The sequence below is a fragment of the Peromyscus maniculatus genome, chromosome 5 (assembly GCF_049852395.1).
Source record: "Peromyscus maniculatus bairdii isolate BWxNUB_F1_BW_parent chromosome 5, HU_Pman_BW_mat_3.1, whole genome shotgun sequence".
NCBI classification, from domain to species: Eukaryota; Metazoa; Chordata; class Mammalia; order Rodentia; family Cricetidae; genus Peromyscus; species Peromyscus maniculatus.
The window spans coordinates 154,542-215,489 of NC_134856.1; the positions used below are offsets into that span (position 1 = coordinate 154,542).

Consider the following 60,948-nt stretch of genomic DNA (forward strand, 5'->3'; position numbering starts at 1 on the left):
TAATATCTTCAGGTGATTCTACTCTCGTCTTTCTGAGAGAGAAGGTTAGAGGCTTTAGTTTTTAAGTTTAAGAGAGCTTTTGAGAAAGATTAAGGCTTTTTAGAGAGATTTCCCCCCAAAATTTTTCAAGAAAAGCTTTATAGTTTAAGAGAAAGATTTTTTTCCCCAGGAGAAAGACCAACTTTTCCCAAAACTTCCCAACTTTAAACTGTGACTTCTTACACCCCCATTTTTGCCTCAGGAAGAAAACACTTTCTCCTGTCACTTGGATTTGGCATTTCAGCTGTCCCCAGGTCAAAAGCTTCTATAGGAAACTTTTTCTTCTCCATAAGCTCAGAGAAGAGCTTTTTTACTACCCATAAAGCCCAAAGAAAGATTTTTCCCCCCAGTTTGCGTTTATAGCTCCCAAAATGAGAAAATTGAAGAGTTTTTCTGTCTAGCTGCCTTACTTTTTCCTACACATTCTTACACTTCTAAGTTTTTCCTAAACTATATTACTACCCTATACCTTATTTTTCACAGATAGAATTTGAGAAAGGGACAGAAGATAGAAAATTTTGACAGAAGAGAATTTCACTGCAGCATCGGACATCCTTCCAGTCCGCTTTCCTTTTCTCTCGAGGATAAAACCCCTGCCTCCCCCAAAAATATATATAAAATATATATTTTTTTCATAACACTGGCATGCCTTTCCACTGGCAGGGCTGACTCAGCACTTTCACCAAAAACTCTGTAATAAAACTATTATTTTCCTTTATCTTTAGTCCCTATTACTTTGTCTTAAGTCCCTCTTCATTTGTCTTTAGTCCCCCCTTTTTTGTTCCCCCTTTTTTTCTTCAGTCCCCCTTTTTTTCTTTTTTCTTTATTCCCTGTTCATGGCGCCATTCTGTGGGGCGTTTACCCACCACCCCCACAGCTTCCCAGAGTTTTCTTGAGTGCAATCAGCAGGAAATATTAGATAGAAGGATTTATAGTGGAGAATGTTGTGGAGATAAACAGATAGAAAATAAAGGATAGCCTCGAGAGGGCCTGGAACCTATTCCGATGGGCCCGGACTGTCTCTGGCCCAGGGTTTTTATAGAGACGCCAAGGGGTGGAGCAAAAGACCTCCTCCCCCAGCACAGCCAAGTGCAGACCATCTCAGACACCTGCACTCAGGCCCGTGGTCCTGATCATCCTCTATTCGGACCTGCTGGGTAAAGCCACGAGGAACCCGAGAACGGGCTCCCACAGATGGCATAGGCTTGCAACCTTTCTACTCAGAGGTCTGAGACAAGGATCACAAGTAAACCTACCTGAGCTATAGAGCAAGCTTCAGGTAAGGCTGAAAAATTTAGTTATGGTTTCTCTCCACATAAGAAGTAAAAAATGATAAAAATAATCTAGTTTCAGTGAGTGGGTTATTAAAGGAGGGAGGAAGAGAAAATGAAAGAGGAGGAGGAGGAAGGAGGAGGAGGAGGAGGAGAAGAAGAAGAAGAAGTCGTCTACTAGGAGGAGGAGAACAATGATGATGATGAAAAACAAATGCAATTAGTATTGCCATATACTTACTGAAACATGGAATGGCTGAGTAATACTCCATTGTGTAAATGTATCACATTTTCTTTATCCGTTCATTTGTTGAGGGGTATCTAGGAAGTTTCTAATTTCTGGCTATAATGAACACAGCAACAAATAAACATGGTTGATCACGTGCCTCTGTATTAGGATTAAAGTGTCCTTTGTGTATATGCCCAAGAGTGGTATAGCTGGATCTTGAGGTAGATTAATTCCCATCTTTCTGAAGAACTGCCACTCAGGTTACCATAGTGGCTATATGAGTTACCATCAGCAAAGGAGAAGTGTTCCCCTTACTCCACATACTCTCCAGCGTGAGCTATCTCTTGAATTTTTATCTTAGCCATTTTGACAGGTGCAAGATGGAATCTCAAAGTCATTTTGATTTGCATTTCCCTGATGTCTAAAAATGTTAAACTCTTCTTATTTTTCTTAACTGTAGTTGGTTATTTTTTACTCTTTGCTCTTTAGGGGGCTGGCCACCCATCTCCCAAATAAATCACAGGGAGTCTTATTCTTTCTTATAAATGCCTGGCCTTAGCTTAGCTTGTTTCTTGCCAGCTTCTAGTAACTTAAATTATCCCATCTATATTTTTCCTTTGGACTTTATCCATTTTCTATTTCTGTATATCTTTTCATTTCTTCTTATTCTTTGGCTGTGTGGCTGGTTGGCTGGCCCCTAATGTCCTCCTCCTTCTTCTCTTGCTCCCTGATTTCTCTTCCCAGATTGCTCCTCCTATTTATTCTCTCTGCCTGTCAGTTCTGCCTATCCTTTCTCCTGCCATGTTATTGGCCATTCAACTCTATTAGCCCAATCAGGTGTTTTAGACAAGCAAAGTAACACAGCTTCACAGAGTTAAACAAATGCAACAAAAAAGAATGCAACACATGTTTGCATCATTAAACAAATGTTCCACAGCATAAACAAATGCAACACATCTTCAAATTATATTCCACAACACTCAGCCATTTAAGTTTCCTCTACTGAGAATTCTCTGTTTAGATCTGTATCCCATTTTTAATTGGGTCATTTGTTTTCTTGACATCTAGTTTCTTGAGTCCTTTATAGATTTTGGATATTAACCCACTCCAAGATGTGCAGTTGGTAAAATTTGATCCCATTCTGCTAGCTGCCTCATTGTCTGAATGACTGTCCTTCGCTGTGCAGAAGCTTCTCAGTTTCATGAGCTCCCATTTATTACTTGTGATCTTAGTGCCTGTGCTAAAGGTGTTCTGTTCAGAAAGTCTTTTCCTGTGCCAATTAGTTCAAGGCTATTCCCCACTTTCCCTTCTATCAGGTTCAGTGTATCTGGATTTAGGGTGAGGTCTTTGATGCACTGGGCGCTGAGTTTTTATTAAGTATGGATTGATTTGCATTCTTCTACATGCAGCCCTCCAGCTTGACCAGCATCGTTTGTTGAAGATGCTGTCTATTTTCCATATGTACTTCTCACTTCTTTGTCAGAAATCAGGTTCCCATAGTTGTATGGATTTATGTCTGGGATTTCAGTTTGATTCCATTGATCAACATGTCTGTTTTTGTGCTACTATCATGCTGATTTATTATTATAGCTTTGTAGTACAACTTGTAATCAGGAATGGTGATACTTCCAGGAATTTTTTTTATTATTTAGGATTGTTTTAGCTATCCTGGGTTTTTGTGTTTCCATATAAAGCTGGAAATTGTGAAGAACTGTATTGGAATTTTGGTGGGGGTTGCATTCAATCTATATATTCCTTTGGGTAGGATGGACATTTTTTACTATGTTAATCCTATTCCATGGCCTTTCCATATTCTGATATGTTCTTCAATTTTTTCTTCAATGACTTGAAGGTTGTATCAAAAAAACCTTTTATTTTCTTAGAGTTACCACAAGTGATTTTATATTATTTGAGGCTATTGTGAAAGACATTTCCCTTATTTCTTTCTCAGTCATTTGTCCTTTGCATGTAGGAGGGCAACTGATTTTGAAGCCTACTTGATCATGGTAGATGATCTTTTTGATGTGTACTTGGATTCAGTTTGAAAATATTTTTTGAGTATTTTTACATCCATGTTTATGACAAAAATTGTGGGTAGCACAGTAACTGTGACTTTGTTAAATTAATTGGATAATGTTCCTTCTGTTTCTATCTTATGGAATAATTTTATGAGTATTGGCATTAACTCTTCTTTGAAAGTCTGGTAGAATTCTGTGTTAAAACCATGTGGCCCCGAGCTTCTTTTGATTGGTAGGCTTTTAATGCCTGCATGCCTTTCACTAGCGGTTATAGGTCAGTTTAAATTGCTTATCTGATCTTGATTTAACTTTGGTAAGTAGTATGTACAGAGAAAATTATTTCTTTTAGATTTTCCAGTGTGGGAGGGGCTTTATGTAATTTCAGCAATAGTGGTATTTCTTTTACCAACTTGTGTACCCTTGTGTTTTGGGTATAGATGTTAAGAACTGAGATGTTCTCCTTGTGAATTTTTCATATGATGAGTGTGCAATGTCCTTCCCTATTTCTTCTGATTCTTTTATACTTGAAGTCTATTTTGTCAGATATTAAAATGGCTATTCTAGCTTTCTTCTTAGGTCTATTTGCTTGGAAGATCTTTTCCCAACCCTTTACCAGACATGATCCCTAGCTTTGATGCTAGGGTGTATTTGGGGGATGCAAAAGAAGAATGGATCCTCTTTTCCAATTCATTCCATTAGTCTGTGTCTTTTTATTGGGGGATTTGAGACTACTGATGCTGAGAGATAGCAATGGCCAATGGTTATTGATTCTTGTCATTTTGTTGTGGTTGGTGCTGGTTGTGGCAGTGGTGGTGTGGAATGAGTGTGTGTGTGTGTGTGTGTGTGTGTGTGTGTGTGCGCGCGCGCGCGCGCTTGTTCTTCTCTTCTTTTGAATTTGCTGGTCTATTTATTGCAAAGATTATTTAATACTTGTGTTTTCTTGAATATACTTGTTCTATTTAGGTTGGAGTTTTTCTTCTAGCACCTTCTTTAGTGCTGGATTTTTAGATAACTATTGTTTAAATTTAGTTTTTGTCATAGATTGTTGGGGCACATGTGTGGGTTCATGTAGATCCATGGAAAGAAGATTCAGAGACACCTAAAGAATGAATCTAGCTTTTTTTGGCTGCAGGTGGGTCCAGCCTTGAAGGACTGAAGCACTTGCGCTTTGCCCAGGGCATTTTTATTTTTCTCTATATTTACAGTTAGCTAGTTGATTTTAATATGCTCAAAACAACCTGAAAGGAGCTCCCCAAAATACAAGGCCAAGTGCAAATGCCTCAATTTCTCAGGTACCATGTTCTTTTGAGTTTCCTGAAACAAATTTTGCACAGGCCTTTGATCCTTGAGAGACTCTCAGCCAGGATTCACATAGGGCAATAAGAGAAACAAAAGGTATCAGTTAAATAAAGGATGGATTAGGGCTAGGTGCTACTCTCTGGAGCCAGGCCCGGAGTAGTTCAGCAGAAATGCTGCCACAGGTCTTATTGTGGTATGTCTCATTTTCTCCATCTATGATGATTGAAAGTTCTAGGTATAATAGTATGAGCTAGTATCTATGGTCTCTTAGACTCTATAGCACATCTTCCCACATCCTTTCAGCTCTTCCATTGAGAAGTCAAGTGTATTTCTAATGGGTCTACTTTGATATGTTACTTGCTCTTTTTCCCTTTCATTTTTTAGTATTCTTTCTTTAATCTGTACATTCGGTGTTTTTATTATTATGTGAGGAGGGGAACTTCTTTTCTGTTCCAGTCTATTTGGTGGTATGTACACCTCTTATACCTTAATAGACAGCATCTTCTTTAGGTTAGGGAAATTTTCTTTTATGATTTTGTTGAAAATATTTTCTGTGCCTTTCACCTGGGTATCTTCTCCTTCTTTTATTCCTATTATTCATAGATTTGGTCTTTCCATGGTGTCTTAGATTTCCTAAATATTTTGTGTCAGGAGTTTATTTAGATTTAACCTTTTGTTTAATGATGAATCCATTTCTTCTATGGTTTCTTCAATGCTTGAGATTCTCTCTTCCATCTCTTGTATTGTGCTGGTGAAGCTTGACTGTGGGTCGTGTTAGAGTTCCTAAATTTTTCATTTCCAGATTTTTCTCAGTTTTGGTTTTCTTTATTGATTCTATTTCCATTTTCAGGTCTTAAAATCTTTTATTCATTTCTTATCTGTTCTCAATTCCATAGATTTCTTTAATTAAGGGATTTTTCATTTCTGCTTTAAAGACCTCTATCATATTCATAAAGGCTCTTTTTTTCTTATGCTTCAGCTATGTTGGAATATTAAATGTCTGCTGTTGTAGGGTTTTTGAGCTCTAGTAAAGACATCTTGTCTGCTATTATTGATTGTGCTTTTATACTGCCATCTAGGTGTCTGGGACTGGGAAGACTAATAAATTCTATATGCTGGTATCTGGTCTTGACTTTGTCAGGTGGGTGTTTTGTTTCTTGATTTCTGCTACCCTCTCTAGTTCTCTGGAGAATGCAGTGACTGTGTGTTGCCACAGGAAATTCTTCTGGGGTCCTGATAGTTGTGGTCACTGGGGGTTCCAGGTAAAATATGTTTCTGAATATTGGGAACTGAACCTTAGAACTGAGGTGGGCTGGTGGGACATCTGAAGGGGTTCACCGGGTAAGAAAAGCAGGATCTGTTTACTTGTGCTCCAGGAATGGGATCAGTGAGTGAGGAGAGGCCACAACTGTAGATCTGGTACTGTGCTACGGATTGCACTGGGGGATTTGACTTGGAGGAATGGAGGGAGAGGTGAAGATCTACAGTTAGCCTACTTACTTTGCTGGTCCAAGTTACCTGTGGATTCCCAGGGAATTTGTGCTGCAGCTGGAGGCTGGGACAAAGCAATGGGTGGGGGTAGGGACATTAAGAAGGGGAGACCTGTGGGATCCCCTGGAGATGGGTGCAGGATGAAGAAGGTAGGCTGTGTCAGGTGTTCTGCTGCAGACCTGGGGATGAGGCTAAGAGGATTGGATTTCGAGGAGAAGAGCAAAGTGAAGATCTGTGATCAGCCTACCTGCTTCCCTGGCTAGATGGTATGTGAACTCTCTCTCTCTCTCTCTCTCTCTCTCTCTCTCTCTCTCTCTCTCTCCCTTACATACGAATGTTTTCACAATTTCCCCCTACACACAGATTTAAGTCTTTTTCATTCTACATGTTCACTATGGTCTGCACAATCATTAATGGAAGGCCTCTGAGTAATGGTGACAGAGCACATGGGGACATTACCCCAAGTTATGCTACATAGCAGTTAGATTTAGAGGACACACCAGGCTATCCAGGTAACATAAAGAAACTATTTCCATAGTTTTGAGCTTGGGGGATCTTCCATAGACCAGCTATTCCTTAGGATGCAGAGAGAGAGACAGAGACACAGAGTGAGACAGACAGAGATAGGCAGGCAGACAGACAGACATACTGACCACATCTTTCTCTGGTAGGGGCTGGGAACACCGAATATTGGAGTTGCTGAATATGTAGAATTCTTTACTGATTGAAGGAAACAGTGAATCCATGGCTGTACCAAGCCAGTGGGAACATTGCAAAACACTAAAGAGAAAAGCCTACTGGTGCTGGGGTGTGGATGCACTAGACTTAGGGGCTGGACAGATGGAGCCAAAGGTAGCCAGTCCTCAGGTGTCCCTAAAGCCTGAAGTTGCTCACCACATCACCCAGGAATTCATACTGAGCTGTTTCAGAATCTTTACCCTGTACTCTTTGTGTATCCTGGCAGGGTTCCCTGGGATTCTGAACTCCTGTTCATGGACCAGTATCTCAGCTTCATCATGGGCTCTGAGAGCCCAGAGAGTCCCAGTGTTGGAAACAACAAGGTCTGAAAGTGTTTGTCAGGTGGATATAAATGTTCTGGGTTTGATCTCAGTGGGAGCTTGCACTAGTGTGGGTACAGAATGGAAGAGGGATGAATAGGAGATAAGCAATTAAGAAAACCACATAAAAAGAAACAAATAAATATGATTTAAATAATATCATAGAACAAATGGACTTAACAACTATCTACATAAAATTCCATCCAAACAACACAGAATACACATTCTTTTTAGCTGCCCCTGGGACTGTCTATAAAATAGGTCATATATTATGATACAAAGCACATTTTGGCAAATATAGAAAAATTTAAATAATTTTCCCTATTTTATTACAATGGAGTAAAATTTCCTACTCAGAGCAAAAGAAAGTATAGAACACACACAGTCTCATGACGAATGTGTCATTGAAGAAGTAAAAAGGGAAAGTTAAAATTACAAGAAAAAATGAAACTGAAAATGAAACAAATGAAAACAAAAGACAGCAGACAAAATCCCGAGGAAGTCATGCAGCTCATGGGGTGGGCATTTGCACACCTAATTCCCAGAGTATAAATTTCAAATGTCCATGCCCTTCTCCATCTGTGCTTTCTCCATCCGTGGTTTCTCCATCTGTGGTTTCTCCATCTGTGGGATCCTCTGCACACACCTGCTTAGAGATCCAGAATCACCAGTGCAGCCTTCTCTTCCTGCTCCCCACTCCTTCACCCACGCTGTGTCTGTGAAAAGCAAGCTGTAGTGGGTAGCCTTTCCAGCTTGGTTCTGGAAGTTCCAACCCCCATTGAGACTCTGGCAACTGTCACGCCTACGAGGCGGGGCGAGGGGAGGCGCCTGGGGACCCGAGAGCTGGATGGGCCAGCGCTCGCTCTGGGCACTCTCTCAGTGCCGGAACGCTGACCGGTGCAGATTGACTGCGCAGAGCTCCGGAGAACACCGCTAGACTGCATTACACCTTCCCCAGACCCTGCGACCTACCCATTACTTAATTTGTGAGTTACGCCATTTAATAAATATCCTTTTAACTACGTGGAGTGGCCAAAATAATTTCTCCAATATCTGGCGCTCACGTGGGGCAAACTCCAAAGGCCTGGGCGGCTCCCGCCGTCTCCTCCCTAGCTGGCAGGTACCTAAACCCGCCTGCAAAGTTCCATATAACCAGGGAACACCTACACGGTTCCATTCCCGAAAAAGGGAGCAGCTAGTCCGATCTCAATTCCCTAGCCTAGCCCCAGACCAGCGAAAGAGGCAGGAGAGTGCTAGCTCCGATTTCCGCCATCTCCCTCCGACTCCAGCCAAGATCGCCAGCAGGCCCTGTTTCGGAGCTGTACCAACGCCACCTGCTGGCTGAAAAGTGCTACTACACGAAAGGTAAGCATAGTGTTTCAAGTAAAGGTACTTGATAATTTTACACCTTAAAATTGACTAACAAATTTTGAGTAATTCGTGTAATATGGCCGACAACATTACCTCACAAGAGTTTAAAAACCTTTTTGCCTGTATGATGAATGACATCTTCCTGGAAATATACGACATTCCTAAGGCATATCTGGGCTATACCATTTTGGCATTCATCATAATAATTCACACAGTGTTCAAACACTGGTTTAAGAACAAAGATGAGTCATTATTGGGACTGATACAGGCTTTAAAAGATAGCAATGAAGGCTTAGAGAAAAAGATTCTCTCTCTGGAATCTGCTTTCAAAGATAGCAATGAAGGCTTAGAGAAAAAGATTCTCTCTCTGGAATCTGCTTTCAAAGATAGCAATGAAGGCTTAGAGAAAAAGATTCTTTCTCTAGAATCTGCTAATCAGGATTTACAAAACGGGCTTGTACCCAAAATTGATTTTATTGATAATAAATATGAATATTTAATGGATAGAACACTAACTCTCCAGAGTGAAGTTGTGGCTACTCAGACGGTATATAAGGAAGAAAGATTATCGTTAATTGATAGGATAAGGTCCATGGAATCATGTGTTTCTGAGGAACATAAAAACTTCTGTGATTCCATGAGAAATATGGAGTCCCTTGCAAGAGAGGAGGTTCACTCCCTAGAACAGACCCTAGGTGCTCGTTTGCAAGTCCTAGAAGAAACTCTCAGTAAACATGACAAGGGAACTAATAAGCAGAAGGTCAAGACCATAGAGGTTGTAACATCTCCAAATGGCTCTCATACAATGGCTTATCCTGTTATTGTCCATGAGAAGCCAGCAGATGACACACACCCCGAGCCATATATGACATATACATTACAACCAATTTCAACAAGGGACTTTAAAAATATAAAGGAAGCAGTAGTTACATATGGGATACAATCCACATATGTAAAACAGATGTTAAATTCGTGGTCTACCTCACATAGAATCATTCCAGATGACTGGCATCAGTTAATTTCAGCTGTTCTAGAATATAGTCAGCAGTTACAGTGGAAAAGCTGGTTGAGAGAAGAGGCAAAAAATTTAGAACAACAAGGTAAAATCAGAGGTTTTATGATCTCCCAATATCAAATACTTGGTGAGGGATGTTTCGCTGACAGGAATGTACAAGCCACTTATGATGAGCATACAATATCCCTATGCCGTACAGCAGCTCTAAATGCTTGGGAAAAAATTTCAGAACCTGGAAAACCAACTGAGGTATACACAAAGATATTTCAGGGACCACATGAACCCTTCACTGATTTTTTACAAAGACTGAACAGAGCTATAACAAGAGCTGTGTCAGACAAAGAATTAAGAAAAGTATTAACTGAGTCCTTGGCGTTTGACAATGCTAATGCAGAATGCAGAAGAATACTTACACCATTAAAGATCAGATCAGCTCCTTTGGAAGAATGGATTCAATATACTAATGGTGTTCAGTCTCTTAACTACAGTAATGAGGCTTGGATAGGAGAGACAAATCCCAGAGGTGAAAGAAGGCCCCGTGTTACCAAATGTTTTAAGTGTGGTACACCAGGTCATATAAGTAAAAACTGTACATGGGGTACTCCTAGAAGCAATACTCCTTCTAGGAATAGCCTAAACAGGAGACCCCAACCACCTCCTGGATTATGTAGAAGATGTGGCAAAGGCCGACATTGGACCAGTGAGTGCAGATCAAAAATAGATATACAAGGCAACCCTTTACTGGCGGGAAATGCCTCAGGGGGCCTCTTGCAGGCCCCCAAACCAAACGTAGTACGAACATTCCCTGCCACTGTGGAAGAAATTCCTCTCCAGGACAACTGAATAAACCAATGCCTAATGTAAAAACCGATACTGCAATGGATGATAAAACAGCTTTGATACCTGGATCACAGTTTACAAAGAACACTATAAAACAAATATTTTGGCAGACTTCCATAAATGAACAAAGACCAAAGCTTAGAATTCGAATTAATGGCCTGGTTCTGGAGGGCCTGGTAGACACAGGTGCAGATGTGACTATAATTACACCACAATCATGGCATCCGAATTGGCCTCTTCAAGAGGTAGATGTCCAACTGTTAGGGATTGGCACCCTATCTCAGATAAAACAGAGTTCGAGATGGGTTGAATGCATAGGGCCAGAAGGACAGAGAGGAAGGCTGAAGCCTTATGTAGCAAATGTAGCAGTAAATCTTTGGGGCCAAGATCTGTTACAACAGTGGAATACCCAGATTAAAATTCCTACACTTTCAGAAAAGGAATACAGACCAATGCATGTTTCTAGGAATAATATCATAACATGCTATAAAAATCAGTCACCAACCATTCAGGCTGTTCACAAACAGAGCACGACTGTTGTTGAACTCTCAGAAGTACCAACTGCCTTACCTTTAAAATGGCTAACTAATAAACCTGTCTGGGTTGGACAATGGCCTTTGACAAAAGAGAAGCTACAAGCTTTAGAACAGCTGGTTCAAGAGCAGTTAAATGCTCAACACATTGAAGAATCTACCAGTCCTTGGAATTCTCCTGTATTTGTTATTAAAAAAAAATCTGGTAATTGGAGAATGCTGACAGATCTGAGAGCTATTAATAAAGTAATTCAGCCAATGGGCTCCCTACAGACTGGGATGCCCTTGCCCTCTATGCTACCAAAAGAATGGCCTATAATAGTTATTGACTTAAAAGACTGTTTCTTTACCATACCCTTACAGGAAAATGATAGAGAAAAATTTGCCTTCACAGTACCTAATTATAATAATTCTCAGCCAGTCAAGAGATATCAATGGAAGGTCCTCCCACAGGGAATGTTAAACAGCCCTACTTTGTGTCAATACTTTGTGCAGAAACCATTAGAGATAATTCGTGTAAAGTTTCCACAATCCATAATTTATCACTATATGGATGATATCCTATTAGCTGATCCAAAGTTAGATACATTGGAAAGCATGTTTGAAGAAGTAAAAAAAGTTTTGCCTCACTGGGGACTGCAAATTGCTCCTGAAAAAATACAAAGAGGAGATTCTATTAATTACTTAGGATATAAGATAGAGCTACAAAAAATTAGACCCCAAAAGGTACAACTAAGAAGAGATAGATTGAAGACTCTTAATGATTTTCAAAAGTTATTAGGAAGCATTTCCAACTTACTGGGTATCATGGGAATACCCAAAGATGGACTACAAAATTTGGCTAATACTCTAGAAGGGGACAAAGAATTAAATAGTCCAAGAGAATTATCAGCCGAAGCTGAGAAGGAATTGGCTCTAGTAGAAAAGACAATTCGAGAAGCACATGTGGATCGTGTGGATCCAGAACTTAAATGCATTCTTGTCATATTCCCCTCCAGACATTCCCCAACAGGTATTTTGATGCAGAGGTAAGATATTATATTGGAATGGATATTCCTACCACGTAAACCAAATAAGAAATTAAAGACTTATATAGAAAAGATCTCTGATTTGATTCAAAAGGGTAAATTAAGACTTCGCCAGTTGACAGGAATGGACCCAGCAGAAATTGTAGTACCATTAACTAATGAGGAAATTTCATCACTATGGAAAGATAATGAATACTGGCAGAGAGCCTGCAGTAACTTTTTGGGAGAGATTAACAACCACTATCCCAAAAGCAAGAGAATAGAATTCATAAAGAAGACTGAATGGGTCCTTCCTCACATTGTACGACAAAAGCCAATTTCTGGAGTCCTCACATTCTATACTGATGCAAATAAATCAGGGAAAGCAGGATATAAATCAGGAGACTTAAGTAAAGTGATGCAAAGTCCATATAGCTCTGTACAAAAGGCAGAACTGTATGCCATTCTTATGGTACTGATGGACTTCACAGAACCCCTCAATATAGTCACTGACTCTCAATATGCAGAGAGAGTTGTTTTACATATTGAAACTGCTGAATTTATTCCTGATAATACAGAATTAACTTCATTATTCATACAATTGCAGGAAATCATCAGAAAAAGGGAACATCCTATATATATAACACATATCAGATCCCATACAGGTCTGCCAGGGCCTTTAGCACAAGGTAATGATGAGATTGATCAGTTACTAATAGGTAATGTGCTAGAAGCTTCAGAATATCATAAGAAACACCATATAAATAGCAAAGGTTTGAAGAAGGATTTCTCCATCACTTGGCAACAGGCTAGGGATATTGTGAAAAAATGTCCTACTTGTTCCATCTATAACCAAACTCCATTACCTGCAGGGAGTAATCCAAAAGGTATACAAAGAAATGAAATTTGGCAGATGGATGTGTTTCATTTTGCAGAATTTGGAAGATTAAAGTATGTACATCATACCATTGACACCTATTCAGGATTTCAATGGGCAACTCCTATGAGTTCTGAAAAGGCTGATTCTGTGATTACACACCTATTAGAAGTTATGGCCATCATGGGAATACCTGTACAAATTAAGACAGACAATGCCCCAGCATATGTCTCCAATAAAATGAGACAGTTCTTTGCTTATTATAATATAAAGCATGTTACAGGTATACCACACAATCCCACAGGCCAAGCAGTCATAGAGAGATCCAATCGAACTTTAAAGGATATGCTAAATAAACAGCAACAGGTAACAATGACTCCTAGAAATAGACTGCATAGTGCTTTACTAACCTTGAATTTTCTCAATGCTAATGAGAAAGGAACAACAGCTGCGGAGAGACATTGGACAACAGACAAAACTCCTGAGCTAAACCAACCAGTTTATTTTAAGGATGTGCTGACCTCAGAATGGAAACCTGGATATGTTCTACATTGGGGAAGGGGTTTTGCCTTTGTTTCTGCAGGAGAAGAAAAGCTATGGATACCAACAAAATTAATAAAAATTCGATTCGAACAGGAAAAACCCCTTGATGAAGAGAAGTAAAAGATCATCCACCAATGTGACATCTCTACAAGTTGTAAGAAAAATTTAACAATCAAAGGGTGGGGTAGGGTTCTGTTTTTGTCTTTCCAGGATAATGGAAATACCCATCTTCCAAAACTCATAAGGCCTTGGATATCCGGATGTTTACAGCAGAAAGGAAGAATCTATTGGTACCAATCTACACATGGTAAAATCTCACTGTCTAACATCTTTCTCTCTATCAATCTAGAAAAGTTGTGGTTCCAATTCAATTATAGCCAAGCTGGCTTTGGAGATGGAATTGGCTCACTCCTTCTCTAAACCCAAGCATATTGCTAAAAGAAAAGTTTAAGAGATTCTTCAGTCCCATATCAGAAGAGCCCTCTGGTATGAGACAGAAGGAAACCAATAAAAAGGGACCATTGTCTTCTAAATTCTAATTCTCTCCATGCTTACTCTTGATTTCTCAGAATCCTTTCTTACATGCTATGTCCTCTTTAAATCCAAACCTCCCATTTTTGATAACAAGTAAGTTTTTCCAATAGCAATCTCAGAAGTCACCAGAAGGAAGATGGGGCCCCAACAACAACAACTCTACCCAATCCAGAATGATGCCATGGTAATCATCATCATACTACACTTCTTGCCAGAATTTCAGACAATCTTACCTATTACTCTAAAACTTGCTGCAGAACCTACAGTTAGTCTAACTGAGATTTAACTATCTGAGCTTTCTCACAGTACGCAACAGAGATAACATCACCCCCTAAACAGCAGGAAGCAATTCTAAGAAAACGACGCCCCTTCTCCCTTAGGTTTCATAATTCTCAGGGTTATGGATGACGGTTATAGGGTTGGGGGTGGAAGAAAATATTAACTCAGGATTGTAAAAAAAAAAAAAAGGGTGGGGGGAGAAGAAATGGAACAGATAGGTATAAGATATGATGGTAAATCATTGTATACACTAGTAAACAAACTTAGTAAAATAGCAACCTTAGATAATTTGCACTGTAATTTGTACTGTTATAGATTCTTATATGTTGATACAAATGTAAACTATTTTTATACTCCTGTTTAAGATAATTTGTATATTGATACAAATACAGAACTATATTTGTTATAATGTACATATATTTCTACTCTTATTTGAAACATTTTTATATTGATACAAATGTAAATTTATATCTGTCATACTTTATATATGCTCTACTTCTGTTTAGGATATTCGGTATATTGATATATATTTAATATTATTGTCATATTGCATATCACACTATATATTCCTACCTCTGTTATAAATATCTTATGTATTGTCACAATTTTGAAGTCATCGTTCTTCACCATACATTTGCTTATAGACTGTTTACCTTATTTATGTGAAGCCTTAGTCCTTAGGTTATTTCGATAGATAATATTTATAGATTTATAGTCGCCTATGCCTGTCATCTCTATAGTTACGTTAGTTAGGTTATCCAGATTTACTGATACATAGGTCAGATGGGCAGGTAATCTTCAAACACTTCATAGACCTGGAGAATATGGCATTTAAATAACTTAGAATTCTGTTGACGTGAGACACAGTTGCTCCTGGTTGCACCAATTGATCCCGAGAGAATGTTGGGATTCTAAGACATTTCCATTTGGAAGTTTGTCTTTTGGCACAAATGGCCTACTGGGCAAAGAACTGCCCTTGCCTTGATGGCTGACAGTACAAATGCAATGCTGTCCTTTCTGGACAAGCGGGACACAAGGAAAGCGACCACTGTATTCTGCCAAGACAGGGTAAGATGGTCTTTCAGAAATCCTGCTTCTGAAAATGGTCTGTCAGATACTCTAGGCCTGTAGCCAATTTGAATGCACCAACAATGCTGAGAAACATTAGGTGACTGTCCAGGCTGCCAGCTGTCTTGGTCTACTCTTGCAAGATTCCCGAAAGTTGCTTGCATCCATCTACCATTTCTCAGGGACCATTATGTTCCTTCTCAGGTCTTTGATGGGATTGAAGACTAGCAGTTATAGTTACAACTTAGTATATATAATATCTTAGATAGAACATATTAAGTATTAGGTTCAGGTTCTTTAGGATAGGACACCTTTGAATGATCTTTATAACATGCTGTTTACCTATGCTCTATACTTCTCTGGATTTTAGTATGTGTTTCTTGCTTGATATTGTTTGCATTGGTTGTAGTTACATCTTATCTAGGTCATTATCTCTCTATTTCTGGACAATATTTGATAACCATTCCTTTGTATATAGTCTTGTATTAGTTTAGAACCTTCTTATTTAGACAAAAAGGGGGAGATGTAGTGGGTAGCCATTCCAGCTTGGTTCTGGAAGTTCCAACCCCCATTGAGACTCTGGCAACTGTCACGCCTACGAGGCGGGGCGAGGGGAGGCGCCTGGGGACCCGAGAGCTGGATGGGCCAGCGCTCGCTCTGGGCGCTCTCTCGGTGCCGGAACGCTGACCGGTGCAGATTGACTGCGCAGAGCTCCGGAGAACACCGCTAGACTGCATTACACCTTCCCCAGACCCTGCGACCTACCCATTACTTAATTTGTGAGTTACGCCATTTAATAAATATCCTTTTAACTACGTGGAGTGGCCAAAATAATTTCTCCAATAGCAAGCCACCATGATTTGGGGTCAGGTTTGGGGTGAGGGTTACTGATATTCAGAATGACTTCAGAGTCCATGCTGTGCCTTCCAGAGGAGGGCACAATAAAAAGGCAAAACAGATGAGGTGGCTTTGCCAGCCTGATAAGCACAGGCTCTCCTCCCCTCTGCCTGGTCAGTGCAGGTCTCCTGTGACACTATCTTGACTGGCCCATAGAGCTCCCACCTATACCTTTTGGGTCCAAATTCCTACAGGTGAGGCTCACAACTGCTTCCTGCTGGGAAACTCAGTACATCCAATAGCAGCATAAACTCGAACCAGGAGCTAGCTCAGCTGTTCTCAACCTGTCAGTAGTAACCACTTTGGGGGAAGGGGACATCAAATGACTCTTCACATGGGTTGCATAACCAGTATCCCACATATCAGATATTTACAATATGATTCTTTTTTTTTTTTGTGATATATATTTTTTATTTTACAATACCATTCAGTTCTACATATCAGCCATGGGTTCCCCTATTCTCCCCCCTCCCACGCCCTCCCCTTACCCCCAGCCCACCCTCCATTCCCATCTCCTCCAGGACAAGTCCTCCCCCGAGGACTGTGATCGACTTGGTAGACTCAGTCCAGGGAGGTCCAGTCCCTTCCTCCCAGACTGAGCCAAGTGTCCCTGCATAAGTTCCTGGTTTCAAACAGCCAACTCATGCAATGAGCACAGGACTTGGTCCCACTGCCTAAATGCCTCCCAAACTGATCAAGCCAATCAACTGTCTCACCTATTCAGAGGGCCTGATCCAGCTGGGAGCCCCTCAGTCTTTGGTTCATAGTTCATGTGTTTCCATTCATTTGGCTATTTTTTTTTTCAATAATTGAGTAAAACTGAAATTTATTATATGCCACAGTCGTCCTACGGACCTCCATGCTATATATATATAGCCTCTATGGTTCTATGGGTTGTGGTCTGATTGTTCATTTTATATCTAGAATCCACCAATGAGTGAGTACATACCATAACTGTCTTTCTGGGTTTGGGTTACCTCACTCAGGATGATATTTTCTAGTTCCATCCATTTGCCTGCAAATTTCATGCTTTCATTGTTTTTCTCTGCTGAGTAGTACTCCATTGTGTATATGTACCACATTTTTTTCATCCATTCTTCCGTTGATGGGCATCTAGGTTGTTTCCAGGTTCTGGCTATTACAAATAGTGCTGCTATGAACATAGCTGAGCATGTATCTTTATGGTATGTATCAGCATTCTTTGGGTATATGCCCAAGAGTGGGATGGCTGGGTCTTGAGGTAGTTTGATTCCTAATTTTCTGAGAAACCGCCATACTGATTTCCATAGTGGTTGTACAAGTTTACATTCCCACCAACAGTGGAGGAGTGTTCCCTTTGCTCCACATCCTCTCCAACATTGGTTGTCATTGGTGTTTTTGATCTTAGCCATTCTAACAGGTGTAAGGTGGTATCTCAGAGTCGTTTTGATTTGCATTTCTCTGATGATTAAGGATGTTGAGCATTTCTTTAAATGTCTTTCAGCCATTTGTAGTTCTTGTTTTGTGAATTCTCTGTTTAGCTCTTTAGCCCATTTTTTAATTGGACTGTTCAGTGCTTTGATGTCTAGTTTCTTGAGTTCTTTATATATTGTGGAGATCAATCCTCTGTCAGATGTGGGGTTGGTGAAGATCTTTTCCCAATCTGTTGGCTGTCTTTTTGTCTTATTGACTGTGTCTTTTGCCCTGCAAAAGCTTCTCAGTTTTGAGAGGTCCCATTTATTAATGGTTGTGCTCAGGGTCTGTGCTGTCGGTGTTTTATTTAGGAAATGGTCTCCAGTGCCAATGCGTTCAAGAGTGCTTCCTATCTTCTTTTCTATTAAGTTTAGTGTAACTGGATTTATGTTTAGGTCTTTGATCCACTTGGACTTGAGTTTTGTGCATGGTGACAGATATGGATCTATTTGTAATCTTTTACATATTGACATCCAGTTATGCCAGCACCATTTGTTGAAGATACTTTCTTTGTTCCATTGTATAGTTTTGGCTCCTTTGTCAAAAACCAGGTGTTCATATGTGCATGGATTAATGTCAGGGTCTTCAATTCGATTCCATTGGTCCGTATGTCGGTTTTTATACCAGTACCAAGCTGTTTTTATTACTATAGCTCTATAGTAGAGTTTGAGGTCCGGGATGGTGATGCCTCCAAAGGTTGCTTTATCGTATAGGATTCTTTTAGCTATCCTGGGTCTTTTGTTTTTCCATATAAAGTTGAGTATTTTTCTTTCCAAGTCTGTGAAGAATTGTGTTCGGATTTTGATGGGGATTGCATTGAATCTGTAGATTGCTTTTGGTAAGATTGCCATTTTTACTATGTTAATCCTACCTATCCATGAGCATGGGAGATCCTTCCATTTTCTGATATCTTCTTCAATTTCTTTCTTTAGAGATTTAAAGTTCTTATCAAAAAGGTCTTTCACTTGTTTAGTTAGTGTTATCCCAAGGTATTTTATATTATTTGTGGCTATTGTAAAGGGTGATGTTTCTCTGACTTCTTTCTCAGCCCTTTTATCATTTGTGTATAGGAGGGCTACTGATTTTTTTGAGTTGATCTTGTATCCTGCCACTTTACTGAAGGAGTTTATCAGCTGTAGAAGTTCCCTGGTAGAGTTTTTGGGGTCACTTATGTATACTATCATATCATCTGCAAATAGTGAAAGTTTGACTTCTTCCTTGCCAATTTGTATCCCTTTGATCTCCTTTTGTTGTCTTATTGCTCTAGCTAAAACTTCTAGTACTATATTGAATAAATATGGGGAGAGTGGACAGCCTTGTCTTGTTCCTGAATTTAGTGGTATCGCTTTGAGTTTCTCTCCATTTAATTTGATGTTTGCTGTTGGCTTGCTATAAATTGCTTTTATTATGTTTAGAAATGTTCCTTGTATTCCTATTCTTTCTAAGACCTTTATCATGAAGGGGTGTTGGATTTTGTCAAAGGCTTTTTCAGCATCTAGGGAGATGATCATGTGGTTTTTTTTCTTTCAGTTTGTTTATATGGTGTATTACATTGACTGATTTCCGTATGTTGAACCATCCTTGCATCCCTGGGATGAATCCTACTTGGTCGTGATGAATGATTGTTTTGATGTATTCTTGGATTCGGTTTGCCAATATTTTGTTGAGTATTTTTGCATCAATGTTCATGAGGGAGATTGGTCTGTAGTTCTCTTTCTTTGTTGCATCTTTGTGTGGTTTGGGTATCAGGGTAATTGTAGCCTCATAAAAAGAGTTTGGTAGTGTTCCTTCTGTTTCTATTGTGTGGAACACTTTGAAGAGAATTGGTATTAGTTCTTCTTTGAAAGTCAGGTAGAATTCTGCACTGAAACCATCTGGTCCTGGGCTTTTTTTAGTTGGGAGACTTTTGATGACTGTTTCTATTTCTTTAGGGGTTATTGGTCTATTTAAATGGTTTATCTGGTCTTGATTTAATTTTGGTATTTGGTATTTATCCAGAAAATTGTCCATTTCTTCCTGGTTTTCCATTTTTGTGGAGTACAGGTTTTTGAAGTATGATCTGATGATTCTCTGGATTTCCTCATTGTCTGTTGTTATGTCTCCCTTTTCATTTCTGATTTTGTGAATTTGGGTGTTCGCTCTTTGCCTTTTGGTTAATTTGGCTAGTGGTTTGTCTATCTTGTTGATTTTTTCAAAGAACCAACTCTTTGTTTCATTGATTTTTTGTATTGTTCTCTTGTTTTCTATTTCGTTGATTTCAGCCCTCAATTTGATTATTTCCTGGCGTCTATTTCTCCTGGGTGAGTTTGTTTCTTTTTGTTCTAGAGCTTTCAGTTGTGCTGTTAATTCATTGGTATGGGATTGCTCCATCTTCTTTATGTGTGCATTTAGAGCTATGAATTTTCCTCTTAGCACTGCTTTCATAGTGTCCCATAAGTTTGGGTATGTTGTACTTTCATTTTCATTGAATTCTAGGAACTCTTTAATTTCTGTCTTTATTTCTTCCTTGACCCATTGATGTTTCAGGTGGGACAATATGATTCTTAACATTACAAAAATTATAGTTATGAAGCAGCAACACAATAATTTCATGATTGAGGGTCACTATAACATGAGGAACTGTCTTAAAAGGTCACAGCATTAGGAAGGGTGAGAACCACTGAGCTAACTGATTATGCCACTGCATCAACTTCCTGGCTTCCTGAAGACTGTGGTCTGTGGGCTTCTGCAGCTCCTCCTGTGTGTTCAGTGTGAGACTCTGAAAAGGGAAGATGGGAACAGGGTCAGAGCTGTCAACCTCTGCAGGGTAAGAGGCTGGGAGGGCAGGAGGGAATGAATCAGGGAGAGAGGAGCTTATGGGAATGATACGCAGCAGTGAGGGGCAATGCATCCACTAAATGCCTTTTCAAGGAAAGCTGCTCTTGGAGGATCAAGCATCATGTTTGTGCCAGACTCCAAGTAGGGCCACTTTACCATGTTTGTCTGTTGCTGTAACAATGTTAGGCATCAGTGGTGGATTCAGTGAGCTTCATGGTCAGAAATGCCTACCAGCAAGGCATCTCATGTAGGCAGCAAGTCCCTGAGGACAGGGAGTGAGCTTTTGACCTTGGGAAGATATAGGCAAAAGCCTCTGATGCCTGTATATGCTGCTGCTCTGGCCTCATCCACATCAGTTGACACAAAAGACGTTCAGCTATGTGAATCAGACAAGGGAAGACATCCCAGAAACATCACACTGATTTGAAGCTTAGGTCTGCCTAATTCTACAGTATCAAAACAAGATGCTCTATGAGGTGAAATGCCATGGAGGTGGGAGTTTGAAAAGATAATAAACCCAGAAGGGCAAGAAGGTCTTTACTGGACACCTCCATGAACCTTCGGGCATGGAAGGACTCAAGGGCTACTTAAGGAGTACATAGCATCCAAGGCATGTTCCAGTCTGAGACAGAGAATATGTCCACCATGAACTTCACTCTAATCAGAAATTGTACAGCCTAGGTTTATTAGGGTCATTAGATGAAATTGGTGATTCTTGCATGTTCTACCCTGGACACCATGGGGTAGACAGGACACAGCACAGCCCGACTGAGGTGCTGGGAGAGGGAAGAACAATTCCTCTGAGTGCAGGATAATGGCTGCCTGATGCTTCCACTGCAGTCTGAAGGCATTAGTGAGCTCCTCCTGCAACCACCCCCTGTGTGCTTAGGGGAATTTAGAATTTCAATAAGTGTATTATTTTTAAAGAGTTTCACTATTAAATGGAGCATATATAATCAAATCCATTCTTTTATCTTCATACTTTTGTTATTTTGAGCAAATGCATGAGACATTGTAACCATGTCCATTTCAAGTGTGAGGATGTTTCTGTCACTCAAAACAGTTCTATCTTATCCCTTTACATTGACTATTATCCTGAGCCATATTTCCTGGCAGCCAACTAACTGCTTTCTGGTGCTGAGGTTTTTAAAAGGACCATAACTTAGAAACTGTAAAGGTCTGTGTATACTATCATGGAAATGGAAATATTTGTCTGAGGCACAAGGGTGGTTGACCTATCTCATGGACTTTTCCACTGTGATATAAGGTAGAGTGGAGAGATTCTGATGCCCATTCTCCTCTCCATCTTCCCTGAAACTGTCTGCACAGTGAGTGCCCTCTCACCCTGTCCTGACCTGCTGACTCTCTGTTTACCTCGTGAGCTCCTGGCTCTGCCTGCAGTGTGAGGAGAAGAAGGACCATAGAGGTGAGGGGAAATGCAATGTTCCAGGAAACTAGGGAGGATTTCATTGGACACATCCATACATGTCTGCCTCACAGAGGTTGAGTGTTCTCTTTGGCCAACAAAATTGTACCTCATGGTCCTCATTGTGTTTAGAATTAAGTGAGGAGGTGGAATGGTTCTTCTGTCTCTCACTTTTCAGTGTGGGGAATTAGGAACAGTTTCATACTGGCCACAATACTCAGTGTACACTATGTGATTTGTTAAGAGCACACACACACAACATTTGTTGGGAATGTTGGAAAACTTATTCTCCCTTACTGGAAGAATGAGCCAGTCCCTCCCTGCATAATTCCTGTACAGTTTCTGTCTGGATATGAGAAGATGGACTCAGACACTCTGGTTACTGCCTTGGAGGCAAAAGAGAAGAGAGGATTCTGCCTTTTTTTTGAATAATGGTTTTGTGAGGAAAGGGGACAGATGCATATGGAGTAAAGAGGCCTTACTATTCTGAACCAATTACCTCATCTCCATGACCCTTTGACATTAAAGTCTTGAAAACAAAATATGGAATCAAAATCAGCTACACTAAGTGTGAAATCTCTTGAGATGGATATGAGAATCATGGAATGGATTAATAAATATGGGGGGAAATTAACTTTTTAGATACAGGAATATCAAAAGTTAGGTCTAGGACCTGATTTTATTCCCTCACCTTGAATGGCCTCAGGTCTTCAAGGTCATCTCTGAGTTTGGTGACCTGCTGCTGATAGAGGAGGCCATGAGGCACTGCAGACCCCCTGACGCTCCAACTAGAGTTCTAAGAGACCATGGCAGAATTCACATTTCTGATCCCTGCCCTACAAGAAGCATGTGTCCAGGTGTGGGAAGAGTCTTGAGGAAGAATGGGATCAGGAAGGACAGGATCAGGTGTGCACTGTTTTACAGCTCCAAGCTACTGTGGTGTTAGAGTTCAAGTCCATCCACCACAGCCTGTGCTCCCTCTGTACCCACCCCAAGTGAGCACAGCACCAAGCAGAGGTGCAGAGAGCTATGCCTTATGTTACTGCTTTGTTCATCTCTCTTTCAACCTTTATACTGTTTATTATTTATTAATATATTGATTGATTGATTGATTGATTGATTGATTGATTGATTTGAGATAGGGTCTCACTATGCTGGACAGACTGTCCTAAAATTAACTTCAAAACCAGCATGACCTGAAACCAAACACAGTCGTTCTGCCTAGGGGCCTGATATTAAAGGGGTGTGCAACTACTCTCTGACCTGCAAAACTGGTTCCAAGTCCTTTCATTTGCTGCTTTAAACCAATAAAACATCATCAGTGATTGATTCTTGCAGTGCCCACTCTGAACACCAGGGGGGCAGGAGAGAAATGAGAATCCTCTTTAGCCTGGACTCTACAGCTTGTCAGAGAGAAGAGCCCTTAATTTTAGGACAGATGAGCTGTTCCTGAAACTTCCACAGGGGCCTTAAGGCGTTACTGAGCTCCTGCTGTAAACACACCTCTGTGAGGTATGCACTTCTGCTGATGGACAGGACGGTTTTCTGAGGGGCTTTTAGATGCTAAGTAGCTCTCTTCACATTGGAAAGCTTTATTGTCAGATGATTTCTATGCAATCGAATTTACCTTTTACCAGCATATCTTGGTAAGTTGGCAGAAGAAGATGGGATAAGCAACAACACACGCTTCAAGTATGAGAATAATTCTTTCACTGGAAAAATTTAGTTCATGGTTCTTTATGTCAACCATTGCCTGGTCTCTGCTCCCTGTAAACTGTTGACTGTTTTCTGGTGGGACAGTTTGGAAACTCCATAGATTTTAAAAACATCGGGGCCCTGGCCATCTATATTAGTTAGGGTTTCTATTGCTGTGAATAGTCACCATGAGCATGGCAACTCTTATCAAGGAAAACATTTAATTTTGGTTGCTCATGTACAGTTCAGAAGTTCAGTCCATTATCATCAAGGCAGAGAAAATAGCATCATAGAGACAGAAATGCTGCTGGCTACATCTTGATTGGAAGACACTAGGAAGTAGATAGTAACACTGAGTGTGATTTGATCTTACATAAGACCTCAAAGCCTGCATCCACAAAGACACGCTTCCTCCACAAGGCCACACCTACTCCAACAAGGTTATACCTCCTAATATTGCCACTCCCTTTGTGGGTCAAACCACACATTCCACTCCTTGGCCCCCAAAGGCTTCTCGCCATATCATAATGAAAAAATGCATTCAGTCCAACTTCAAAAGTCCACATAATTTTATCAGTTTTAAAATGCAAAGTTCAAAGTGTCTTCTGAGAATCATGCAATCTTTTAACTGTAATCCCCTATAAAATAAAATAAAAAAATCACATAATTCCAACATATAATGGCACAAGATATATATTACCATTCAAAAACATAGGGAAGGGAGCATACTGAGGAAATACTGGAAGAAAGCAACACCAAAAACCAGCTGGGCAAACTCCAAACTGCATCTCCATGTCAGATTTCAGAATGCTCTCCAGATCTCCAACTCCATACAGTTTTGTTGACCGCAACACACTTCTTTGTCATGGGCTGGCTCCATTCCCTGTTAGCAGCTTTCTCTGTAGGTATCCTGTGTCTCTGGCACATCCAACATATTGGAATCTCCAGGCAATCAAGGCTTCATCTTCACAACTTCATGAAATGGCCTCTCTGGGCCTACATTCAGGGACACTCCTGACACAAGTCTGTCTGTGATGTGTAGTCTGACACGCATTTTTGATAAACAGTTAAAGCTTCTAACAGAACAACTTTGCCAGTCTCCTGGGTCAGAGATCAGTACCTGTAGGGAGTCTAAAGATCTTTTGCTATGGTGTGTGTCATGGGTGTGAGGTAGGAGAGGGAGGAATGCACATGTGTGTCTAGCAGAAGACATCCTTGCCCCTGGCACCATGACTGATGGCTTTTCCATGTATAGAAGTATCTTCCTGTTTTCCACAACTCCTCCTGAACAAGAGTAACTCTTCTTTACATTCCATAGGATTAATTTTCATTTAATTTCAAATCTTGGACCTCTCTTTGTTAGCATGTGTGTGTGTGCTTAAACTTCTCATGCCCACCAATTCAACCTGTCTTATATTTAGTCATTTTCAATGAGGCCTAAATGTCTTCAATATGCCTTTTGTTTCCCCAAAGCATTTTCTCTGTTATTAAAGAGGGTGAATCCTGTGTCCTTTACACCTTGGGGCCTCATGCTACTTCTATCTCTGAACAACTTGTCCTCTTCATCCACCATTTTACACAGGCAAAGTTCCCATGTTCCAGTCACTACACTGAATACCAGCCACAAGTCAACATGACCTATGCATGAAAGTAGAGACTCCTATGTTTTCCCTCTGGGACACCAGGGCACAGATGAGGGGAATGCTAAGCAGAGGCTCAGCAGCTGAGCTCATGGATACCATCCCCCATCTCAAGATCCTTCCAGGCCCTCATGCACTGCTTTCTGTTGTTATAGCTTATATAACTGCTTATGGTTTAGGAAGACTGCAGTTCTTCCTGTCATGTCCTATAAGAGGAACCACTGGAGACTAGCTGCCATCTAGCATAACGTCCTTGACAGCATAACTCCTGTCATTGCAGAGTCTCAGCTCCATTACCCCTCAGCAGCTGCAGCCTGAGTCACTTCCATGTTAAGATTCTTCTTTGGTGGGGAGAAGTCATGTTTCTTGACTCATTATGTAGCCCAGGCTGCAGTTATCCTTACCATCTTCCTCCATAAGCAGATGGCCACCCAATGCAACCATACTGAAGATTGGCAAAGTCCTAGCACAGGTGAGGATGGGAATCACTTGCACACAATGTTGGAGTATGACGTTGTTTTGGAAGACAGGTTAGCATAGTCTTTCTAAGTTAAACAATCACAGGCTTGTCACAAAATCCTCAGTTCATTGTTTTCACTTTCATTCAGAGGTATCTGAAGCGTGTGGGCACACAAAGATATGCTTCAAGTTAGTCCTAAGGGTTTCATTAAAAGTTTATTTCATTCAAAAATTTTAGTGTGCACATCCTTCATCTCGGCATTCAGATGCTGAACCAGGAGTGTTAGAGTGTTAGTGACTAGATTTCAAGACATTGTCTTAACGTAAAGAAATACAGAAACCAACCCACTTGGTCTTTGAGCTCAACTTCATCTATTCTCATGAGAAGCAAGATTGTTAATGCTCATTGGACTCTGGATTCTGGGCCAGCTAGTAGATGTGGGATATGAAATGTTTTTTAAATATCTAATTGGATGCATTGAGTTTAGGTGGGTTATACTGAGAGAGAAAGAGAGAGAGAGAGAGAGAGAGACAGAGAGACAGAGAGACAGAGAGACAGAGACAGAGACAGAGAGACAGAGACAGAGAGACAGAGACAGAAAGACAGAGACAGGGAGATACAGAGAGAGAGAGAAGCAGAGAGAGAGACAGAGCATGAATTGGGTGGTTCTAGAAAGGGGAGTAAACATGATTTAAATATGTTATATATCTGTGTGAAATTATCAAAGATTAAAATATACATCCTGGATATATAGTTGAGAGATAGAGTACTTGTCTCACAAGTATAAGGCCCTGGATTCAATATCCTGTCTCCAATTCACATGTTTTGTGACACATCAGAGGTGATTGGATGTCAAAATATCATGTCTATCTGTTTATAAGCCCTAAGTATTCTCATCTATATAAGTAACTTATAAAGTTAGAAAGTTTATGTGATCATAACAAAAATCATCAAAAGAAGCAAGCTCAGGTCTATGGCAGACATATGTGGTCTGGACCTAGAAAAACCAAGGCAGGTGGAATATATGAGCTCAAGAGTTAAAGGTCAGCCTGTAACATACACATACACTGCATTACAATTGCATATATGCATAGATTGATACATGTAACATACATACATGAGTTTGTATATATCATAACCTATATGGCTTATAACCAATAGGAATTCGTTCACAATTTTGAAGACCATGAATTCCAAAATTAAGGTACCATCAGGTATGCTATATATTGAGGGCTAGCTTTCTCATCTAAAGTTTGTTCTTTTTGGTTACACTGAGCTGATGGAACAAAGAATGATGCCCATGATGTGAGCTTCCTAGTGGCCAGACTCTTAATATCCTCATTGTAGAGTTCATGTTTGAGCTGACCTGATAATAGATGCCACAGAGGCAGAGGACAAGGTCAGATACAGAATGGAAAAGGTGTGCTGGAAATTCAGGGAGGCTGTATCAACAGGAGTAGATTTGCTGAGTCCCAGCACAAGTGTATTTAACTTTTGAAGAAGAGGTCAGCCTGTCTTTCTACAGGACTACTCCATTTTACATCTTCTCACGTGTGAGCATGCCAGTGGCTCCCTGTCCTTGCCACCACTGAGTGTGTGCATATGTAGTAGTATCTCTATGAATAGAGTTCTGTAGACTTTAATCCACCTCCCTCTTCCTGCCTGCAAATGAAAGGTTCCATAACACCCCCTCCACACACACAGAATTTGAGAGTCTTCTTCATTCTAGATGTTCACTATGGTCTCCACCATCATCAATGAAGGGGCTCTGAATGATGGTGCACTGGGTGACAGAGCACATAGGGATGTTACCCCACATCATGCTACACAGCAGCCAAGGATTAAGAGGACACACCAGGCCTTCCTGATAACATAAAGAAGCTACTTCCCCATCTTTGAGCTTCGAAGAATCAGGTAGAGTTGTTGTTTCAGTTCCCAAAGCCCAGACATTCACCAGAAAGGGAGTTGAAGACAAAGAGAACATCTGCATAGATAGGGCCTGAGCACACAGAGAGTATGGAGGGTAGACCCTAATCTATAGCATTTATAGATGGGATGATTTTTATATTCCACATTGCAAACACCAGGGAGCAGATGAAAGACAAGACTATCTTTTAGCCTTGGATCAGTAGATGGTCAGAAGATCCCTTCCTTTGAGTCTAGGAGGACAGTTGCCAGATAGTTTTACAGGGAACTTGAGCTCCTGCTGCACCCATGCATCTGTGAGGTCTCCATTTCTGCTGACATACAGGACATGTCACCAAATGGTCACTAGAATTTTAGTAGCTGTGTCTTTTTTAAAAAAATATTCTGATGTCAATGATTTTTATGCAACCAAATTTGCCTACTTACCAGCATAGATGGGCAAATTTTGCATAAAAATATGAGCTATGCAATCATTTTCACATAAGTATGAGTCTCCTACTTTGACCTGAAGAAGTTCCCTTGAGCTCTTCTCTGTCAGTCATAACCTGGTCTCTGCTCCAGGGCAACCACTTTCTGATGGTTCTGTTTGGAAACTGCATATAATTTAGAAACATCAGAGTCCTAGCTATCCTATCTCAGAAAAGAATTTCTATGTGAATGGTCCTGTTACTGAGTAAAAGGTCTTGAAGTTTAAAGTGTGCTGTATTTGGTTAACAGTGTCATTCCATAATGCACACAACATATTTTACCCAATTCCTAGTTGATGTACACTTGAGTGACCTCATTTTGACTACTTTTATTGAAGCTCTTATGAACTTTGGAAGTATGAGTTTTTGTGACTGAGCTAAAGACCTGGGAGTAGAACTACTCAATCACAGGATAAATGTGTTTATCATTTTAAAGGAACTGTCTAATTGACATCTATAATGACCATATCATTTGTATCTCCTCCAATGATGTATGATAGTGCCAGTAGCTCCATGTCTTTGCTGACACTTGGCTTTGTGGGTCTTAAATCCAGTTATATTAAACAGGAATATAGTAGTATCTCATTGAAGGAATTTTCATAGATGTCTTTACATTCTTCTATCTATCATCTATCTATCATCTATCTATCTATCTATCTATCTATCTATCTATCATCTATCTATCTATCTATCATCTATCTATCTATCTAATCTCATATCATCTCTTTTTCTATCTATCATATTCTCCTTACTCACTCCCTGGTTCCCTCCACAGAACAGAACCTAAGTATCTTCTTCATTTCACATTTTTACTTGGCCACTTCCAATGTCAACACAGGGCCTCTGAGTGATGGTGCAGTGAGTAGCAGAGCACACAGGGATTTCCCTAGCTGAGCTACAAACATGTCTGGGATTGAGAAGCACTGAGGTGATCAGGGTCCATTGAGAATCAATCTAGTTCCTTCACCACAAGATTGGAGGAGCTGGCAACTTCTCAGCTCTCATGGTCCAGATCTTCCTATGGTTGACAACTTGGAGTAAAGAGAACACCTGCCAAGAAAGGCTAGGACCACAAATAGGACTATAGTGCATTGGTGGGGTGACACTGAATCAAAGAACCCCTGTTGATTGGAGGAGACAGGAAAAGCTGAGCTGTGCTGTGCCAGGTAAACAGCCAGCTAGACACCAAAGAAAAAGTCCCACAGTGCTATGTTGTTAGACTACAGATTATTATTTAGATAATAATGAAGATAATTTGAATCCAAAGTCAATTCTCAAGTGGCAGTAAAGGCGACTGACACTGACCCCCATACCTCTTCCTCTAGGAAATCAGTCTGGACTGAATATGGACTTCTGATCCTGCATCCTTTGATATATCATGTCAGCATTTTATTGAGATTCTGAAACTTCTGTTTATCGACTTTTATCTCAGATTTATCATGGGTTCTAAGACTTCAGATTGACCTCAGCATTGGAGCCAGAAACTCCCCATTAAATTCTTGTCATGTGGTTATGTACGGTATTTATCAAGGGGTGGTAAGGGAACTTTCCTCCAATCCTGATGATGTAAGTTTCACTTTGGGCTCCATATGGTGAATTTAGAATATGAACTTCCACAAATTGTCCCTTCACCTCCATACATGAGCCATAGTGTGGGAGCATCCACATACATATATGAGCACAATAAATATATAAATAAATACAAACAATTAAAAATATTTTGTAAATGGATAAATGACTATGAAGTTGATCTTAGCAGGAACTGGTAACTAGAGGAGATACGTCATGAGGATGGAGTAAATTGGAGCTATGGACTTTAAAAGCGCCAGGATTGTAGTGTGTTTTGGTCAAACAACTGTGACTTAACAGGGAGGTGTCCAAGTAGACCCTAAGTTAGTTGTAGGGACTAGGAAGTCTGGAAGCAGGCTCAGTAAACTGAGTCTTCAAAGCACAGAGAAGTCTTGAGGATGAAGATCACACTCAGAGCTCCTGCATTTTCCTGTCTTTCCAGTGACATCTTGAGTGAATACTTACTCACAGAAGCCCTCTGACTTCTCCTGTTACAGCTCTTTGTCCAGGAGTGAGGACAGGGTTCCTGGTATCCCAGAAGATCTTCAGAATCCATGGTGTGCCTTTCCATGAGGACAAAGAGAGAATAGAAATAGCAGAGGTGACTTGCCCTTCCTTCTGCCATTGTCTTCTGTCATTCTGACTAAACAGTTTTCCTATAATGAGGACTTTGCCCCACCATACCAAGTTCCCACCTACATCCTTTGGACTTAAACCTGCCTAGACAAGGCCCACAGATTGTGCTTCTGTTTGTGTAACGTGGACGTCCTATGTGGAAGCACAGACTCCAGTCTGAGAGCTGATCATGCCACTGAAACAACTTCATAGCTGGCTGAATGCTGTGGTTTTTGGGCTCCTGCTTCTCCTCCTCCATGTGCAGGGTAAGGCTCACTAAGCTGGCATTGGGAAATAACTAGAGTCAGAGCTGCCGGATTCTGCAAAGTCAGAGGCTGAGCTTGTGGGAGAAAAAGTGAGGGAAGGGTGGGTGATGGAAATTATAGATAAATATGTGGGAAACACATGTCTCCCAATATTCTAACCAAAGCCCACTGATTTTGTGGGTCCACAGAGATTATGAGAGATGTCTAAGATCACTCTATACTGAAGAGACAGTTTAGTGTAAGGAGCTCTGGAGAGTGATAGACAATTCTAAGGAAAATGATCAGAAGATGTTTTTTCTCCTTAGTGTCTTGCTGTGACTATAGCTACTACTGACCTTTGGATAAGAATGACAAAAATCATAAATTCATGTGGCCAAATGGCTTAGAGTGTGTGAGCTCTTTGGCCAGAGAAATGCTCTGACAACCTTCAAAAGGGGAGTACGAAAGTTCATGGAAATGAGGGGTAGAGAAGCTCTCACACTCACACCCCAGAGCTGAAACATGAGGTCCTGGGTGCTCTTCCTATGTGCCATGGTAACAATCAGGTGGAAACTCTCACAGTCTGTGGCAGCTGATTGCACAAAACTAACCCTGATGGCATCTCTCCACCCAGGTCAGGACTCATCAGAGGCCAGCCCCATCAGAAACACACACACAGGCCAGGTCTGAGGCAGCCTTGTCCATGTGAAGGACACGAAAATTGGTGTCCATACCTTCCTGGGAATTCCCTTTGCCAAGCCACCTGTAGGACCTCTGCGCTTTGCACCTCCTGAAGTCCCTGTACCATGGAGTGGTGTGAGAGATGGAACCTCACATCCAGCCATGTAAGTTCTGGACCCAGAGGATGTCTGGCCCTAGGGTGAAAAGTTTCACTGAGCTCTGAACCATGCTGAAGTCTTTCCTCCATCTCAGCTCTGTAGCAGTTTTCTCCCATTGTGGGGTGTCCCCCATGCATTTTTCTGATGCATGTAGTAAAACTGAGTAGAACAACCTTGCCAATCTCCTTAGGCAGAGCTTGGCATAGGGAGTTGGATGCAGGGACTATAGACAGGAACAAAGATAAAATTGTTCACAGATTCAAATTGAGCCCAGTGTTCTCTGCCACAATGGGAGGGATCTCTAGGCATGTGTTTTGACCTATTAAGCAGAAAGTGCCCCTGAATCTAGTAGAATGCACTTCAGATCCTAAGGAGTGCAGCATTATGGATACTTGCTAACCCCACACTCACAGTCACTATGACAACCTATAGGGCCAAGTGCCACTGACCAAGGAACAAGGATATGTAACTAATTCCCTCTGGAGACAGTGTAGGAAAAAGAAGTTCCCTGAGAGTCTCTGTTCATGGGATGAAGGATTTCTCACCACCCTTTGGGGCAGTAGGGTCCACTGATTCCTTCAGTACCTGTGGACACAGCATTCCAATATTGTAATCTTAGTTTGTTGTCTTTGATGTAATAAAATACTGGCAAAAGGAACTTAGGGGAGGAAGCTACTATTATAGACCCCAGATTACAATTCATCGTGTATGTGTGTGTGGATTCACAGTGAAGGAAAATTACAGGAGCTGGTCATATCTCATCCACAGCTATGAACAGAGAGTAGAAAAAGCTTGCATGCCTACTAATGCTTAGTTCACTTTTCTGTTTTTAAACAATTCAGTGAATGTGAGTACATACAGCCAGTCATTCCATAGAGAAGCCTAAAGTCTCTAAATCCCAGACCCAGAAAGAATAACATCCAGTGCCTAGCCAACTGGAGGACTCTGAAATTCTGACTCCATTCATCTTTTATGGAGCCTGTGGTCTTTACCACAGGTTGGAAGGGATTTTAGAGAGGGAATATATGTTAACAGGGCATCACAAGGAGCAGCAACTGAAGGTGACTGAGAAAAAAAATCCAGACTCACATTTGGTTTTGGAATATCTGTCTGCTATTTCAATCAGGTGTCTGCAAAGCCTTGAAATGATGAATGTGGAGGGCATGAAGGATATGAAGGTCACCATGCCTCCTATCTCTATGTCTGAGGACTGCCTGTATCTCAACATCTACACTCCAGCTCATGCCCATGAGGGCTCTAACCTACCTGTGAGTGTCAAGTTATTGTCAGCTTGGGGACAGGGTATTTTTTTCATGATGATAACAAAAAGGGGGGAACAAAAGCTCCATTGCAGTATGGACTCTGTTGAAATGCCTTGCCCTATTTGGGTAAAAAAAAAGGCCTTCTCAGCCACACTATGCAGATGAAACCTGGGTAAGGGACACAAAGCACTGGAGCACTGAGAGATCAAAGACTCTAGCTATTTGACTATTCTCCAACCCAAGCCCTGCAGAACTACTTAGGTGCTCAAGGCTCCACATTGAGGTCACCCATTCCTTCCTTTAGATTATTTGTTGTGCCAATGAGAGTTGATGATTCTTTCCATTTTTAATCTGGAGAGATATCCGTAGAGATACCCCTCTTTGTTTCACTAAGAAGAGCCTGAGTAATGATAACATTACTGTATACATAGAATTGCTAATTCAAACTGAGGGGGGCTAGAAACAACCCAATGGGGCTATTAGAGGCCCTGAGTCATGACCAAAGCTCTGAAGTGCTGAGGATTTCTATGTATTTGTATAGTTAGACAGAAGCACAGAAGTTGATTGATACTCTAGTAAACAGTCCTGCAGAGCTTTGGCTAGCTAGGAGCTTCCTGGCATCTCTATTGACTTCTCCAGGTGATGGTGAGGATCCATGGTGGTGCTCTAGTTGGAGGAATGGCTTCTATGACTGATGGATCCATATTGGCAGCCATAGAGGATGTGGTATTGGTTCATATCCAATATCGCCTAAGTGTTCTGGGCTTTTTCAGGTGAGCCTAGAGCTGAGCTAAATAGAAGCAGCTGAGAAGAACCTAGACAGCCCTTTGATCCATGTCCCTCTACTTCACAGCACTGGAGACCAGCACGCCAGAGGCAACTGGGGCTACCTGGATCAAGTGGCCGCCCTACGCTGGGTCCAGCAGAATATTGCCCACTTTGGAGGCAACCCTGACCAGGTCACTATTTTTGGTGAGTCAGCAGGTGGTGCAAGTGTGTCTTCACATGTTGTGTCTCCCATGTCCAAAGGACTCTTCCACAGAGCCATCATGGAGAGTGGAGTGGTCCTGCTACCTGGCCTTATCTCTGACACCCATGAGATGGTCTACACTGTAAGTGCCCTTAACCATCACAGGCCTAAGTAGTTGGAAGTTTTTCTGTGTCCTTCCTAGTCCTACAGCTGCTTGGTCCTAAGTGAACACAGAGAGGCTTATATTACTTACAAACTGTATGGCCTATTGGTCAGCTTACATTAGCTAGCTCTTTCAACTTAATTCAATGCATTCCTAGTAATATGTATGTTGTCATGTGGCCTAAGGCATTACTGGTCTGCTGGCATCTTGTTGCTCCTTAGGCAGTGGGCTGGCATCTCTTCTGATTCCACACTTCTTTTTTCCATCTTCAGTTTTATGTATTGCCTAACCTTATTCTGCTTCACCATTGGCCAAACAGTTTTATTTATCAACCAATCAGAGCTACACATATTTACAGTGTACAGAAAGACATCCCCCAGCACCCTAGGCTGTCCCCTCAGCCTTCATAGTCTGGTACTCTGGTCTTCTGTTCAGTGGGGGAAACAATAATCATGGGAAACAATTTCTTTCCAGCAATATTTGAGAAACTCAGGGGTTAGCCTCTACTCACCTCTACTTCATACTGGGTGACAATGTTATCTCAACAGCAAACTGCTCCTAGCAGCTTCCATTACTGATGAAAATAAATAGGAGTGTGCTTTGAGAGGTGGCTCTATGGGTTTTTAAACATGCTTGGAGTGCAAGGCTGAGAACCTAAGTTCAAATGCCGAGAACCCACAAAAGCCTGGAGATAGTAGCATGTATCTGTAATTCCAATGTTCCTGTGGTCAGGTGGGAGGCAGAAACACGGGAATCCCTGGATATTCACAGAGCAGTTCAGCTACCATAGAAGCATAAGACAAGAAGACTGCCTGTCTCAAATAAGGGGACATTTGTGAGGAAAGGGGACTTTGTCCTCTAACATCCACATACAAACATTGGCACACTTAGTTCTTCTCTTATACACAAAACACAGAAAGATTGGTGGAGTAAACAGAACTAACCTAAGCAAAAAAAAAAAAAATCAAGTATGCAGGTTAAAAGGATACTGCTTGCTGTGAGGAATACGACAAAGTTAACAATTTATATTTATACCAAATCACACACAACACACACTATAGTGTGGTAGTTAGGCCAATAACATTAAGGTGGAGCTGAGAAAATTCTTCTCCCCACTTGTTCCCTTTACAGACGGTGGCCAACCTGTCTGGATGTGAGACCAAGGACTCAGAGGCCCTGGTACACTGTCTGAGAGGCAAGAGTGAAGCAGAGATTCTGGTCATTAATGAGGTAGGTAGAACTGTGTGTCTTGGAAGATGTAGTCAGACTTCAAGTTCTTTAGTTCTGTGTACAATATGAACACGAAGATAGGCTAATCCAAGTATAGATTCTCTTCCAGAGTTAGCTGAGAACACTGAGGCTAGTGAAAAATGTGATAATGGTTAAGAAATGACAAAATGGTGGTGGTAACTCATTGGATCAGGATATGTATTTTATTGACCTTCAGCATTGACCTTTAATGCCCCTCAGGTCTTCAAGATCATCCCTGCTGTGGTGGATGGGGTGTTCTTTCCCAGGCATCCCCAAGAGTTGTTGGCATCTGTGGATTTTCACCCTGTCCCCAGCATCATAGGTGTCAACAATGATGAGTATAGTTGGATCGTCCCCATGGTGAGGCTCAATTCCAATCCCCTGATAGACTTGAGTCTCATATGTTAAGTACAGGGAACTCAATACATCTCTAATCCAAGTCCATCAGATCCCACATTTCTGCCTCCCAGATCTTGGGCTCTGCTCAAACAATAAAGGAAATAACCAGAGAGAACCTGCAGGATGTTCTGAAGAATACAGCAGCACAAATGGTGAGATACCTCTGGTCCTATCCAAATAAAGAGGTCCCTTATATCTCCTTCTCAGACAGCATCCCTATTAATGAAGGTCAGTATATATGTGTGATTCTGTGTGGGGTGACATCAGACCATGAATCTTTTTACCTACACCCTATCTGATCACAGGCCCAATTCTCCTTATACCAAAGGCTGTTGCCTAACTAACCAACAACATGCCTAACCTCATTCTTCCTGATTTCCTTGGTGTAGATGCTGCTTCCTGAGTGTGGTGACCTGCTGATGGAAGAGTACATAGAGGACACAGAGGATCCCCATACCCTCCAAATACAGTTTGCAGAGATGATGGGAGATTTCATGTTTGTGATCCCTGCACTCCAAGTAGCACATTTTCAGCGTGAGTACCTCTGTAACATGGCTTAAGGGAGCAGCTCAGAGATATAGGTCACTGGTAAGCACTGCGGAGCAGTGTAAAATACAGGTCTCATGTCTAGATATAGTGAGTGACATCTAGGTACAGAACAGAAAATGAGTTGCTGGTAATCTATTGACTTGACATAACCATTCAGCTGGGAAGGCCATGAGCACTGTTTTGCCATGGGCTTTTCCACAGCTAGTGCTCCAGCTTGGAACTTCCTCTCCTCTTTTCATTTATGATTCCAGGTAACTTTATATCAAGGTACCTTGTCACCAAATACATATCAGAAAAACTCCAGGTGAGGTGCCACTAAGTCACTCATCATCCCCCCCTAGGTTCCCACAACCCTGTCTACTTCTATGAGTTCCAACATCAATCCAGCTTCCTCAAGAGTATCAGGCCACCCCACGTGAAGGCTGACCATGGTGATGAGATTCCTTTTGTTTTTGGGTCCTTCGTCTTTGGCATGAAACATGAGTCTCTCTTATTCTCCTTGATCTGACTGAGGTCTCAGATGACACCTCAGGGACTCCTGAGCTCTTAGTCTATTTCAGGAAATCTAGGTCTGGGAGATGATAAAAATCAAATGTGTGCTATATCATAGTCTAAAAAATCAGACCAAGATTAGAACCTAGTCTTGTCCCAGTCTAGCCTGTGATGGAGATGACAGCACACTGGGGCATGAATTCAATTAGAGGCATGCATGGATGTTGGGTATTGTATTGTAAAGAAGGAAGGTAACAAAGCTGATAGTTACAGTTCTGACAGCAGCTGGGATTGTGAGTATGAGGCATGATTTGGCAGCTGTGTGTGGTGTCATGGACTTCAACATTCATTTTTCTCATGACTCCAGTTGACCTTACTGAGGAGGAAGAGCTATTGAACAGGAGGATGATGAAGTACTGGGCCAACTTTGCAAGATATGGGTGAGAAGACACCTCTCTTTCAAACTTCTCTGTATGTGTTATAGGGATATGTGGGTCCCTACAGGTCTCCTATTGGAGTGGTTGTCTCTTTAGCATTCACGGATCTTCCATCATATAACAATCTCTTCTCTGCGGGATAGCACATTTATATATCCACTTTGTAGGTATCAGTTACTGGTCATCTCACAGTGACCTGGCTCATGAGCCATAGTGGACAGCTCTTCAGATTTTGCCTCTTAGATGTAGACATAAAACAGGTCAAGTAGTCCTCCCCCACATGAAGCAGAAACTAGTGGGTGACACTTGTATCCCTATATCAGGATCCTTATCCCATCAGCCCCATTAAACACCTGCCTAAGTATACCACTGCCATGACCAAAATCAGTTGATCAGACTTTGGATCAGAATGACCTCACCCTTCCCCACTGGCTGGCATATCCATAGGAACCCCAACAGCGAGGGTCTACCCTACTGGCCCATGTTGGACCATGACGAGCAGTACCTGCAGCTGAACTCCAAGCCTTCTGTGGGCCAAGCATTGAAGGCCAGAAGACTGCAGTTCTGGACAAAGACTCTGCCCCAGAAAATCCAGGAGCTAAAGAGATCTCAGAACATGCACAAAGAGCTCTAGTGCCCTGTGTGAGGAATGGTGTGTGGGCTTGGCTGCTGATGGATATTGGGCTGGAATCTCTGGCTGGGCCCCAGTTCTCTCTCTCCAGTCCCTGCCCTCTCAGAGAACCACCAGAGGGGCTCAGTCCCAAATTCTCCACAGTAGCAGCTGCTTTTCTGCCTGGAGCTGCTAGCTGCTCAGAGCCCAGCCTACCATGATGGGCCCAGCTTGTGGAGGACAAGTCATCACCCTGTCCCATGCCTGCAGAGTATTTGGGTCTCCTCCTCAGAGCAGCCATGTAATTCCTCTTGCCCCCTTCCCTGCCTCACCTCTGGGTGCTGGAAAGGTCACCCAGGAGTGCTTTGCCTAATAAACCTGGTCTTTTACTTTTAATCTGGTTTGATCTGGCTTTTGTGTCAGTAGAGAAACCAATTATCCAGGTATAAATACCTTTCAATGGGGTCAGCTTGAGGTTCCCAAAACATATTGAGGATCTGGGTTGATTGTAACATTCACATAACCTCTGCACTTGTATGTTCTTCAACATTTATGACAAATCCTTTGCATGTGACTCTTTATCCTGCTGGGTCATTTTTTGTAATACCCATTCAATTAATGCTGCCATAACAATGTGGATTTTGTGAACCACCCAAACTGGCTCATCTCCTTCCACACTCCACTGGTACTAAGCCCCTTCCATCCTTCTTCCCTTCATTTTTCTTTCTCACTGTCATCTTCTCTAAGACCAAAACCCTCTTTAAATAAATCAGAAGTTTGAAAAACATTGATATGGGTTCTTCAAATACCCATATCATATGGGTAAGGTGTGTCAAAACCACATGCCCTCTCTCATCAGGGTCACACTTTTGGAGACCATGAATTCCAAGTTTAAGATACCAACCTGTTTACTATATTGTGATGACTAGCTCTCTGACTCAAAAATGATAACTTGTGTTTTCACTGAGTAGATAGGATAATTAGTAGTTCTCATGACCCAGGCCTCCCAAGGTTCTCACTCTCAATAACATCACATTGCATCCTAAGTTTCAATATAGAAATATGACTCACAGATACTTTCAAAACACATCACATAGAGGTTCCCAAGTCAGTGACTGGACTTGAAAACATCCCATGTGTCTGTATATTAAATGTCACCTACAATTTCAATTTAACATAAGCTATATATTCATCAATATTGACTTCTTTTTCCTACCCTTCTTATCATTCAACCCCATTCATCTATTCTGTCCCAAAGTAGTTGGTTGACAATATTTTATTCCAGATGTAGGTTTAAATATCTACTCAAGTCTGAGACAGTATGTGTGGGGAGGGTACACATGTGTGTGTGTGTGTGTGTGTGTGTGTGTGTGTGTGTGTGTGTGTGTGAATGCATATGGATGTTTCTGTGCATCATGCATATATACATATTTGTGCATATGTGTGTATGTGATTTTGTGTCTGTGTGTTTGTATACACATATGTAAGCATGCATATAATTGTGTGCATGTGTGTGTTTGTATGCATGTATATGTGGATATCATGTGTATGTCCAGAAGTAACAAGTTGATTACTTTGTGTCTGCTGATATTTGTATTGACTTCTAAAAATTTTGTAGACATGACAATGTCCATGTTTCCATGATCACAGCACATCTGTGAAGATGTTTGACTATGGGGTGAGGAATAATAGAAGACCCATGTATGTACAAAAGAGATTGCTGTCCCCAGTCTCCCTGAGCACTTGTTCATGTATGGGGGGAGGGGTTCTCCTGACTTCCATAGTTCCCCTGCAAACCTCTTGCTCTGTGTGATAACCTTCTTCCCCTTGATCCACATATAGGACTTTCATTCTTACCTCTGTGCTGTAATTAATCATTTTTGGCCTTTGTAATAAATACCATCTCTTTTAATTTATGTCATTATATAAAATTGTGTGAAATTATGCTTAAGCTCCCTGAATTCTCTAAAAATCATTTTCTATTTTTCATTAAGAGACCAGATCCTTCAAGCTAGAAATCACAATATATCCTAGCGCCTTATGTCTGCTCACCTTGCCCAACAAGCCAAGTTTTCCAAGGTTGGCAAACTACCTCTTCTAAAATCCAGTCCAAGGAATACCAACCCCAGGACAGCATGAACTCTGGGGTCAAAGTGAAGATTACTGATTGTCCGCCATGCCAGAGAAATATATCCTCCAGGAGGGCAGCTGCCAGATTCTCCCACTATGTCCTGAGCTCATTATTGGTCTCCTGATGCCAGTGGTTAAGACATATCAGGATGTTCAGGTAACACGAAGACTCTAGTTCCATGTCTTTGATCTTAGAAGAGCTGAGACAGTCCATCTCCTAAAGCCCAGCTGTTCCTTCAGTGGGGAAGTTGAGGGAAGAGAGAACATCTGCCTAGGCCAGGACTAGGAGCACAGATAATTTAAAGGGGAGACACTGAATTGACATCATGCATTGTTGACCGGGATTGGGAGTGGGGATGGGCACAGCCCTGTTTGTACCATGCCAGTGGAAACATTCAGAAAAGCACTGAGGAGAAAGACCTTCTGTGCCAGGCTGTGGGTACTCTAGATTTCTGAGAGCTAGAGAGATAAAACCAGGTTCTCATGTGGCACTGATGGTTGTCTGAAGTAGATACCCATCCAGTTCCCTCCATGAAGTCTGCCTTAGGCAAGTAGGAGCTCTTGAACCTGTACTATTTCATGAATCTTGACATATTTTCTGGAATTCCAAACTCCTGTTCATGGCTTAGTATCTCAGCATTATCATAAGCTCTGAGCATCCAGAGAGTCCATGTGTTGGAACCAAATGGCCCAAAAAATGTTTGTCAGGTGGATAAATGACTCTGAACTTGTTCTCAGTAGGAGTCGCCACCATGCTAGCCACAGCATAGAGCAGAAATGAGCAGGGAAAGGGCACTGAAGAAGTGTCACACAAAAGCAGAGGTACATCCAAATTAAAGGCATCATCGGTCTAGTAGAGTTCATAGATACCTACAGAACACTCCATTTAAATACTACAAAATATGCATTTTTTTCTTCAAAGTCCATGACAATCTTTTATAAAACAGATTTCATAGCTGATGGTGGTGGGACTTGCCTTTAATCCCAGCAACCAGGAGTCAGAGGCAGGTGAACTCTATGTGTTGGAGGCTAGCCTGGTCTATAGATTGAGTTCTGGGGTAGCCAGGGCTATACAGAAAAACCCTGTCTAAAAAGAATACATTGTGTATTAGGACACAAAACAAGTTTTAGAAATACATGAATACTGAAATAATGACATCTATTTGATTACAATAGAATAAAAGTCTGAATCCACAGTCAGAGAAACTGTAGAACACATACAATCTTGTGGGGATTAAACAACATGCTACTAGATGATTAATGCATCATTGAAGAAATCAAGAAGGAAAATTTAAAATGTGTAGAATTAAGTCAAAAGGAAAAGGCAACAATGCCAAACCCTAGAGGACACACTCCAGGCAGTTCCAAACTCTAATGACTAAATTAAATACTCAAATGCCTAGTCCTTCTCCATCTGAGGGATCCTCAACACACACCCCTTAGAGAAGCCACAGCATCATAAACACAGTGACTCTAGGTTGTGGGTAATGGTTTTGGTATCTAGAATGGCTCCAGAGGCCATGCTGTGCCTTCCCAGGGAACCAAAGGGTGAGAAAATCCAGCAGATATGATTCCACCACCTGCTAAATACTGGCTCTCCAACACTGGCTCCTCTCTGTCTAGTCAGTACCACCCTCCTGTAGCTACCACTTTGCCCTTCCCCTAACAAACTGCTTACCAACACCTCTGTGAGTACAAATTCTTACATGGGCAAGGCCTGAAATATCTTCTTCGTGGGAAGCATAGCACATCCATTGCAATAAATGCTCAGACCAGTCATGCCACTGAAACCATTTTCTGAATGCTGTGGCTCAAGGACTCTTGCTTCTCCTCTTCTGTGGCATGCTAAGACTCCATAAGCGGGGAAGGGATATAGGCTGGCATCAGAGAGTCAGAGACTGAGAGATGACAGTGAGGGAAAGTGCGCCACCCAGTGCCCACACCAAAGTCCCTGGGGTGGCCCTTTGACACAGGGAAGGTCAATGATAAGTGAAGATACTCAACCTAAGGAGCCTGTCAGGTGGAGGGACTTTCAGGAGCCAGAACTATAGGTCACAGGTGCCAGGAAGAAAGTTCAAAACAGAGGGATAGATGTGACTTTTCCCTCCTCTGCGGGGTTGTGGCTGTACCTGTGACTCTAGCTACTACTGACTCCCAGAGAATAATAAAATTAATAATGCCTTCATAGTGCCATTAAGCTCTGAGTATCATCTCCTTGGCCATAGGAGCACCCTTGTGCCCTCCAGAATGACCATGGGCAAGTTTCCTGGCCCCAGGGCAAACAGTTCCTAGACCAGTGGTTCTCAACCTTCCTAATGCTGCAACCATTTAATACAGTTCCTCATGTTGTGGTGACTGACACCCGCGCCCTGCACGGCAACCATAAAATTATTTTTACTACTTCATAACTAACTTTGCGACTGTAGTGAATTGTAATGTAAGCATTTGTGTTTTCTGGGACGTCAGACTACATGAGTGAAAGGGTTGTTCCAAAGGGGTTGTGACCCAGAGGCTGAGAACCACTGTCTTAGACCCACATTCCCCTGCTAATAGAGAATCTATAGATTATCTTTCCTATGCATCCCAACTTGGGAGAGGGAATGAGTTGGTTTCTAGGCTAAAAGTTAAGTTCTCTGGGTCCTAATGAGAAGTTGAGTCAGGAGGGTACAGTATCCAAGGTATTTGAGCAACCGTTGTTGCCTATTACTCCAGGTGTCCAAGTGTGAGCACTGCTCACCTCATGCCAGGATTGCCAATACAACCCAACCTAAATGGACATTGCTTACCTCACCCTGTGACCCTTGCATGATATTTCCCAGGCTCTGTGAGGTCACCAAGGCCTTCGAGGTAGGAATATCTGCCTTACTTACTGAACATTATTTGCTGAGATTCCTGGATTCAGAATCACTTGTAACTCTATGAAAGCATAGTGCTGTGTCTCATCTTCTTTTATCCCTCCCTGATTAAAGGGATACCAAGGTGGAACTGCTTACACACAGGCCCAGGATTACATGAGAAGGTAATTGTGAGAACATGCCTGTGCTCAGCATGCTGCATGAAGTGGAGACATAGGAGAAGCTCTACCTACAGGCCAGCCTGGGCTACATAGCAAGAGACTGTCTCAAAGTAACCATATAAGTGGATAATAAAATAAAATGTCCTGAATATGCTGGCTAGTTTTGTCAACTTGACACGAGCTATAGCTATATGAAAGAAGGGAATCTCAGTTAAGAAAATCCCTTCATAAGATCCAGCTGTAGGGCATTTTTTAAATTAGTAATTGATAGGGGAGGTCCCAGCTCCCTGTGGGTGGAACCATCCCTAGGCTGATGGACCTAGTTTCTACAGTTCAGGAAATCATAGAGTTTGCATGGTCTAACTGCCTTGAGAGGCATGTATCAGTCATAGTTTTTGAGCTTTGAACCTGCAGTTCCTGGGCCCTCCCACTCCAATCTCAGTCCCAGCAGTCAACCAGCAGGCAAGAGTCCTGCAAGCAGGCTGCACCACCACCACCACCACCACCACCTCTGCCACCCTTTTGACCCTGGAACCTGAAAGACACACTGCACCACCCACGCCCACCCAACCCATCACCCTCTTTCTGGCCAACCATCCCCCTCAAAGTCAGCATCCCCTAGAGACACAAGCACCACTTGCACCAATCAAAAGAAGAACAGCTTCCCCATGAACAACTCTCTCCAGCAAAATCAACAGATCTTATAGATACAAGCACCACCCACACTACCTGGAAGAACAAGCATAGGCAAAACCCATCCCAGTTGGAAGACAGACCCCACAGGCACAAGTAAAGCCCACACCAGCCAGAAGGACTGGACAATACACTAGATCTAGGCACTTAAACTACCACAAACCTCAGGTAAGACAACCCTACATGAATTGGCAACCAGCCAATAACCAGAACCGTTGGACACTCAGGACAAAACACAATAAAGAAAACAGACAGTGAAGGAACAAAAGACCCATCCAACAAAGACATCACAAGAATCAACACCTGTTCCTATAATTATCCCAAACACAGATGGGTAAATGGCAGTGTAAGTATACATTCAGCAACATAAAGAGCTATATGGCACCATGAACCTAGAGATTCTACAACAGCAAGACCTGAACATCCCAACCCAGATGGAAGCAGAAGAAAACAACCTTACAAATAATTTTATAGGGCTGGAGAGATAGCTCAGAGGTTAGGAGCACCGACTGCTCTTCCAGAGGTCCTGAGTTCAATTCCCAGCACCCACATGGTGGCTCACAACCATCTGCAATGAGATCTGGCACCCTCTTCTATATACCTAATAAATAAATAAATCTTTAAAAAAATAATTTTATAATAATGATAGAGGTCCTTATAGAGGAAATGAAAAATTACTTTAAAGAAGTCTAGGGAAAGACAAACAAAACATTGGAAGAAATCAATAAATGAATTAAAGAAAGCTGAGAAAACATTATCAAACAGGTGAAGGAAACAGTTCAAGACTTGAAATCTGAAATAGAGGTAATAAAGAAAACATACTGAGGGAATTCTGAAAATGGAAAATCTGGGTAAATGAACAGGAACTACAGATGCAAGCATAACCAACGGAATACAAGAGATGGAAGAGAGAATCTCAGGCATTGAAGATACAATAGAGGAAGTAGATTCAATTGGTCAAAGAAAATGTTAAATCCAACAAATTCTTAACACAAAATGTCCAGGAAATCTGAGTCACCATGAATAATTGGGATAGAAGAAGGAGAATTCCAGCTCAAAGGCACAAAAAATATATTCAACAAAACTATAGAAGAAAACTTTCCCAACCTAAAGAAGGACATGCCTATGAAAGTACAAGAAGCTTACAGAATACCAAATAGACTAGACCAAAAAAAGTCCCTTACCACATAAAAATCAAACACTAAACATACAGAATGAAGAAAGAAAATTAAGAGCCACAAAGGAGATCCCTAGGACATAACCAGTCCCAAGGAACCCCCACCCAACACTGTACCAGTTGCTGGCCAGCAGGCAAAACTCCTGCTTGAAGCCCCCCCCCAAGAACCTCACCCCACAGGACCCTGCAATCTACATGCCCTGCCCCCATACCCATTCACCCGAGACACCAGCAACTTCCTGAGGCACAGAAACCAAATGGTCAGCTCTTACTGGACCAAGAGTTGAGTGACTCTGCTCATATCAAGAGAGTCCTGCCCCTTTGGCCTCTAGAGCCACAAAGGAGATCCCTAGGACATAACCAGTCCCTGGATACCCATCCAACTCTGTCCCAGTTGCCGACCAGTGGACAAAACCCCTGCTTGAAGCGCCCCCCCCAAGAACCTCACCCCACAGGACCCTGCAATCTACATGCACTGCCCCCATACCCATCCACCTGAGACCCCAGCAACTTTTTGAGACTTGGAAACCAAACCTCCAGCTCTCATTGGATCAAGAGAGGAGAAGATGGGCAGATATCAAGGCAAAAATACATACAACAACATAAAGAGCAATATGTCATCACCAGAACCTAGTCCTCCTCCAACAGCAAGACCTGAACATCGCAATGTAGAAGCAGCAGGAGAAAGCAACCTTAAGCATAGCATCATAAAGATGCTAGAGGCTTTTCAAGAAAAAATGAAAAATGAAATTGAAGATAAAAGAAACAAAAAATTGGAAGAAATCAATAAAGAGAGGAACAGACAAATAAAAAATTGGAAGAAATGAATAAATCCCTTAAAGAAAGCCAAGAAAACCATGAAAAAGCAATTAAACTTGTGAGGGAAATAGTTCAAGACCTGAAAAGGGAAATAGAAACAATCAAGAAGACACAAACAGAGGGAATGCTGGAAATAGAAAATCTGAGTAAATGAACAGGAAACACAGATGTAAGCATAACAAACTGAATACAAGAGATGGAAGAGAGGCTTTCTGGAGTAGAGGGTACAATAGAGGAAATAGATTCATCAGTCAAAGAAAATAACAAACATTAATAGTGGGAGACTTTAACACCACACTCTCACCAATGGACAGATCTGCCAAATCGAAACTTAATAGAGAAATAAGGGGCTTAACTGATGTTATGACTCAAATGGACTTAATTGATATCTACAGAACATTCTACCCTAACAAAAAAGAATATACCTTCCTCTCAGCACCCCATGGAAACTTCTCTAAAATCGACCACATACTTAGTCACAAAGCAAACCTCAACAGATACAAAAAATGGAATAACCTCCTATATTCTATTATACCACCATGGGTTAAAGTTTCATTTCAACAACAACAAAAATTACAGAAAGCCTACAATCTCATGGAAACTGAATAACACTCAACTGAATCACCAAGGGTTCAAGGAAGAAATAAAGAAAGAAATTAAAGACTACCTAGAGAACAATAAAAATGAATATACTACATACCCAAGCTTATGGGACACTATGAAAGCAGTGCTAAGAGAGAAATTCATAGCACTAAATGCCCACATAAAGAAATTGGAAAAAAAGAAAAACAAAACAAAACAAACAAACAAGCAAACAAACAAACAAAGAAAAAAGAAGTTGGAGAAATCTCACACTAGTGACTTAACAGCACACCTGAAACCTCTAGAACTAGAAGAAGCAAAGAAACCCAGGAGGCATAGACACCAGGAAATAACAAATTGAGGGATGAAATCAAGAAAATAGAAACAAAGAGAACAATACAAAGGTTCAATGAAACAAAGTGTTGATTCTTTGAAAAAATCAACAAGATAAATAAGCCCTTATCCAGATGAACCAAAAGGCAGAGAGAGAGCATCCAAATTAGCAAAATCAGAAATGAAAAGGGAGACATAACAACTGACAATGAGGAAATCCAGACAATCATCAGGTCATACTTCAAAAACCTGTACTCTACAAAATTGGAAAATCTAAAAGAAATGGACAATTTTATGGATAGGAACCACATACTTAAGTTAAATCAAGACCAGATAAACTATTTAAATAGACCAATAACGCCTAAGGAAATAAAACAGTCATTAAAAGTCTCCCAACCAAAAAAAGCCCAGGACCAGATGGTTTCAATGCAGAATTCTACCAGATCTTCAAAGAAGTGTTAATACTAATACTCTTTAAATTATTCCACATAATAGAAACAGAAGGAACATTACCAAATGTTTTATGATGCTATGGTTACTCTGATTCCCAAGCCAAACAAAGATGCAACAAAGAAAGAGAATTGCTGACCAATCTCCCTCATCAACATTGATGCAAAAATACTCAATAAAATATTGGCAAACAGACTCCAAGAACACATCAAAACAATTATTCACTATGATCAAGTAGGCTTCATTCCAGAGATGCAAGGGTGGTTCAACATATGAAAGTCTGTCAATGTAATACACCATATAAACAAACTGAAAGAAAAAAAAACACATGATCATTTCATTAGATGCTGAAAAGGCCTTTGACAAAACCAACACCCCTTCATGATAAAGGTCTTGGAGAGAGCAGGAATACAGGGAACATACCTAAACATAATAAAGGCAATTTAGAGCAAGCCAACATCAAAGTAAATGGAGAGAAACTCAAAGCAATTCCAATAAAATGAGGAATAAGACAAGGCTGTCTGCTCTCCCCATATTTATTCAATATAGTACTTGAAGTTCTAGCTAGAGCAATAAGACAACAAAAGGAGATCAAGGGGATACAAATTGGAAAGGAAGAAATCAAACTTTCACTATTTGCAGCTGACATGATAGTATACATAAGTGACCCCAAAAATTCAACCAAGGAACTCATACAGCTGATAAACACCTTCAGTAATGTGGCAGGATACAGAATTAACTCAAAATAATCAGTAGCCCTCCTATATACAAATTAAAAATGGGCTGAGAAAGCAATCAGAGAAACATCACCCTTTACAATAGCCACAAATGATATAAAATACATTGGGGTAACTCTAACTAAGCAAGCGAAGGACCTGTATGGCAAGGACTTTAAGTCTCTGAAGAAAGAAAATTGAAGACGATATCAGAAAATGGAAAGATCTCCCATTGGCAGTCCTACCATAAGCAATCTACAGATTCAATGCAATTCCCATCAAAATCCCAACACAATTCTTCACAGACCTGGAAAGAACAATACTCAACTTCATATGGAAAAAAAAACCCAACAGGATAGCCCAAAGAATCTTGTACAATAAAACAACCTCTGGAGGCATTACAATCCCTGACTTCAAGCTCTACTATAGAGCTACAGTTATAAAAAAAAAAAAAAAACAGGTCAGTATGGGCATAAAAACTGCCATGTAAACCAATGGAATTGAACTGAAGACCCTGTCATTAATCCGCACATGTATGAACACCTAATTTTTGACAAAGAAGCCAAAACTGTACAATGGGAAAAAAAGAATCTTCCACAAATGGTGCTGGCACAACTGGATGTCAACATGTAAAAGATTGCAAATAGATCCATATCTGTCACCGTGCACAAAAGTTAAGTCCAAGTGGATCAAAGACCTCAACATAAATCCAGTTACTCTGAAACTGATAGAAGAGAAAGTAGGAAGTAGTCTTGACTGCTTGGCACTGGAGATCACTTCCTAAATATAACACCAGTAGTACAGACACTGAGAGCAACAATTAATAAATGGGACCTCCTGAACCTGAGAAGCTTTTGTAGGGCAAAGAACACGGTCAATAAGACAAAACTGTAGCCTACAGAATGGGAAAAGATCTTCACCAACCCCACATCTGAAGGAGGACTGATATCCAGAATGTATAAAGAATTCAAGAAACTAGACATCAAAATACCTAACAATCCAATTTAAAAATGGGCTGTAGAGCTAAACAGAGAATTCTCAACAGAAGAATCTCAAATGGCTGAAAGACATTTAAGGAATTGCTCAACATCCTTAGTCATCAGGGAAATGCAAATCAAAATGACTCTGAGATACCATGTTACACCTGTCAGAATGGCAAAGATCACAAACACTGGAGACAGCTTATGTTGGGGAGGATGTGGAACAAGGGGAACACTCCTCCACTGTTTTGGGGAACGTAAACTTGTACAGCCACTTTGGAAATCAGTATGGTGATTTATCAGAAAATTGGGAATCAATCTCCCTCAATACCCAGCTATACCACTCTTGGGCATATACCCAAGGAGTGCTCAATCATACCACAAGGACACATGCTCAACTTTGTTCATAGCAGTACTATTTATAATAGTCAGAACCTGGAAACATCCTAGATGTCCTTCAACTAAAGAATGGATAAGAAAATGTGGTACATATACACAATGGATTACTACTGAGAAGAGAAAAACAATAACATCATGAGGTTGCAGACAAATGGATGGAACTAGAAAATATCATCCTGAGTGAGCTAACCCAGACTCAGAAAGACAAACATGGTATGTACTCACTCATAAGTGGATACTGGATGTAAAGCAAAGAATAACCAGACTGCAATTCACAGCTCCAGGGTGGCTAGTTAGTAAAGAGGATCCTGGGAAAGACACAGGGATCACACAGCAATGTAGAAATGGATGAGATCTACATTAGCAAACTGGGCATGAGGAGGGGTAATGGAGGGCAAGGGTCAGGGGAAAGGTTAGGGGAGCAGGAGGTCCTAGCTGGATTACCAACAGAGTGGAAGAACAAGGAAAGAGATACCATGATATATGAAGACACCATGAGAATAGGAAGAAGCAGAGTGCTGGAGAGGTCCCCAGGAATCCACAAAGATAACTCCACTATAGACTACTGGCAATGGTTGAGAGGGTGTCTGAGCTGACCTACTCTGGTGATTGGATGGCCGAACACCCTAACTGTCATGATAGAACTCTCATGCAGTGACTGATGGAAGCAGATGCAGAGGTCCATGGCCAAGCCCCAGGCAGAGCTCCAGGAGTCCAATCAACAAGAGAGAGGAGGGATTCTATGAGCAAGAGATATTGAGACCATGATTGGAAAAGTACAGAGACTACTAGCCAAACTAGTGGAAACACATGAACTGTGAACTAATAGCCCCATGGTACTGGGTTAGGCCCTCTGTATAAGTGAGACAGTTGTTTAGCTTGAACTGTTTAGGGGGCCCCTAGGCAGTGAGACGGGGTCCTGTTCTTAGTGTATGAGCAGGCTTTTTGGAACCTAATGCCTATTTTGAGACACTTTGCTCAGCCTTGGTGTAAGGAGGAGGAGCTTGGACCTGCCTCATCTGAATATACCACAGCTCTGATGAATCCCCAGGGGAGACCTTGCCTTGGAGGAGGTGGGACTGGTGTGTGGGTTGGGGGTGGGGAGCCTGGGGCATGGGAGAAGGAAGGACAGGGGAATCAGTGGTTGATATGTAAAATGAATAGAAAAATCTCTTAATAAAAAAAATTAAAAGAAAGAGCTGCATTGCATGAGTTGGCTGTTTGAAACCTGGAGCTTATGCAGGGACACTTGGCTCAGGCTGGAGGAAGGGACTGGACCTGCCTGGACAGAGTCTACCAGGTTGATCGCAGTCCTCGGGGGAGGATTTGCCCTGGAGGAGGTGGGAATGGGAGGTGGGCTGGGGGTAAGGGGAGGGGGTGGGAGGGGAGAGAATAGGGGAACCCGTGGCTGATATGTAGAACTAAATGGTATTGTAAAATAAAATTAAATTAAAAAATTTTAAAAAAGAGCTGAAAAGTGAAAAGGCAAAATAAAGTAACATACAAAGACAGATTTATCAGAATTGCACCTGAATTCTCAGTGGAGACCCAGAAAGCCAGAAGGTTCTGGACACACATTTTGTAGACACAAAGAGACCACAGCTGCCAGCCCAGACTATTATACCCAAAAAAATGTTCAATCACCATAGATGGAGAAAATAAGATATTCCATGATAAAACTAGATTTAAACAATACCTCTCCAAAAATCCAGCCCTACAGAAAGTACTAGAAGGAAAAGTTCAACCCAAGGAAGTTAGCTGCACCCACAACAGCACAGGTAATATATAATTTCACACTAGCAAATCCCAAAGAAGGGAAACACGTGCGCGCGCGCACGCACACACACACACACACACACACACACACACACACACACACAACAAAAACAAAAACAAAAACAAAAAATAACAGTAATTAATAATCACTAGTCATTAATATTTATAAATATCAATGGACTCAATTCACCCATGAAAAGGACACAGGCTAACAGAACAGGTATGAAAACAGGATCCATCCTGCTGCATACGAGAAACATACCCCAGCTTCAAAGACATTCAAGTGGAAGTAAGAAACAAGCTGGAGTAGCTATCCTAATATCTAACAAAATAGACTTCAAATGAAAGTTATCAAAAGAGATGGAGAAGAAAAATTCATATTCATCACAGGAAAAATCCATCAAGATGAAATCTCAATTCTGAACATATATGCCCCAAATACAAGGGCAACCACATTTGTAAAAGAAACATTACTTAAACTTGAATCACACAAGAAACCTCACACATCAATAGTGAGAGACTTCAACACCCCACTCTCACCAATGGATAGGTCTATCAGACAGCAACTTCACAGAGAAATAAGGGAACTGACAAATGTTATGACTCAAATGGACTTAACACACATCTATTGAACATTCCATTGAAACACAAAAGAATATACCTTCTTCTCAGCATGTCATGAAACATCTCTAAAACTGAACAATTACTAGGTCACAGAGAAAATCAAGACAGATACAAAAAAAATTAGAATAACCTCTGTATCTTATTGCATAACCATGTTTTAAAGTTAGAATTTAACAACAACACAAATTACAGAAAGCCTACAATCTCAGGGAAACTGAACAATGCTCAACTGAATCACCACTGGGTCAAGGAAGAAAGAAAGAAAGAAAGAAAACACTTCCTAGAATTAATTGAAAATGAATGTACAACATGCCTAAACTTATGGGACACTATGCAAGTAGTGCTAAAAGGAGAATTCATAGCACTAAGTACCTTCGTAAGGAAATTGGAGAAACTACACACTAGTGATTTAACAGCACACCTGAAAGCTCTAGAAAAAAAGAAGCAAACTCAACCAGGAGGAGTAGATGACAGGAAATAATCAAACTCAGGGCTCAAATCAATAAAATAGAAACAAAGAGAACAATACAAAAAATCAATGAGAGACGGGCCCAGCAACAGCCCGCTGAGGTAGACGTGCCCAGTGGCGGCAGCTGACAGGGATATTCAGGCCCGGCGGCAGCCGGCAGAGACATTCAGGCCCAGCGGCGGCCCACAGAGGTAGACAGGCCCGGCAGCAGAGACAAGCAGACGCAGGTAGGCCTGCGGCGGCGGCGGCCTGTGGAGGTAGACGGGCCCAGCAGCAGCCCGCTGAGGTAGACGGGCCCAGCAGCGGCAGCCGACAGGGACATACAGGCCCAGCGGCAGCCGGCAGAGACATTCAGGCCCAGCGGCAGCCGGCAGAGACATTCAGGCCCAGCGGCGGTCCACAGAGGTAGACATGCCCGGCGGCGGAGACAAGCAGACGCAGGTAGGCCTGTGGCGGCGGCCTGTGGAGGTAGACGGGCCCAGCGGCAGCCCGCTGAGGTAGACGTGCCCGGCGGCAGTGGCCGACAGGGACATTCAGGCCCAGTGGTGGCCACCAGAGGCAGACAGACCCAGCGGCAGCTGACAGGGACATACAGGCCCGGCGGTGGACTGCAGAGGTAAACAGGCCCAGGGACGGAGACAAGCAGACGCAGCTTGGAACAGGGACGCCCCTAACCCCAACATCTGGGGAAGAAGCTATCTCCGTGGGTCAGAACCAGAACGAATCTGAACACTCCATCTGAGGACAACCCAGGGCCCAGCTACTGATCCTGTGAAACCCAACAACTTGGAGGTGCTGGTGAGACTACCCTGCTCAGCTGAAACCCATCTGGGAGAGGATTCAGATGCCTACAGTTTAAAGTCTGAAGAAACAAGATCAGCTGAGGAGTTGACAAATGAACAAAAAGTGACCTGAGAACACAGAAGAAGGCGCTACCCAGACACCAAACCAGATCACCAGAATCATAAGTATATAATTCACCGATCGAAATCAGCTGCCCCTGAAGAAATAGCCCAATAGCACCAATTTAACCAAGAACCACTACTAAACCAAGACTAAAAATTAGAACAAGAGAGGCACTCTCAGACACAGACACCACCTGCACCTCACAGAGGAAGAGATGAGTCGACGCCAGTGCAAAAATACAGGCAACAACATAAAGACCTATATGGCAACATCAGAACCTAGTGATTCTAAACCTGCAAGACCTAAACATACCATGACAGAAGAAACAGAAGAAATCAACCCTAAAAATGACATTAAGAAGATGATAGAGGCCCTTAAAGAAGAAATAAAACATTCCCTCAATAAGGAAATAAAAACTTTCCTTAAAGAGGAATTGAAAAACTCCCTTAAAGAGGAAATAAAAACTTTCCTTAAAGAGGAAATAAAAAACTCCCTTAAAGAGGAAATAAAAACTTCCCTTAAAGAGGAAATGAAAAACTCCATTAAAGAGGAAATAAAAAACTCCCTTAAAGAAATGGAAGAAAAAACGAACAAAAAATGGGAAGAAATCAAAGAAAGCCAAGAAAAAGCAATTAAACAGATGAAAGAAACATTCCAAGATCTGAAAAATGAATTTGAGACAATAAAGAAAACACATGCTGAGGGAATGCTGGAAATAGAAATCCTGACAAAACGAACAGGAACTACAGAAACAAGCATAACCAACCGATTGCAAGAGATGGAACAGAGAATCTCTGACACTGAAGACATGATAGAGAAAATAGATTCGTCAGTCAAAGAAAACAATAAAGACAAAAAAGTCCTAACACAAAACGTCCAGGAAATTTGGGACACCATGAAAAGACCAAACCTAAGAATAATAGGGATAGAAGAAGGAGAAGAATACCAACTCAAAGGCACAGAAAATATATTCAACAAAATCATAGAAGAAAACTTTCCTAACCTAAAGAAAGAAATACCTATGAAGATACAAGAAGCTTACAGAACACCGAATAGGCTGGATCCAAAAAAAAAGTCCCCTCGCCACATAATAATCAAAACACTAAACACACAGAATAAAGAAAAAATATTAAGAGCTGCAAAGGAAAAGGACCAAGTAACATATAAAGGCAAACCCATCAGAATAACACCAGACTACTCAATAGAGACTATAAAAGATAGAAGATCATGGACAAACCTCATGCAGACACTAAGAGACCATGGATGCCAACCCAGACTATTATACCCAGCAAAACTCTTAATCACCATAGGCGGAGTAAACAAAATATTCCAGGATAAAACCAGATTTAATCAATACCTGTCCACAAACCCAGCCCTACAGAAAGCACTAGAAGGGAAAATTCAACCCAAAGAAGCTAAACACATCCATGAAAAATCAAGCAATAGATAATCCTACACCAACATACACCACAGAAGGACAACACAACACAACCAAAAAAATAACAGGAATTAACAATCACTGGTCATTAATATCCATCAATATCAATGGTCTCAACTCACCTATAAAAAGACACAGGCTAACAGAATGGATTAGAAAACAGGACCCATCCATCTGCTGCATACAAGAAACACACCTTAACTCCAAAGACAGACATTACCTCCGAGTAAAGGGCTGGGAAAAGGTTTTCCAAGCAAATGGACCTAAGAAACAAGCTGGTGTAGCTATCCTAATATCTAATAAAATAGACTTCAAACTAAAATCAATCAAAAGAGACCAGGATGGACATTACATATTCATCACAGGAAAAATCCACCAAGATGAAGTCTCAATTCTAAACATTTATGCTCCAAATACAAAAGCACCCACATTCATAGAAGAAACACTACTAAAGTTTAAAACGCACATCAAACCCCACAAATTAGTAGTGGGAGATTTTAACACACCACTCTCACCAAAAGATAGATCTACCAGACTGAAACTCAACAAAGAAATAAAGGACCTAACAGATGTTATGACTCAAATGGACCTAACAGATATCTACAGAATATTCCATCCTAACACAAAAGAATATACCTTCTTCTCAGCACCCCATGGAACCTTCTCAAAAATTGACCACATGCTTGGACACAAAACAAATCTCAACAGATACAAAAAAATTGGAATAACCTCCTGTATTTTATCAGACCACCATGCCTTAAAGTTAGAACTCAATAACAACAAAAATTATAGAAAACCCACAAACTCATGGAAACTGAATAATACCCACCTGAAACATCAATGGGTCAAGGAAGAAATAAAGACAGAAATTAAAGAGTTCCTAGAATTCAATGAAAATGAAAGTACAACATACCCAAACTTATGGGACACTATGAAAGCAGTGCTAAGAGGAAAATTCATAGCTTTAAATGCACACATAAAGAAGACGGAGCAATCCCATACCAATGAATTAACAGCACAACTGAAAGCTCTAGAACAAAAAGAAACAAACTCACCCAGGAGAAATAGACGCCAGGAAATAAGAGAACAATACAAAAAATCAATGAAACAAAGAGTTGGTTCTTTGAAAAAATCAACAAGATAGACAAACCACTAGCCAAATTAACCAAAAGGCAAAGAGAGAGAACCCAAATTCACAAAATCAGAAATGAAAAGGGAGCCATAACAACAGACAATGAGGAAATCCAGAGAATCATCAGATCATACTTCAAAAACCTGTACTCCACAAAAATGGAAAACCAGGAAGAAATGGACAATTTTCTGGATAAATACCAAATACCAAAATTAAATCAAGACCAGATAAACCATTTAAATAGACCAATAACCCCTAAAGAAATAGAAACAGTCATCAAAAGTCTCCCAACTAAAAAAAGCCCAGGACCAGATGGTTTCAGTGCAGAATTCTACCAGACTTTCAAAGAAGAACTAATACCAATCCTCTTCAAAGTGTTCCACACAATAGAAACAGAAGGAACACTACCAAACTCTTTTTATGAGGCTACAATTACCCTGATACCCAAACCACACAAAGATGCAACCAAGAAAGAGAACTACAGACCAATCTCCCTCATGAACATTGATGCAAAAATACTCAACAAAATATTGGCAAACCGAATCCAAGAATATATCAAAACAATCATCCATCACGACCAAGTAGGATTCATCCCAGGGATGCAAGGATGGTTCAACATACGGAAATCAGTCAATGTAATACACCATATAAACAAACTGAAAGAAAAAAACCACATGATCATCTCCCTAGATGCTGAAAAAGCCTTTGACAAAATCCAACACCCCTTCATGATAAAGGTCTTAGAAAGAATAGGAATACAAGGAACATTTCTAAACATAATAAAAGCAATTTATAGCAAGCCAACAGCAAACATCAAATTAAATGGAGAGAAATTCAAAGCGATACCACTAAATTCAGGAACAAGACAAGGCTGTCCACTCTCCCCATATTTATTCAATATAGTACTAGAAGTTCTAGCTAGAGCAATAAGACAACAAAAGGAGATCAAAGGGATACAAATTGGCAAGGAAGAAGTCAAACTTTCACTATTTGCAGATGATATGATAGTATACATAAGTGACCCCAAAAACTCTACCAGGGAACTCCTACAGCTGAAAAACTCCTTCAGTAAAGTGGCAGGATACAAGATCAACTCAAAAAAATCAGTAGCCCTCCTATACACAAATGATAAAAGGGCTGAGAAAGAAGTCAGAGAAACATCACCCTTTACAATAGCCACAAATAATATAAAATACCTTGGGATAACACTAACTAAACAAGTGAAAGACCTTTTTGATAAGAACTTTAAATCTCTAAAGAAAGAAATTGAAGAAGATATCAGAAAATGGAAGGATCTCCCATGCTCATGGATAGGTAGGATTAACATAGTAAAAATGGCAATCTTACCAAAAGCAATCTACAGATTCAATGCAATCCCCATCAAAATCCCAACACAATTCTTCACAGACTTGGAAAGAAAAATACTCAACTTTATATGGAAAAACAAAAGACCCAGGATAGCTAAAAGAATCCTATACGATAAAGCAACCCTTGGAGGCATCACCATCCCTGACCTCAAACTCTACTATAGAGCTATAGTAATAAAAACAGCTTGGTACTGGTATAAAAACCGACATACGGACCAATGGAATCGAATTGAAGACCCTGACATTAATCCATGCACATATGAACACCTGGTTTTTGACAAAGGAGCCAAAACTATACAATGGAACAAAGAAAGTATCTTCAACAAATGGTGCTGGCATAACTGGATGTCAATATGTAAAAGATTACAAATAGATCCATATATGTCACCATGCACAAAACTCAAGTCCAAGTGGATCAAAGACCTAAACATAAATCCAGTTACACTAAACTTAATAGAAAAGATAGGAAGCACTCTTGAACGCATTGGCACTGGAGACCATTTCCTAAATAAAACACCGACAGCACAGACCCTGAGCACAACCATTAATAAATGGGACCTCTCAAAACTGAGAAGCTTTTGCAGGGCAAAAGACATAGTCAATAAGACAAAAAGACAGCCAACAGATTGGGAAAAGATCTTCACCAACCCCACATCTGACAGAGGATTGATCTCCACAATATATAAAGAACTCAAGAAACTAGACATCAAAGCACTGAACAGTCCAATTAAAAAATGGGCTAAAGAGCTAAACAGAGAATTCACAAAACAAGAACTACAAATGGCTGAAAGACATTTAAAGAAATGTTCAACATCCTTAATCATCAGAGAAATGCAAATCAAAACGACTCTGAGATACCACCTTACAACTGTTAGAATGGCTAAGATCAAAAACACCAATGACAACCAATGTTGGAGAGGATGTGGAGCAAAGAGAACACTCCTCCACTGTTGGTGGGAATGTAAACTTGTACAACCATTGTGGAAATCAGTATGGCGGTTTCTCAGAAAATTAGGAATCGAACTACCTCAAGACCCAGCCATCCCACTCTTGGGCATATACCCAAAGAATGCTGATACATACCATAAAGATACATGCTCAGCTATGTTCATAGCAGCACTATTTGTAATAGCCAGAACCTGGAAACAACCTAGATGCCCATCAACGGAAGAATGGATGAAAAAAATGTGGTACATATACACAATGGAGTACTACTTAGCTGAGAAAAACAATGAAAGCATGAAATTTGCAGGCAAATGGATGGAACTAGAAAAAATCATCCTGAGTGAGGTAACCCAAACCCAGAAAGACAGTTATGGTATGTACTCACTCATTGGTGGATTGTAGATATAAAATGAACAATCAGACCACAACCCATAGAACCATAGAGGCTATATATATAGCATGGAGATCCCTAGGATGACTGTGGCATATAATAAATTTCAGTTTTACTCAATTATTGAAAAAAATACCCAAATGAATGGAAACACATGAACTATGAACCAAAGGCTGAGGGGCTCCCAGCTGGATCAGGCCCTCTGAAATGGTGAGACAGTTGATTGGCTTGATCAGTTTGGGAGGCATCTAGGCAGTGGGACCAAGTCCTGTGCTCATTCCATGAGTTGGCTGTTTGAAACCAGGAACTTATGCAGGGACACTTGGCTTAGTCTGGGAGGAAGGGACTGGACCTCCCTGGACTGAGTCTACCAAGTTGATCACAGTCCTCGGGGGAGGACTTGTCCTGGAGGAGGTGGGAATGGAGGGTGGGCTGGGGGTAAGGGGAGGGCGTGGGAGGGGGGAGAATAGGGGAACCCATGGCTGATATGTAGAACTAAATGGTATTGTAAAATAAAAAATATATATCACAAAATAAAAAAAAGATGTAAAAATTTAAAGGCTTAAAAAAATACAGGTCTCATGTCTAGATAAAGTGAGTGACATCTAGGTACAGAAGAAAAAATGAGTTGCTGGTAATCTATTGACTTGACATAACCATTCAGCTGGGAAGGCCATGAGCACTGTTTTGCCATGGGCTTTTCCACAACTAGTGCTCCAGCTTGGAACTTCCTCCCCTCTTTAACATTTATGATTCCAGGTAACTTTATATCAAGGTACCTTGTCACCAAATACATATCAGAAAAACTCCAGGTGAGGGGCCACTAAGTTACACGTCATCCCCACCTCCAGGTTCCCACAACCCTGTCTACTTCTATGAGTTCCAACATCAGTTCAGCTTCTTCAAGAGTCTCAGGCCACCCCATGTGAAGGCTGAGCATGGTGATGAGATTCCTTTTGTTTTTGGGTCCTTCGTCTTTGGCATGAAACGTGAGTCTCTCTTATTCTCCTTGACTTGACTGAGGTCTCAGATGATACCTCAGGGACTCCTGAGCTCTTAGTCTGTTTGAGGAAAACTAGGTTCTGGGAGATGATAGAATCAAATGTGTACCATATCATAGCCTAAAAAATTAGACCAAGATTAGAATCTGGACCTGTCCCAGTGTAGCCTGTGATGGAGATGACAGCACACTGGGGCATGAATTCAATTAGAGGCATGTGTGGATGTTGGGTATTGTATAGTGAAGAAGGGAGGTAACAAAGCTGATAGTTACAGTTCTGACAGCACCTGGGACTGTGAGTGTGAGGCATGGTTTGGCAGTTGTGTGAGGTGTCATGGACTTCAACATTTATTTTTCTCATGACTCCAGTTGACCTCACTGAGGAGGAGGATCTATTGAACAGGAGGATGATGAAGTACTGGGCCAACTTTGCAAGATATGGGTGAGAACACACCTCTCTCTCAACCTTCCCTAATGGGTTATAGCGATATGTGAGTCCCTGTAGATCTCCCTTTAGGGTAGTTGTTTCTTTAGCATTCACGGATCTTCCATCATATAATAATTTCTTCTCTACCGATAGCACATTTATATATACACTTTGTAGTTGTCAGTTACTGGTCATCTATAGTGACCTTGCTCGTGAGTCATAGTGTACAGTTCTTTAGATTTTGCCTCTTAGATATAGACATAAAACAGGTCAAGTAGTCTTACCACACATGAAGCAGAAACTAGTGGATGACACTTGCATCCCTATATCAGGATACTTATCCCATCAGCCCCATTAAATACCTGCCTAAGTATACCACTGCCATGACCCAAATCAGGGGGTCAGACTTTGGATCAGAATGACCTCACCCTTCCCCACTGGCTGGCATATCCATAGGAACCCCAACAGTGAGGGTCTGCCCTATTGGCCCATGTTAGACCATGATGAACAGTACCTGCAGCTGAACATCAAGCCTGCGGTGGGCCGAGCATTGAAGGACAGAAGACTACAGTTCTGGACCAAGACCCTGCCCCAGAAGATCCAGGAGCTAAAGAGATCTCAGAACATGCACAAAGAGCTCTAGTGCCCTGTGTGAGGAATGGTGTGTGGGCTTGGCTGCTGATGGATATTGGGCTGGAATCTCTGGCTGGGCCCCAGTTCTCTCTCTCCAGTCCCTGCCCTCTCAGAGAACCACCAGAGGGGCTCAGTCCCAAATTCTCCACAGTGGCAGCTGCTTTTCTGCCTGGAGCTGCTAGCTGCTCAGAGCCCAGCCTATCATGATAGGCCCAGCTTGTGGAGGACAAGTCATCTCCCTGTCCCATGCCTGCAGAGTATTTGGGTCTCCTCCTCAGAGCAGCCATGTAATTCCTCTTGCCCCCTTCCCTGCCTCACCTCTAGGTGCTGGAAGGTCACCCAGGAGTGGTCTGCCTAATAAACCTGGTCTTTTACTTTTAATCTGGTTTGATTTGGCTTTTGTGTCAGTAGAGAAACCAATTATATTGAGGATCTGGGTTGATTCTAACATTCACATAACCTTGTATGTTGCACTTGTATGTTCTTCAACATTCATGGCAAATCCTCTTCATGTGACTCTTTATCCTACTGGGTCATTTTTTGTAGTATCCCTTCAGTTAATGCTCCCATAACAACGTGGATTTTGTGAGCCACCCAAAACCTGCTCATCTCCTTCCACACTCCACTGGTACTAAGCCCCTTCCATCCTTCTTCCCTACATTTTTCATTCTCACTGTCATATTCTCTAAGACCAAAACCCTCTTTAAATAAAGCAGAAGTTTGAAGAACATTGATATGGGTTCTTCAAATACCCATATCATATGGGTAAGGTATGTCAAAACCACATGCCCTCTCTCATCAGGGTCACACTTTTGGAGACCATGAATTCAAGGTTAAGATACCAACCTGTTTACTATATTGTGATGACTAGCTCTCTGACTCAAAAATGATA

The 60,948-nt window shown here is 41.3% G+C and overlaps 1 pseudogene across 1 annotated transcript; it reads left to right on the forward strand.

Annotated features, from left to right (window-relative positions):
* The first annotated feature begins 30,621 nt into the window (after positions 1-30,621).
* LOC107400555 (acylcarnitine hydrolase-like) lies at positions 30,622-38,025 on the forward strand (annotated as a pseudogene). The gene is made up of 13 exons (XR_013051117.1): positions 30,622-30,702; positions 31,316-31,526; positions 32,647-32,788; positions 33,422-33,555; positions 33,636-33,894; positions 35,047-35,145; positions 35,386-35,526; positions 35,637-35,717; positions 35,955-36,099; positions 36,456-36,584; positions 36,675-36,683; positions 36,974-37,046; positions 37,491-38,025. The product of XR_013051117.1 is annotated as an acylcarnitine hydrolase-like (transcript).
* The last annotated feature ends 22,923 nt before the right edge of the window (positions 38,026-60,948 follow it).